Source organism: Mercurialis annua, linkage group LG7 (genome assembly GCF_937616625.2).
Source record: "Mercurialis annua linkage group LG7, ddMerAnnu1.2, whole genome shotgun sequence".
NCBI lineage: Eukaryota > Viridiplantae > Streptophyta > Magnoliopsida > Malpighiales > Euphorbiaceae > Mercurialis > Mercurialis annua.
In genome coordinates, this window is record NC_065576.1 from 33,184,771 (window position 1) to 33,256,859 (window position 72,089).

Consider the following 72,089-nt stretch of genomic DNA (forward strand, 5'->3'; position numbering starts at 1 on the left):
TTTACGGTTGGTTTTCTTGCCCAAAAATTTGTCGGATGGCAAGTGGGAGTGTCGGTGTAGGTGAGGGCAAGGGTGGTTCCGCTCCAATGAGCAAAACCAGTCTACCCCCGTGAGCAGAACATGTCTGCTAATCATAGCAGACGCTGCTCTGCTGGGTAGAGTAATCTGCCCAACAACAGGGCAGACCATGGGGGCTGTTTTGGCAGTCCCCGACCGCTCACAGGCTCGTCGATTCTCGTTCGTACCTTGACAAAAGTTGTAGACGGGGTGTCCAAGAGTACGAATGCATAATTTAATTAGCCATTGGACGTTTTTAAGTGTATGATTTATTAGCTCAAAGTTGACTAGTTAGTCACTTTGAAAAGTTAACTAAAATGTTAAATTTTAAGGATAAAAGGGTGAGTTAAATAAATTGGATTGTCAGAGTTGTAACATGTCATTAATCGAAGTTAAAAAGGATATGAACTTCGTAAAAGGCAGATTAAAAATGGATTAGATATGTTTTGAGTTAAGTAAAACACTATTTTGAAAATGGTGCTCGAGCTACGTTTGTGGGTGATTTGGGAAGTCCTTTTAAACGTTTTCCTTGTCGAAAATTATGTGTATGGCGTGAGTGTGTGTCGGACCAAACCTCGACCAACTCGGTTCTGCTCCAAGGGGCAGAATCTGCCCTGCACCACAAGTTAAAGTAGGCTCATTGGGCAGTTTTAAGGGCTGTCTGCAGTCCTCAAACTGCTCAGTATAGGCTGTTTGAGTGCGTTTTCCGATCCCCTACGCGTATCAGATTAAGTTTAACACTAAACGGAAATTGTAGACGATATTGCATAGATTAAATTTGGACAATTTAATCAAGGTTTTAATGTTTTAAGTTAAGTGATTTTAAAGCTTGAAAATGGATGGAAAACTTGAGCTAAAAAGAAAATATTTAAACTTTAATTAGGAGCTGACTTCGAGGGCAATTTTGGAGACGATAGAAATGTCGAATGACGTTTGAGTTTAAATGAAAGTCGTAGACAATGTTACAAACTATGAAAATGTCCAGTTTGTTTAGTAAACGAGCTACTTTAACTAAGCGGTTTCGATAGCCGAATTTGGCTAGAAACCTAGTTTTGGATAACTTAATTATAGCTAGAATTTTATTAATTCGTGCTATTATCGAATTTGCGTAGACCCGACGAGGCGGCTACCGACGAGACCCGGAACATAAAAAATGCGATATCGCTTTGTGTTGGACCAAGTCCTTTTGATCTCTTCAATTTTGACTTTTGACAGTCAATTTAAAGGTTCTAATATTATTTATTAGTCTCTAGGAACTTATTAAAACCATCGTGGAGTGATTCGGAAGTTTCTAGCGAGAATCGAAAAATTTAATTATTTGAAATCCAGAAGCTTTTCGCGCCAGTTACCTTTAGGTTGTCGCGGGCACGAAACATCAGTAGCGGGCGCTACTCAAGCACTTAGCGGACACAACTTAGTGGGTTGAGAAATCCTTGGTTTCATTTCATATGTCGCTGGCGTGATTCAGAAACATCGCGGGCGAGACCTTCCTAGCCGTTGCAATCCTCAACGGTCATATTTGGACGCCCCAACGAAGAGGTGTCATGTGGCACTTGACCGTTGACTTTTTCAGAAGCATCAGAGGTTGCGGATGCGACTCCAAGAGGTAGCGGGCGCTACCCAGTGCTTTTCAGCACAAAATTGAGTTTTCTTTTAGAAGACTCAAGGGCTTCTTGATGGGGTTATAAATACCCCTTGCCTACCACATTTATTTGGTTAGACACTTTATCAACAACCAAAGATTACAAGCATTCAATTCTTTTCTCTAAACACTTATTGTGTATCAATTTGTATTGATTATTTTCCTTTTCTTTGTTGATTATTAATTGTTTGATTAATCATTTAGTGTTTGTAGGTTTGTGATTAGCCTTGAAAAATGACTTTGTGAGTTTGAAATTAGCTCTAGAAAATCTCTTTATATTAGTTAGTGTTAAGCTTTAAAACACATATTTAGTGGATTATCAAAATCTCAATCTTTGATTGAGTAGTGGAGTAGGATCGAGTTGTCATCCGAACCACTCTAAATTCCTTTTGTCTATTTTCTATCTCTTAAACTCTTTTAGATTTTTAAAATACATTATTCATCCCACTCTAAGGTAGCATTTGGGATTTCACTTTGCTATTTTTGAAGTTTTTAGATAGCAAATCGTGAGTTACACGTTACTTTTACGTATTATTACGCTATAATTATTTTATGATAATATAAGCATAAGTATTAAACTACATCGCATGATAAATTATTTTCTCGTTATATACAAATTTTGTGTATCAAATTATCTAATATATAGCTTGTGAAAACTAGTATATGATCCGGGGGAACGAGCTACCTATTGGGCTTCAATAGGCTGTGTGATCACCAGTGTCTGGATAAGTCATAGAATTAGTCTCGATCGCTTTGTAGAGTACTCTCTTATTCTCGTTTGATTAGACACGAGGTTAAACTCGGTATAATTATCTCGGGACCCGTGTCTAGTGAGTTGAACTCGGTGGAACTATCACGGGACTCACACCTCGATCGTTTGGTTATAAGTAATGGTACTAGTTTAACTCGGTCGAACTATCTCGGGGCTGTACCACTTGGCAAAGGTTAAACTCGGCCTAATTATCTCAGGACCTTACCAAAAATGATTTGAGAAATCTTATTTGCTCGTTATGATTAGGAATACTACCCTAGTCTAGGTTGGTTTTGGGATTAATGTTTCGATCGGATCAAATGCTTTCAATATACTATATGTTCATATAAATACTTGTTTTTTTTTAAATGCGATATTAATTTTGAGTAGTACCATTAGTATTGTGTACACTCACTCATCATAGTCTGACTCCATTGATGTTACCCCTTGTAGGTGATTAGTGTCGGATCAGACAGACACTCCTTTTGTGCCGAGAGTTCTTTGGCTTGTACAAAGCACAACTTCCCTTAGCATTGCAGTAGTAATGGTGACAAGTCGTGGCCTAGTATAACAGGGTTTTTATATGACAAGTAGATGTTTATACCAGCTATTTCTTTATGTCTTGTGTTAGGCTACGCCGTATTGTATGATCATTTGTGATGTTGTTTTATAATAATGACTTTTGTGTATAGATCGATAGATGGGCTAGTACGTACGAGTTACGAAAGTTGAACGCCCACTATTATTGTATCGTTTATAGTATCATACCGTTTCACAAACATGTCTTAATTGTCAAATTTTTGTATGATTGCCTTTTACATTTTTCTGCGAAACATTTATAGTGATTTTAGGCTTGCTACGGGTTTCGGAGCTAAAACTCCCATCCCCTAGCGCCGGTCTCAGCTCAATAATTTGGGTCGTGACATAGAATCTGTCTTGAATGAGCAGCGATCGTTTAGATAAGTCGGACCCGAGAAGGAATATAGCATTTGTAGGACATTTTTCTGGACAAAAAAACTCAGTAAAAAAGCATGTGAATACAGTGGATGATATTGTGGTTGTAGGACATTTTTCTGGACAGAAAAATTCAGTAAAAAGCACATGAAGACAGTTGATGATCTTTGTGTTTTACACTCTTGTTCTATTAGCTGAGTAGATGAGGAGTCAGGGATTTCTGATGGGAATATAGCTAATATGAACAGATTTCTTATTTCAAGGATGGGCACTGTTCCTACTTCTATAGAGGATGAAACTAACAAAACATGGAAGATTGGTCATGATTTAGGTATTTTCAAGTTGGAGGACAAAGAGGCAACATTTAATGAACTTTCTAAGCGGATGCAAAAGGATTCATGTTGAGTTGTTCCGCTCCAGAGGTTTATCTCTTTCTTATGTCTTTCCCACTTTCTTTTGTGTCATGGAATTATCGAGGGGGTTTGTTGAACAACATAAAACAAAAATATTCGGAATAAGATCACTACTCATAATTTATCTTTTATTGATTTAGTAGAGTCTAAAACGGAAATTATTAATGATTTTATGGTTAGACGTTTATGGCCTAAATTTAGATTTTGGATACGCATGGGTTCCTTTTATTGGGGCTTCTACTGGCTTACTGCTTATATGGAATTCTATTTTATTGAAAAATTTGACTATTTCATAGGGTGACAGATGGATTTCTATGGATTCTGTTTGTTGTCGTCACATTCTTATTTATGCTAGCAATGTAGTGTCAGAGATATTATTGTTATGGCAAGAGTTGAACGGTTTATTGGGTTTCATGTGTACTGTTCTCATTAGTGGTTATTTTAATGAAACTTTGGCTCTAGAAGATCGATTGAATGGAGTTGGTTATACGGCTTCTATGGTGGCTTTTCGTGATTTTATTAACAACTCAGAGTTGTTAAATTTGCCGCTTCAAGGAAGGCTTTTCACTTGGCATAATTTAGCTTTGAAATCTCGTAACGACAAATTTTTGATCTCCACTGCTGCAGAAACAATTTGGCCAAATATGTTTTTATTGGATTCATATGGAGGCCAGTTAATCCATGTCCCTATTTGTTTTCGTTCAACTGATGTTTTTGAATAGGGTCCAAAGCCTTTTTGTTTAGTTGATTCTTAGTGGGACCATGATAGGATTAGTATTTTTCTGAAGGAGAATTGGCGTTATGTGTGAGCTAGCACTCCTAATCTTATTCAGAGATTAAAGGAGTTTAGACAGAAGACTAGAGCGTGGATTTTGGATGTCATTGGAGATCATAATAAGAAAATTAAGGAACTTTTAGAGCAAATTCTATCTAGCGAATTAGCTGCAGAGTCAGGTCTTCAGTCTGAGGAGGAGAGGGCTGAATATGTCAAATTACATTGTGGAAAGCTAAAACAAATGTGTGGATTCTCTTTGGGTATAAAAAATTAGACTAAAGTGGAACGTGGAAGGTGACAGGAATACACAATTTTTTTATAGTATTGCTTCCTCTCATTACAGGAATAACCATTTTTAGAGCCAAAAGATATCATATTTCATATCATGAATTTTTATGACAACCTTTATAACCGAGAAACATGTGTTATTTTTTATATCTCTAGTCTCCTCTTTGATCAGATTACAGATGTGCATGGTCCTTCTTTGATTAGACCATATGAAGAGAGTGAGATATTCAATGCTATTGCTTCTTGTGGTGTTAATAAGCCTCTGAGTCCATATGGATTTAATTTTTATTTCTATCAAAGAGCTTGGTTGATGACGAAAGATGTGATTATTGATTTTTTTTTTCCTGAAGTTTCATGAATTTGGTACTTTATCAAAAGGTATCAACTCATCTTTTATGATTCTGATTCCGAAGGTGGTAGGGTCTTCCAACATAAAGGATTATCGTCCTATTGGTCTGATGAATGGATTTTATAAGAAGCTATCCAAAGCTCATTGCAAGAGATTAGAACTTATCCTTTCTAATGTGATTTCATATTGTCAACATACTTTCTTGAAGGGAAGAAGTATCTTGGAGTGTTCTATGATAGAAAATGAGCTTATTCATGTTTCTACAAGAAGGAAGGACAAATTACTTGTTCTGAAGCTTGATTTTCATATAGCTTTTGACAGAATTGGTTGGGAGTATTTGTTCTCTGTCATGCGCTATATGTATTTTCTAATCAAATGGATTGAGTGGATATCTTTTTGCTTATCCTCGGCTACTACGACAGTGCTTGATAATAATGGTAGCCCGATTGATCCCATTATTTTACGCAGAGGCGTTCAACAGGGAGAACCAATTTCGCCATTTGTTTGTTATTGCAGTGGAGGGCTTAAAGCGTATTTTAGTCAAATCGGGAGGTTTGAGTTTTACTCAGGGTTTTTGCTTTGCTTCTGAGCATGATCTTATCTCGTTGTTGCAGTTTGTAGATGACACTATTTCATACCCCCCTTATGATATTGAAAAACTAAGAAATTTGACCCGTATTCTTCACTGTTTTGAATTTATCTCTGGTTTGACTATTAATTTTATGAAAGCTTTATTATGGGAATATACGTTTGCGAGTCTTAGTTATTGAATGCGACACAATTGGTGGATTGTATGACAAATTCTTTTCCAATCAGATATCTAGGTCTTCCTTTATCCAACAGGAGGTTGACTATGGACTCTTGGAACTATGTTGTGGAGCGTTTTAAGTCGCATCTAGCTCTTTGGAAAGGCTCTCTGCTTTCCACGGCAGAATGATTAGTTCTTATTAAATCGGTTCTATTCAGTATACCTGTTTATTTTATGTCCCTGTTTAGTAATGCTTGGATTAGTGCATAATCAACTGGAGTCATATATGATGAGATTTATTTGGAAAGGAGATGTGAGTTCTCGAGTGTTGTATAAGGTTTCATGAAGGGTAATCTGTCAAGATTTTAAAAAGGGGTTTGGGGAATTTCTAATCTTCACATTAGAAATCAGAGTTTATTGTTTAAATGGGTTTGAAAATTGAGAATGAATAATGAAGATTCTACTTGGTTCAAAATAGTTTCTAATTATTCTTCGGTTGTTGATTGGAATTTTTTATTGCATGGCGATGTCAAGAAATTATCTTTTATTTGGAAAGACATTAGAAATTTATGTTGTAATGACGATGAGATTTGGCGTGTTTTTATAAAAATAATAATAATTGAAGTACAATGTCGGAGAGGGGAACGCCATTTCTTTTTGGAATGACAATTGGATGAGAAATGGCGCGGCAATATTGTTTTTTCTTTGGCTATATAATCTTTTGAATAGAAAATGCAACCATTAAAGATGTCTGGTGTGATAGTTGGCGTTGGAGATGTCGTTTAAGGGGAATGAACTCCTTTTACTTGTTGAATTGCAATCTATTTTTTTTTTGTTAGTCGTACTTTGGGTCGTAAAGATGAGGTTTTGTGGAAGTCTACCATGGGTGTGTATACCTCAGCTTCTCTTACAAGATTCATGGAAATTTAATGGATAGATCGACAATTTCTAATTCTGACTGTAACACTGCAGTAGGAAGAGTGGACCCATTGATTTCAAGGAATGTTGATAACCAGAATTCATATGTAGCGTAGGCAGGAGACATTGGTTCAACAAGTATGACACAAATAAATATAACGGAAGTAGAAGGAAACTTATTAAATGGGACTTTTGGGAATGAATTTGATCACGGTCATAAGGAGAGAGAAGAACACTAATATTGTGGGGGCTGTTTTTATTCAAATACTTAATCCATTCAAATGCGTCTGGACTTTCATAGAGCCACCTCGAGTTAATTTCTTTATTTGACTTGCATCACATGATAGAGTTCCTTCTCTTCATTTTTTGCTATTCGCTCTATAGTTTCTGTGGATAATTCATTATGTTCTCTTAGTGGTGTCGTGGAAACACAAAAGCATATTTTTATTGATTATAGTTATGCTAGAAGTATTTGGTACGATATTCTACAGAAATTAGAGGGGGCTTGGATTTTTCCTTTGTCTTTTGTGGATTTTATGTTATAGTGGCAGGACATTATTCTAAGAGGTCCCTATTATAAATTATGGCAGGTTACTTGGATGCTTGTAATTTGAGAAATTTGAAAATGCAGGAATGACAGGCTCTGTTTAGTTGTGGGAAATACTGCATGTTTTTCAAAAAATTACTCTAAGAAAATTGGAAAACGGATTTGGTGTTTAGTTGTAGTATTTTTTAATTTAGAACACTAGAAAATAATTTTCTTAGTTTTTCATATTATAATTAATAGCTGGAAAACACCAAAAAGATGTTTTCCTACTTTTTTTTATTCAAAATAACTTTTAAAAAACACGTTTCTCTAATTTATATTTTTGTCTAATGAATTCAAAAAACAGTAATAAATTTAATTTAATAATCTAACAACGAAAATCACTATTTATTTAATCTAATTATTGATGGAAATTTTTTAACTATTGACAAGCATTTGCATGTAGAATTGGACACAATACATAACTCTGCAGTTCACAGTTAGCTTTTAATAATATTTGTAGTGTAAACAATGTGAATTCATAAGTCATTCTGTGTTAAACAAGTGAGCATAAACTATGGTGTTGACCATAGTTAAACAAATGGGGTTTCTTGTAGAGTTTCATTTGGATCGGTTATTTGGCTGCATAAAGTATTTTTACATGCGATTTCAGTTTTTATTAATATGTTCAAGTATCTATGTGAATTTACTTATTTTTGACCCCGGTTGATTTTCCTTTTCATAGGTAAGTAATCATTTTGACATGACAAGACTTCCAGTTCTTTCGTCTGAAGTTGTAATTATATAAAGGTCACTCTAGAGTTGCATGGTAGTTCTGTTATCACACATGTTTTAACTCTAATATGAAACTATTTTTAATATCAAAGTGTGCGACAAATGCATGTTTTATACAGAAAGGGGCTTTTGCCAGTTGTTTATAAAGAAACATGGTTTTGATAAAAGCTTTATGTTTGTATGATATGCTTTAACCAGTTATTGATATGTTAACTAGTTCGCACCGCTGGCATTTCATTCGGATAGGGTTTTCATAGTGTACGTATAGTGTACACGTACTACCCTAAGTCTGAGAATACAATTACAGGGCTTTGATTACATCTTTATTTAAAAGTTTTTAAATACTTGCGAAAAAAGATTGAAACCTTTTATGTTTTCAAAACGTGAAAAGTTTTTATTGTTTTTTCCTAGGCTTGCTACGAGTTTCAGAACAACCATTACCATTGCCTAGCATCGGTCTTGACTCGAGTTTCGAGATTGGAATCGGGTCGTGACATCAAGCATCAGAGAGTTAATCAGACAACCACCGTCCGATTAACCATCTATCTTGTTTTGCAGGCCAAGACCGTTGAGTGGAACACGCAGTCCACCAATTGGCGTCAGTTGTGGGAAAAGCTTAAACAAGACTTCATTGAAAGAGGTTTTTTGCGAACCAAACAAATTTATTAAGAAAAGATGACTACCGATTGAGCTGATTTAAGAACAAACAAACATTTGGAGCCCTAGGACAAGCAGCCTGTGGATCCAAACACAACTGCAATCATCACTCCACCTCCAACACTCCCGCTTGGGGGAAGTGGTTTGATTCTTACCAACAACACTTCAGCGAATGCTCTGGGGAGCACCCCACAAGGAGTCAATGATCCTTCAAGTTCAACTCCTAGGTTTAAAACCCAACCAATTCGGGGAACAATCCCCATTGTTTTTCCATGACTAGGGGGGAAATAGAGAAACTACTTCAGCCGGAATCTTCCCGAAATCTACCATCAAGCAATGAAAAAGATGCTAGAACAATTCCAGAATAACCTGTACAAGATTGCATAAGAAGAAAGGCAAACAATAAAAACTCATATCAAAAGTATCAACTTACAACAAGTAGAATTTGTGACCCCTCCTCCGACTAGACGAGGGAAAAATCTGGAAGCCGGAGAAAGGAATGATGGAAGAAATACAGTGGGAAAAATAAATACCAACAGGAGAGACGAACAAAGAAACGCACAAAAAGATGGAGAAAATCCAGAAAACCAAGAAAATCAGGCGAACACCGCTCGACGAAACAAAGGAAGAAACGGTCCAAGGGCCGAGGAAATAGATGACCTAGGAGGCGAAGAAAGAAATGGTCCTAGAGGCGAAGGGGAAAACCAAAGGCGAAACGACTAGAGGGACGAAGAAGAAGTCCTTATCAGGAGTTAGAGAGTCGAGAAGGTGCCGCAAAAATGCTAGTCGAAGAAAAAGCATCAAGTGGAAGACGGCGGAGAATCCTCCGAAACCCCACTTAGGAGTAAAGTAGCCTATGTGGAGATGAAGATCTGGAAGAAAAAATAGCAAGGATGTTGAAATATATGCCAGCTATAACATTCGATATGGAGTATTACAAGCACGTTAAGGCTCCCCATAATGATGCCCTATTGATATCAACAGTGATCGAGAACTGGAACATGGAAAGAATATTAATAGACGAGGTAAGTGCCGCAAATTTAATGAATGACATCGCCTACAAACGTCTCAGAGGGACGATGGCGAGACTTCAAAGAGTTCTGATCCCACTCTCAAGACTCGGAGGTCCTCCCATCAACCCCATAGGGGAAGTATCGCCGACTGTAAGAGTAGGACCCGAAAATAGAATAAATAAGAAGATCATAACACTATTCAACATAACATGGGTCTCTCTTACAACGCCATCATTGGCAGATGTTGATGATTGAAGAACTTTCTGATTACCGTATATACACACACATGTTGAAAAACAAAGCTCAACATTAGCCAACAAATTAAGAAAGAAAACAATGTCTCCGGAAAACAAAAACCTGAAGAACATAGATAACAAAACTTTAAGACAATTAAGATCTAAAAACATCCTAATACTTGGCAAACCATAGTGAAACCCTAATAACGCTCCACCGATTCATAAATTGCAATTAATCTTAACATTATCTAAACAAATATTACGAAAAATTACACAAATGGTGAATTGCAATCGGTTTCCACATCTTACTGGCTAAACAAGAATTTGAAACCAAATGTAAAGAACAAAGATCGTAAATCACCGGGGCAGTTCAATCAATCGTCGAATCAAATAAATTTTGCATCTCACATGATATTTCTTTAAAGAAACGAAATAAATGTGCATTATAAAATTTAAGAAATGCACATGCGGATAGGAATTAATAATATTGATTGCAATTTATGTGTCCGAGTCGAGCCTTTGCTTTTTCTTCTTGCTTTTGTCATTGACCAGCCTTTGTTTTCAAATACTACCCTTATTTCCTTATGTTAAATGAGTCAATCTGACAGCTACATAATTTGTTAATCCAAGTGATCGCAACCGTTCTTTTGCTCGACTTCTTCAAACTTTATAAACTAGCCAGGTGAGATCATGACACGACAACAAATAGCTGGTTAGTACGAGTGTCAAACGACGTAGACCGCAGGCAGAGGAACAATACAGAAAGGGCAAAATGGGGAAAGTAAATAAGAATCGAGAGTATATGATTCGTTAGTTATTTTGAAGGAGCTCTCAGTTAATTTTACAGAAGAATTGATCTCAATCAGAAAGTTCTTCAATCATCAACATCTGCCAATTTAAACGGTAATTTTCTTTTATGTGTGCGTATATATTGAAAGTACTCATCCATTTCAGAAAAAGCGAACACTTGCTTAACAAAAAAATACTTATCCATCTAGTTTTCTAGAAGGGGCAATTTGAATGAAAATCGCCTGGGAGTACAATCAACGACGATAAACACCCCATCATCCTTCGAAAATAAATAAAAATGACAATTAATGGTCAAAGAAGAAGTCTGCCCCCGAAGCCTACAAGCTTTCATGAAAAACACCAAAACCCGAATGGCATGTTGAGATGAAGTTGTCCAAGCAACACTCTCAACTCTTTACAAAAGAACAAAATAAGGAAATTTAAGACCTGTCTAAAACTCTACTCAAATAAGACAATCTCGTTTGGAGAACTATAATACCAATAGGGAATAAAAAGGTTTTCGGACATTCTCACCCCGAATCCCGAAGGCATATCAAATCTAGAATGCATATTTAAGACTTCGGCCTTGCCAGTTTGGAGCATGGTATGTCGTTCAGTTTCTCAAAGGTACTTAAGGGCTCAATTTATTTACTCGACCTCGCCGACTCTCTTGAAATTTTCAAAATATTTGAAGGGGAAAAAGGAGACGAACAACCAAAGATTGAAAATTTTCGAAAATACATATCAAAATGTGTAGATTGAAAAAGAAACCTTAAAAGCATATGAAAAACACGAAGAATAGGAATTCAAAATCACGAACTAAAATTACAAAATAAGATCAAGGAAATACCTAGAGATAAACTCAAACGAACATGGAGAAAGAAAAAATGCATATACACTTTGAAAATAGAACAACAAGAATATAAGATATGAAAATCACAGCTGAGAGAAAGAAAGCTTTACAAAAATGAAAGAACAAGAAATATAAATACAAATACACGAATTCTAAGACAATGATTATAGTTACAAAACCAAAAAATCAAAACTCTAAAAAAGACAACAAAAGTGCATCAATAAATGTCAAAATTTGATAGCCCTTTGCCGATACGTGTTCAAAATAAATAGAGATAGGAATCTGAAACGAATCACCCAAATCCAAAAAGACTCGCCTCAACCAAATGAAAAAGGTGCATAAGCTAAAACATCAACATGAGAACAAATACTCTGAGATTAGCTTACCTGCTGGGGGCTAATGATGAAAACATGTTTTATCAAGATCACAATGGGGAACCGAGTCCTATAAAGGTTCAACCAACGAGTCCTACCTCAAGACTCGCCCTGATGTAATCAACGATAAGTATCGGCACGAACGGATCCCAAGAGATTTACCCGCCTAAGAGTACGCTCATACGGACTTTGCCTAAACAAATATCAACTGAATCCTCAAGGATTCGGCAGTACTCAAAAGACCAAAATCTAAAGATATGAATCTCGATAAGAGATCAAATCTAAGTCAACTATAAACGCAATAATTGTGGAGATAATATAGAAGAATATCTTCTAGATATAGGGTTCAAAGACTAAATTAGGAAGATAATCCTATTCATGATTTTTCTCTACATATAACAAGTGTGAGCGGAACGGGGTTTGGGGGCCGCTCACCCAAGTCTTATGGCTGACTTCTCAATCTGGAAATGGTTTGAAAGATGGATTCACCACCTAGTTCAACTAGATAATGCCCTTTAACCAACTAGATAACTTACTCGCCTCTGGTAAGATTAACGTGCATCGGGTCAAAGACTAGGGTTCGTGGACCTCCCCGAGACTCTTGTGCTTCGCTTATCTGTTACCGGCTTTATTTACTGGACATATTCGTTTTACTCTCATCTCAACAGTATATGCAGTTCACATGATATAAAAGCTATATATAAACAGGGATGAAAACAGTAAACAGGTTTGACTCGCATATGACTCGATCTGGACTGGCATTTGAGGCAGGTAGCAGGTACTCCTAAACATACATCTAACCTTAGAGGTTTCTAGCAAATAACATAAGCCTATCCTGTTTGGATTAATTACATGCAGAAAGCCTAAACTGGATGTATAAATGTGATTGATTGATTTTATTTGGTGAGTCTTGAAAAACCTATACAACTGTTACTACATTTTAGTATTAGTCTTACGATGTTTAAATGATTGTCTGAAATTGCATTAATTGGCCAATTTTAGGTGATTAGTCATTTAACTTTTTATTATTTGGTTTGGAATGCTTTTGGAAAGCAGTAAACATTATGGGCATCCTCAGGGGTAGTTGGATATACATAGAAGGTTAGAGATACTTTTTAATCTCGTTAACTTTGAGTGTCTGGCATTCGCGCGGGTTTTGAATATCAGTCTGGTCTAAGTTGGCACTCGGTCAGATCATGAGAGTTGTGCGTCTCGTCAATCCTGTTTTACTGGTTTTATCCGGAGTCGATTCTGAATTTGGTTTAGCCCGAAATCGGCTCTGGAAGTAACTGGTTTGCTGGGCCTCAGGCTCGTAGGTCCGGTTTATACACTATGTTAGATATTTGGACTTATGGGTCCGTTTTACATCAGGCATGTCCCGTTACAATACCGAATATGATTCTACACTAAATTATCTACGTCTGGCTTCAAACTGGGCCTGATTTGGAGTCCGGATGGGTCCGAAAACACGTTTTGAAGTTCGGATCACGTTTGGAAGGATCTGGAAGTGAATCTGGAGAGCTGAGGAGCAAAGAATACGGCGCCGACAGGATAAGGTGGCGGCGCCGCCACATTGTCTTGGCAGTGCCGGCGGTTACAACGGCGGCGGCGGGGGATTTTTGACTTCCATTCCAGGATTTTGTTTTGCTGCGTTGTCAGGCATTTAAAGTCCGTTTCTCATGCAAAGTAGTCAAAATCATATAAAATTGAACAAGGAATGTAAATATGGCATAATCAGAATGTTGAAAACTCATCTAAACAAAATTATTTTTCTGGGCAGCAACTTCTAATTTCGAATTTTCATGGCAAACAAGCTTAAAATTGCACCTAGCATGCATCCTAAGAGCTATAATTTACTCGGTTTCCGGATTTGAACATTTTAAACTCATAAAATCAGTCATTAACATGCTTTTTCATCGATTTCATGGAAATTTAGAAATTCAATTATTAAGCTAAATATGGCAATTTAAACACATAACCAAACATACACCCTAAAATACATAATTACAGCAATTATGACATTCATGACATGGAAAATCAAAGGAACAAATATAGAGGGGCTCAGATGTAATAACCCGTAAAAGTTTTTAAATTTTTCTGATGAGTTTCCGGTAGTTATTCGGGTCGCTTTCAGTGTTGTGGTTTGATTCGTGGTTCATTTTAAGTTTTGGCTTGGTTGGGTTTGGTTTGGGTCAAGGACCCTTTTTCTTTCAGTTGGGCCTTTGGGTGGCCCAACCAATTTTTCCTTCACAGGTCTCGTTCGAGACTTGTGCAGTTTTGCTGTGCTGCTTTTGGCAGTTGTTTCTTTCCTTTTCTAAGATGATTTCTACCCTATTTTCCTTCACTATATAAATCGTTTTTCTAAACCTAAATCTCCCTCAAATTTCCATCAACCCTAGCCGTCATCATCCTCTAGATTTCCCTGAGAAAAATGCTTCCCAATCTCCCTCAAATTCTTGTTGTTTTCCGTAAGTTTCTTGTTCATAATTCTCAGTTTTGCTTATATCGACACTTCCGTTCGCTGAGTCTTTCTCATTCGTTTTAGCTTTGTTTGGATAACCGTTTTGTCTCAGCGATAGTGGACTCTGTCTTCTTCATTCTCTAACTTTCAGAAGTGATTTTGGCACGTTATTTTTCTCGTTATGATTGCTGACATCTCACTGTTTTGTGTAATTCTCTATTTTGACTTTAAAATCGATAGCTTCGTTAATTGATTTGTTCTTATTCGTTTCAGTGTTAAACTGAGATCCGTCTTGTCCCTGTGATACTAGAATCATGCCTCTACGATTCTCATCTTTGTTTTTTTTTCAAATGGTACGTAATTCAATTCGTTTGAGCCGTCGTTGTTTTGCCGTATTTTGTTGATTTCTGCGAGTATGCTTCATTCATGCTCCTGCCAATTTTTGTCCTTGACAATAGCTGATGTAACTATGCTTTTGTTTATTAGAAATTGATCTCATGATTTTAGTTGTGGCTAAGTCCCTTGGTTCATGCTTTTGGTTTCAGAAATGTTTTTGATATATTCTTTTGTTGCTTTTGTAGCTTAGAATGGAGCTTGAGGTTTATTTTCTGATATTGTTCTTAGTTGCATGAATTGCATGGTTTTGTGCTTGAATTAGTTATTCTTGTTGAGTTGAGAACTGAGAAGGCTTTGGTTGATTTTGAGTTCGTAACTACGATTAGTGAGCTATCGAATTTGAAATTGTTCTTGTTAATGAACTAGGTTGATATGTCACTGGTTATGGTTTTCAAATTGAATAAAGAGTTTGGATTGGTTATTGAATTGGAAGTGGTGGTTTATTTCCTAACAAGTCATGGGTTTTATTGCTTTACTTCATTTAATCCTTGTTTTATTTTATTTTAATCAATTGAATCCATTAAGTTATCTTCTAATTATTCACATTTTAACTATTGTTATTTGAGTTCGAGTTTTGACTTTCAAATTTAGTTTCGATGTATGATTTGGCAATTTGGCAAATATTATTTTAAATCTAAAAATAATATTAGTTTTATTTATTATTTAGATTATTTTTATAATCGAAAAACGATAATTATATTCTAATAAATAAATTATAATTACTCGGGTAATTATTATATTTTGGAATTATTGACTAGGCGTGTCAGTTTGACGTTTTAAATTTTAATTGTTTTCTAATTTAATTTAATTAAATAAATTGTTAGTAACTAATCGTTACTTGAGTTATAAATTATTGAGTTCCGTTTTAAATTTTGATTATTATTTTTTCAAAGTTGTTGCTATAATTATAAACTATGGTTTATAATTGGATATAAATATATTTATTTTATCAAAGTTATTTTTGGAAATTATAAATTCTAGTTTATATTTTTTATAAAATATATTGGGTCGGGTTAGACTTGGGTCACCCGACATGTGAGGTTAGCTTGGTAGTTATCGGTAATTCGGCTAGCCCACTATTTGGAAATTTAATCAATTTATTATTTAAATATTATTTGAATAATTTTTTCTGAAACGGATTTTAAAGCGGGAACTCAATAGACTTGAATTGTTTATGATATTTAAATTTATTTGAGTATTGTGTTTACTCGATGTTGTTCATATTTTGACTCTGTTCATGATGTGATTATTTGTTCATTTTGCTTTGGCTATGTTTTGTTTGACTTGGTATTGTGTGTGCTCATCCTATTTGGTGTCTAGTACTCTCTAGAGTTAGGGTCTATTTTAATAATTGTTTATACTTTGTTTAGACTCGTCGATTGTTCGTGCTTTTGAGACAAACCGAGTTTAGGCTGCTTGCCAAGAGTTATCACGTGGATTAGCAACCTGTGAGTTTATATCGCTATTTGCCTCTTTATTAAGTAAATTGTATTTTGCATATATATATATATATATATATATATATATATATATATATATATATATATATATATATATATATATATTGTATAAATAGTTTTCAAACTGTTTTCGGCATTATGAATTTGAATTGGAACGTGCTACTCGATGGGCATCATCGAGACTGCGTGCGCACCGGTATATGATCATATGATATTGAGGTAGGTTTGAGATACGTCTCGCCTTAGTGAGGGCGCCGGTGGAAGATACGTCTCCTGGGACTCACATATTTTATTTGAGTGAGAGTCGGGTATAGGTTGTAATACCCCAAAATATTTAAGATAATTACGTCGTGCCACGTGTCAAGATTTCCGATAAATTAAATTAAGGAGAATTTAGTTTAATTACATCGGGAATTTAGAATAAATTTTATTAAGTTAGTTAGCGGGATTTGAGGATTTAACTTCAGAAATTAATATAAAATAAAATATAAATCCCGTGACGGAAATTATTTCGCCAAAGTCCGCGAAATAATTTATAGTATTAGTGGTAAAAGTTTCGAGTCCATCGGAGACTGTTTAAAATTTGGACGCGGATAGGTTTTGGGCTAAATTGCAACTTTTGAAAAGTTTCAAGGACTAAAGTGCAAATTGACCATTTTATATATGATTTCCTTCAAATGAAGGAATGGATCAGAAGCTTAAAACCTTATCAGATTTCATTTCTTTCGTTTATCGCCGTTTACACCGTTTCTCTCGTACGATCTCCGTTTCTCGTCCGTTTTCGACGTTCTATAACTCGAATCGATCGTATTCCGAAGGGCAATCACGGTAAGCAAGTCGTTTCTCCGTTTATTTGAGTATATTTGATGGAAAAACGATTTTAAACGATAGGTTTTTATAGTATCGAATCGTTTAATCGTTTTAAACTCGTTTTCTATCGTTTTCGCGTGTTTCCGACTAGCTTGATTGATGTTTTGATGAATCTAATGGCTCGGGAATGTTTTAGCACGTCGGGAGGGCTGTTTTCAGCGGCCTGGGTCGTGCCCACGAAGGTGCACGACGTGCACACCATCAGTGCACGTCGTGCAGGGGCACGACGTGCACCAGTGAGGTGCACGAAGTGCACCAGTGAGGTGCACGACGTGCACAAGGGGGGTGCACGACGTGCACAAGGGGGGTGCACGACGTGCACAAGGGGGGTGCACGACGTGCACCACCCCTCCTTTGAAGGGGAATGACCCTAAAAACCTAATTTGATGATTCCCCATCCCGATATCGACTCCCGGACTCCAAAAATGCGAGATTCGGACGTAAAAGGAGTAAGTTATGACTAGTTGTTTGGGATGAGTTAGTTTATGGATATCAATTGGTTTCATTAAGAAAACCTATATTCTCTATTGAGAATCAAATTGAAAAGTGTTAAGATCAGAAGAAGTATGAATCGTTTATCGGAAAAGATTACGTTTGAAGCACGACGGCTTATGTTTTGTGTCTTGTCGTGTCTCGAGTCTAGAGTCAATCTTAGAATAGGATTCTGATGTGAGTCAAATGTTTTGAAATTGTTTTAGATCCAGCGAGGCAAGAAGGAGCTGGACCAGGAGCTCGGGAAGCTTGACGTTTCTAAAGCCCCGACGTATTTTTGGATAAGCGTTTTCTGTGAGTTTATACGATTTGCTTTTAAAGTATTTATTTAAGCAAATATTTTATATTGCTTTATGTTTGTTTTACATGATTGCGATGCGAATTCTTTTTATGAATTGCATATGCTTGATTTGAAACCAGTATTGATCCGATGGAACGTGCTACCTATTGGGCGACAATAGGACTGTGTGATCACCAGTTTTGATATGCCTCAGCTGGGAGCTGATGATGAATATGAAATTTACGATTGGGTTATGATTTCGATACGAGAGCGAACTCGGCTACGGTGTAGCCTGGAAGTCCCCGTATCTAGTGGCTGGGCCACCAGTGAGTTGGACTCGCAATTGATATTTATGATTGGGTTGATCGATTGATTATTAGTATGTTTGAGGATTAAGGTTTCAATCGGATCCTGTACTTGGCTGCATATGATTGATTACGATTTTATGTTTTATTTGAATACTTATTAGTAAATGTATGAACTCACTCAGTATATCCCAATATACTGACCCCTCACAGATTTCCTTTCAGGATAAAGACGCTTTGAAGCAACGGACTTCTATCCTACTTCCAGAAGTCTGTATTTTTGAAAGTATGTAAAGAAACAATACTTTACTCTTAGAGCTGCAGTAGATAAGTATTTTGTCAGTCAGCTTGTATGTAAAGTTTTCTGTAAATATAACTTTAACGTTTTAAAGTTTTAAACGTTTTACACTTGCTGCGTTATATATATTGTGATTGCCAGAGGATATGTGGTGCCTGGCATGTGTGTTTCTGCATGACACGTGTCTATGTATGTCATGCATGATGTTTATGTTTCGCGAAAAATTATTTTACGTTTTTAGGCTTGCTACGGGTTTCGGAGCAACCACTCCCATTCCCTAGCGCCGGTCTCGGCCCTGAGATTGGGTCGTGACATAGGTTTTGGAGATACGTCTCACTGACACAACGATATATTGCTTTACAAATGTTTTAAGGTTTTTAAAGGTTTCAATGCTTATCCATAATGATATATTGCTTTTGTAGACACCTATTTTTCGGACAGGTAAAAAGTGATAAGGAACTGAAGCGTCCAATGATGATTTCCAGAGGAAATCTGTCCAGGTGACGAGCTTTTGATTTGCTTGCTGGAATCTAAGCAGGCGTAATCTGTGCACAGATGTAAACTTGGAGGATTAAAACGTAATTAGGCGTGAATAACCCTTAAAAGTCAAAAGAGATTGTAATCTAAGTTTAGAAATTGGACTAATTGCCATATCTTAGAAGTTGATGGGCCAATTTGCAAGTTTGACAGACTGAAATTGACCTTAACCAAACCTATATGGCCCGTTGAACCTTTTTTAACACTTTCGGGCACCAATATGGATTTTTATCAATCCTTTACTTAGCCACCAATCTTTAATACTAATTTAACTAGATAATTAAGAGTTTAAAGCTAATCTTAAGACCTAAATGCTTATCACTTCACATACTTTCACCCTAGAATATTCTAGAATGTTCTAGAAGATTCTAGGAAATTGACCTTAACCAAACCTATACGACCTAAAAGCTTTGTTTTTCATTATTAGGGTTTCACTATGGTTTGCCAAGTATTAGGATGTTTTTAGATCTTAATTGTCTTAAAGTTTTGTTATATATGTTCTTCTGGCGAGGCTTATTCCTAGATGTTTTGTTCTGGACCCTCGCATCGCAACGCAAGAGTTGGCGTTCCTGCAAAGCTATCTTCTAGCAGTTCTAAAGCGGATAGACATCACTTGTTGATGTAATGACTCTTTTATCCCTTTTTAGAAGGATTTGAAACATGTAGAGTGGAAGTGGAAGTCCATTTTGAAATCTGGAATTTGATTTATCCTGGCGGCTGCATCTAGTGAAAGGAGTTTCTACTAGACTGGTTATTGGAGGTTTGATCAAGTAAAGGAGTTTTACTTGATCAGATTCGTTCTTTTAGGTCTGGCCGAACAGGATGTTTTGAAAATTTGGTTTCTGAAACTGGAAAATTTGTTAAGCCGAGCCTAAGACTAAGATTTAAATAGTAGTTTTTGAAACACTGGATTTAGAATCATTACATTGACACCATGCCTCAAATACAAACATTATGTTGGGTATTTTCCTAGAGGGTAGTGTCTAAGCTGAATGCATGTGCGCTAAGTCATTGGGTTTTGGTAGTAACAGGTTTAAGGCTCCCACAGACTGAGATACCTTTGATAGGTCTCCTCAATCACGAGTACAAACGACCGAGGTACTGGGCTGTGAGTGATACTGCTCCGCATAAGACGTTCTGGGCAATAGAGTGCAAGACCAGAGCGTGAGAGCGGCTATGAGTATCAGGGCTGGATAGGGACTCCTATAGAGTAGGTGAGAAGAGAAATTTCTAATGCAATGCAACAGGTGCGAATATGTCTGGAAAATAAAGCCGGTGATTGATAAGGCGCAAGCCGTGCGGTTTAGGTCCATGGCAACCGTTTTAAAAACAATTATGATAACGTTTTTATGATTATGTTTTAAAAGTAGTTGATTTTAATCCCTAGTGGAGTAGCCACTATGAGCGGAGCGGGGTTTGGGGGCCGCTCGCCCAAGGCTTATGGCTGACTTCTCGATCTAGAAATGGTTTGAAAAATGGAGTTGCCACCTAGTTAAACTAGGAAATTCCTTTTAACCGACTAGATAACCTTACTCACCTCTGGTAAGATAATGGTGCATCCGACCAAAGACTAGAGTTCGTGGACCTCCCCGAGACTCTTGTGCTTGGCTTATCTGTTGCCGACTTTATTTACTGGACATATTCATTTTATTCTCATCTCAATAGTATAGTCAGTTCACAGGATATAATAGCTATAAATAAATAGGGATGCAAGCAGTAAACAGGTTTGACCCGCATATGACTCGATCTGGATTGGCATTTGAGGCAAGTACCAGGTACTCCTAAACATACATCTAACCTTAGAGGTTTCTAGCAAATAACATAAGTCTGGACGGTCTGGATTAATTAGATGTACAAAGTCTAAACCGAATGTATAAATGTGATTGATTGGTTTTATTATGTAAGTCTTGAAAAACCTATAAACCGTTACTATGTATTAGTATTAGTCCTACGATGTCTAAGTGATGGGCTGGAATTGCATTATTGGGCCAGTTTTAGGTGATTAGTCCTTCAACTAATTATTATTTCATTTGGAATTCTTTTGGAAAGCAGTAAACATTTTGGGCATGCTCAGGGGCAGTTGAGTGCATGGAACTCGTGCGGGTTTTAACCATCGGTCTGGTCAGAATTGGCTCTCAGTCAGATCACGCGAGCTGTGCATTTCGTCGATATGGTTCTATTGGTTTGATCCAGAATGGATTCTGAGTTTCGGTTAGCCCGGAATCGGCTCTGGAAGTTGCTGGTTTGTTGGGCCTCGGGCTCGTAGGCCCGATTTATACACTATGTTACATATTTGGACTTATGGGTCCATTTTATATTGAGTATGGCCTGTTACAATACAAAATATGATTCTACACTAAATTATCTACATCTGGGTTCAAACTGGGCCTGATTTGGAATACGTTTGGGTCCGAAAACACGTTTTGAAGTTCTAATCACGTCTGGAAGGATCTAGAAGCGAATCGGGAGAGCTGAGGAGAGGAGAACATGACGCCAGTTTCAAATGCTGGCACCGTAAGGATAAGGTGGCGGCACCGCCACTTTGTTTTGGCAACGTCGTCGGTTACAGCGCCGGGGGGGGGGGGGGGGGGGTTACTACAGTTCCAGGATTGTTTTTGCTTCGTTCTCACTCATTTGAAGTTCGTTTTTCATGTAAAAGTAGTCAAAACCGCATAAAATTGAATAAGGAATCCAAATATGACATATTCAGAGTGTTAAAATCTCATTTAAAGAAAATTATTTTTCTGGGCACCAACTTTGAATTTCGAATTTTCATGGCAAATAAGCTTAAAATTGCACCTATCATGCATCCTAAGAGCAACAATTACCGGGTTTCCGGATTTGAACACTTTAAACACATTAAATCTATCATTAACATGCTTTTTCATCGATTTCATGGTAATTTGGCAATTCAATTATTAAGCTAAATATGACAATTTTATGGCTAAAATCATCACATAAACTAACATACACCCTGAAATACACAATTACAGCAATTATGACATTCATGACATGGAAAATCAAAGGAAAAAATATAGAGGGTCCTCAGAATTACCGGTCTGAGTCCTTGACTCATTTACTAACGAAGTGGATGTGGAATCCAGCTTCAAGTCTGTGTAGATTTGCGTTCTTGGAGAATCAAAACGATCTTAGGTGTTTTTCTAGACTGGAATTGATGTAATTTGTGTGTGTATTGTCCTAGGGGGTTCGGCCAAAGCTAGGGCTTTTTAGGTGGGGATCGAATTTTGCTATGTGATTTTTACCTTTCTGGTCCTACCTTTGACTCAGTTGACTAACTTTAGTATTTATAGGGGAATAGTATGACCTAGGGTTTCCTAGAATATTCTAAAATATTTTAAGGTGAAAGTGTGTGAAATGATAGGCTTTTAAGTATTAGGATTAGCTATAAATACTATTAAATTAATTAAATTCGGATTTACACTTGCCAGCTAGGTAAAAGAGTGCTAAAAGTGCATTTTGGTGTCCGAAAGTGTCAAAAAAAATATTCCTTGGGCCTTATGGGTTTGGTTATGGTCAATTTCAGTCCGTCAAACTTGCAAATTGACTGATAAACTTCTAATATATGGCAATCAGTCCAATTTCTAGACTTAGATTACAATTTTTTTTGGATTCTTATGGGCTATTTACGCCTAATTACGTTTTGATCCTCCAATTTTGTGATTGTGCACATACTACACCTGCTTGGATTCCAGTAAGAAAATCGAAAACTCGTCATCCGGACAGATTTCTATTGAAATCATCATAGGACACTTCAATTCCTCATCACTTTTTACCTGTCCGAAAAATAGGTGTCTATAACAAGATAGAAGATCATGTAACAAAGTAGAAATCTCTTTCTTACTTCGATCCTACTTCCTAAGGAATCATTTTCCTTTTAGAACTCTTCCAAGTCACATCTCACTACTATAAAAGGAGTTGATATATATGCCTATACACACGGATTGAATACTACCTTTTCAGCTTAAAGCTTAAACTGATTTAAGTATCAGAGAGTTAATCGGACAACCACCATCCGATTAGCCATATATCTTGTTTTTAGGTGAAGACCGTTGAGTGGAGCATACAATCCAGCAATTGGCACCGTTTGTGAAAAATAGGTTAAACAAAATTTCACCGAAGGAGCTGTAAACCAAACAAATTTATTGAGAAGAGATGACTGCTGACGGAATCACTAAAGCCCAAGGACAAGTAGCCTGTGGATCCAAACACAACATAAATCATCACCCCGCCTCTGACACTCTCGCTAGGGGAAAGTGGTTCGATTCTTACCGGTAACACTTTAGCGAATGCTTTGGGGAGCACCATACAGGAGTCAATGATCCTTTCAAGTTCAACTCATTCAAGATCAAATCAACTATCCATAAAATTTATTATTCAAATTATTTATAAAATATTTTATATTTAAATATTTATAGAATTACATAATATTTTTATAGTATTTATAAAATACTAAAATCTTCAATTTTTATAAAATTTGAATTTTTTTTATTTGTTATGATCATATCAAAAGTTTCGTTTTTGATAAATAGATCATATTTAAAGTTAAAAAAATGTTTTTAATTCCAAACATCAATAATAGAGGTTTTCTAAAAATAATTTCTATTGTTAAGTCATCAACTTCAAATATGACATTCTTTCTTTATATCACATCCATATAAAATTAAGATAAAAATCACATCAAAGACTCAGAAATTTTAACAGACAAATAATAATAATAAAGTTTCTCCTAAAAATAATATTTTAATATAAAATCACTGGTCTCAAATCTGCTATTCTTGTAATACACTTCCTTCGTTCCATTTAAAAAGTCTCATTATTATTTTTCACACATATTAAAAAGTCAAAAAACATATATTTTTTTCTTGTTTTGTCCTTAGAGAAATTTTTAGGTAGACCGAGTCTAACACGTCATCCGTAGACTAAGTCACTCATAATACAACACCTTATTAAAATGATGGCAATATCGTAATATCACCACTAAGATTTGAATGCATTTATTGTACAGTTATTACGATATTGCCATCATTTTAATGAGGTATCGTATTAGAAGTGGCTTAGTCTACGGATGACGTGTAGACTCGGTCTACCTAGGAATTTTTCCCTGTCCTTATTAATTGTGCTTTGGAATTGTACATGTCATTAATTGCCTTGAAAGTGTGTTTAATATTAAGATAAAACAAGTGATAAAGAAGGAAGTTTAAACTAAAACGGTATAATGAGGCTTTTTAAGTGGACTTAAAAAAATGACATTTAAATGGTACAGAGGAAGTACCATATTTTCTAGAAATAGTTTTAGGTACTATTTGGATTGAGAGATTTTGAAGGAATAAAATCTATGAATTTTGTATAATCCATGAATTTTTCCAAAAATCAAAAATCTTTGTTTGATATGAAAAAATGACATGACAATATGTAGATTTCTAATTTTTTTTTATATTTCAAAATCTCTCATTTAAATTTCCACCTATGAAGTGGAAAAGCTAAAGTCCTTCATTTTTTTTTCTTTTATACCCTAATTTGGAAAAAAAAGTTCATATGTACATTTTTTTTTATTTTTCGTTTTCAACTGTACCCCAAAATATTAAATTGAACTTTTTCATTTAAAAAAAAATTAGAATAGTCCTTCATTTTTTAACTTATATTCTGATTAGACTTTAATGTTATTAAGAGTATAAATTTTTTTATAAAATTAAATTTATAATAATTATTTAATTTATATTAATTATTAATAATTTTTTAAATACAAAAACATAAAAATATATAATTTTTAATTAAAAAAAATTTCCGACACTCTGCCTGAAAGACGAGCCTGTATGGAGGAGAAGAAGGAGCAGATCTGCTCCTCTTTCATGGGAAGGAGGAGTAGAACGCGCTCCTCCTCTGATCTGCTCCTCCTCCATAGAGGAATAGGAGCAGATCTGGAGGAGGAGCGCGATCTGCTCCTTCTCCATGAAGGAGAAGGAGCAGATCTGGTAAGGAGGAGGAGCCTGTTCTTTCCTCCACAGAGGAAGAGCTCCTCCTCCCTCCTTTGAAAAAAAATTAAAAAAAAAGTTTTTAATAGAAAAATTATCGGGTTTTGGTATCGGATTCGTAAATCAAAAAAGTACAATGGTGAGTCGGAAGTTTTTTAATAAAAAAAGTTAAAACACTTACTTTTTCAGAATTTATTTGAATAGTTTTAAAGTTAAAGGATTTGTTTGTATTTTTACAAATAAAAAAAAGTATAATAATTTTTTATTTAATTGTTTTTAATATTTACATCTTTTAATTATTAAATTGTCAAAAAATTAAATTTGGAGGTACACTTAAAACGAAAAATTAAATAAAAATTACATATAATTTCTTTTAGGTTAGGATATAAATAAAAAATATTATAAGGTGGAATTTTTTTTAAATAATTAGACCGAAAATTAATCTAGCCGAATCTCGAATTAATCACCGAACTTCAACAATCTTTTTATGGTGCTTTTTCAGATTTTTTAACGCATTATTTTACAAAATAAAAACTAAATTAAAATATAAAGTGCTAAATTTTAGCATTTTAAATAGTAACTATATTTTTCTGAATTTTGTGAATATATCTCTGCCTCTAGTAAAAAAAATGTAGAAATCAATTTTAAAAAATAGTAACTATATTTTTCTGAATTTTGTGAATATATATCTGCCTCTAGTAAAAAAAAATGTAGAAATCAATCACAAACCAAATAATAAAACATAAATCAAACACTATTAAAAAATGACCCAAAATAAAAAAGCAAACAGATAAAAAAATTTCAAAAAATATTTGATAAATTCACATAAACACAATATATACACTAATCATATAGACACTTAACAGACATAAGCAAACAATATCTAAAACGTTCTACTATATATACAAACCCAATTTCATCAACAGATTTTCATCTTCGACAACTTTTGCATCTCATCATCACAGTTGCCCATTTTATTAGCATCAAAAACAACAGAATCAACAAATTCTTGTAACCTAATAGCTCTCTTAATCACCGCTCTTCTCAATTCCCTAACACCATAATCAACGCCGCGAACCGAGTCTAAACGCAGCAACAAACGCATAATCATCTCACTTACTTTCACTCTCTCTTTGCTATCGTTTCTCATCAGCTCAATAAATTTTTCCGTCACCAAATATTTCTCGAGTTCATTGATTTCATTTCTAATCTCGTTGATCTTCCTCACACTTTTTCTCACCAAAAACCCTCTGAAAACCTTCTGTATCTTAACTGCAGCACAGTCTGACTTGTTGAGTAAAGGCGTCGGCCGTTTACCTTTGCGACGCGGCCGCGGGATGGCTCTGGTCTTGACCGGGAAGGGCCGCGGCTTGGTTTTGGTCTTGACCGGGAAGTGAGAGGATTGATCCATTATGGTCACTGTTTGTTTGTATGGTTGAATTATTTTGGTTTTTGATTAAGTAATGAATTGATGTGAGGTGGTGGTGTTTAAATGAGAAACGAAGCGGTGTGTAGGTTCGGGAGGTTTCAGGAAGTTTGTGATGTTTTTGACGGTTCATTGTTGTTTCTGGATTACATTAGAATCTTCTTTCTATTTGTTAATTCATGGACTCTCGTAGCTCTCCAATTTTAGTATGGGCCATGCTTAGAGGTGGCAATTTAGAGAAAATTACAACATATAACTCAATTTTTGAAATTTTTATGTTAGTGACTCAAAAATTATTTTCTTGCAAAAATTTCTCATTTTTTAAAAATTATTTTCATGTCTACCTTTTTCAAATTTTATTCCTTTTCTACCCTCTCCCTAATGTACTGTTAGAGTTTAGAAAGCAAAAATTAGGTGTAGTGGCTGGTGGTTCTGATCGGCGATGGTTGAACCGTCGGTGGTGAAACAGAATCAACGGTGGTCCTTCAAACGTGCATCCCCTGCACTCAATGTATCATCTCTTCCAATTTTTTCTCTTCTTGGTCTATTTCTATCGTTGCCGCTACTTCCGTCGGCAATGCGGCAGGTCCTCCGTCAAAGGCTAGTGCTTTTTTATTCCTCTTATGGTTCCGCACAAAGCATATAAAAGAAATGGTAGTTTTTCTATAGATCGGAAACTTGTCAAAAACACGACCTTTCTAGAAGAAAAGTGTGAAACTGCAGATTTAAAGATCTTTCTATGTTTATCGAATTCAATCTCAGCAAACTTGTCAAAATCAATTTAGGTTGAATTTATCTATTATATTAAGAAAAGAAAAACAGAGAGTGAATTTTATAATTTTTCACGGTTTTAGCATTACCCAAATTCTTCCAGAACTGGATTGGACTGGAAATTGAACCATATGCAGCAGAATTGGGAAGAATTAAAAGTGTATTTAGAAACAAGAAAAGTTTAGTAGAGAAGATAATTTTTTTTTCGGAATTTTTTTTTTTACAGAAAATATTTTTTTCGGAAAATATATTTTTCAGAAAATACGTTTTTGTCGGAATATTTTTTCTTTCAGAAAATACTTTTTTTGTAGGAAAATATTTTTTCCAGATTTTTTTTCGAAAAGTATTTTTTTCGGAACATATTCTATCTAAAAGTTTCTCTCTAAAATTTATTACTTCTCATAAGATGTACAATTAAAATGTAATATAATTTAAATTTTAAAAAGTCAATTTTTAACATTATACATATAAAGTGGGTTAATGGGTGGGTTAGGGTCATATAGGGTTAGAAGGGTATGAGAACCTATATAAAATTAAGACGGGTCATAAATGGGTAGATTACCCATTTATAACCCTACCCATTTAAACCCAACCCATACCCATCCAAACCCATCCATTTGCCACCTCTAGCCATGCTGTGATCCATAAGGTGATGGTTTCTTTCAATTTTAATTTTGAGCTAATTACACATATCACGGTTAAAAAGTAAAAATTCTCACAAGTATAAATTTTAATGTGTCGCTATAAAATACATTTTTTTCCTTTCACGTTTTTACTTAATATTTTTACAATTCAATCTATTAAAATGTACAGCTAGTAGGAAAGAAGCGGTGATGGGTGCTTGAGTTTACTGTCAATTTCATATCGAATGCTTTTGAAGATGTGCTACTGTTCAGAAAAATGATATTTGCTTTTGTTTCAGCTGTGCAAGGCCAGAAAATATGCTAAGCGTTCTTGTGTCGGAGTCTCTATTTACTTGCCGCCGTTTTTTGAGTATCAAGATCAAGAGGTAATTTCATTTCTCTTTTGTTTTTGTTGGAGAGTTCTGCTTTTGATGCTTTATCAATTTGGAATTTAGAGTTTATGAAGAATTGTAATTTATTATGTTGAGGTTGGTGCAAATCTTTTATAATTTTGTTCAATCAGACACAAATAACCCAGTAATTTTACAGTGTTTTATTTTTATTTTCTCACATTCCCCCGTTGTAAGCACTCTTCACACTCTTTCTCTCTAAATTTTCTATGAATTTAGTATTAAAATTCACATTTTTTTATGGGAATCTATGTGGTAAACTAATAATAAACTATTAGTAAACTGTTGCTTGATATGTGTGCAATTCATTTCGATAGTGTTAACTTTGTATGATGTGCAAGTTGAGTGGAATGCCAATTTGATATATAATCGGCATCTGAAATTCTAATTTTTATGGGCTTTTTATATAAAATACGAAAAATGAGCTCCTTATTACCTTTATACAGTCCAAATGAAATGTTTACTTTTCATACGATCATTAATTAGAAATCTAACCTAATTCTTTGAATTTCTTATTTTTCTACCATTTTCTCTTTATCCTCAAGAATTTGGCAGTTTCTTCTCCATTCTTCACCATTCCAACGTCTCTTATCCATGATCTTCTTCCTTCGCCTTCATTATTGCACTACGTTCTTGCTGTTCTTCTCCATTACTGCATTTTTTTCGTTCTCTCATCGTGTTATACCAGTAATTTTTATGTATTTTTCTTAAATTTTTTGTTCTCTATTTATAATTGGTACATGAATTTGTTTTGAATCAACTGAAATTTAATTTTGCTTATGATTTAGATTAATCGTAGTTGTTTTTGATTTGATTTAGGTCTGTATATGTTCTAGGTTTTTAATTTTAGTTTGAAATCAGTTATTAAATTGATTTTGAATATGATTTATGCTTTTATTTTTAAATTGATGTAATTTTATAAACTGATTTAGGTTTTGTTTTTTATTTGTTAATGTTGATTTCAATTTTTTGTAATCTAATTTAGGTTTTGTTTTTGATTTGTTAATGTTTATTTCAATTTGTTGCTTTTATTAAAATTATAATTTTTTGTTTTGTAATTTTTTTTGTAGTTATTTGTGTGTTTGGTTTGTAATTTTTCAGGTTCTGTTAATTGTTAGTTGAAATGGGAAAAAAGTATGTTAGCCACAGACCGAAAAAAAGCCCTTCATCGGTGGATACTCATTTTGAAATGTTGAACTGTAACCCTGTTGGCGAAGAAATCCTCTCTCGGCATGCCGATGATGTTTTTGTTGTTGAAACGACTCAAGTAGTGTAGTCGTCTCAAAAAATAGAATATTCTGACAATAGTGAAGCTGATGCTTCACAACAAATTTTCAGTGTTAAAGAAGAGGAGACCGTTGTGCAGCCTAACATATCAAAAAACGCTAAGAAAGCATCTCACTTGGATATTAAACTCTATAGATCTCTAAACTTTTTTCAAATTACAGAAAGGTCATTAAATCGATTTTTTTTATAAAATGATCACTAAACTATACCTTTTATTACAAAAATATTTGCTGCGAAAAAAACACTAAACTTTTTGTGAATTACAAAAAAGTCATTGGATTATATCTATTACTACAAAAGGTCATTGAACTATGTTCTTTTTTGTAATTTCGGCTTGCCACGTAAACAAAAATATTGCGTTTTTGCGTGAAAACGGTACTTTTTGTATGGGTGCACCCTTTTGTAATAAAAAGTATCTTACAGTGACCATTTTGTAAGAAATATTTGTTTAATGACCTTTCTGTAATTTGAAAAAAGTTTGATAACTTACATAATTTTATATCCCATCGGACTTGGTTTGAAGATCACCTAGATGAATGTATTGTTTATTTACTTTTATTTTGTATAGTTAATTTTGTTTAACTTGTAGTGATTGCTTTCTGTTCTGTTGCTATATGTATTTTGTATCTTATTTTATTACATTTTTTAGATGATTTATTAATATTTTTCTTTTAACTTGTTGATATGATGTTGATTTTAACAATCACACAAGACTAGGTCAATTTCTGATTCTATAAAGAGAAACCTCTCACGAAAATTTATGAATTTTTTTCATTTAATTTTAGTTTATAATTTCTCTTTGTTGTTAGTTATTTAATTGATTTAGTTGAATATTTGCTATTTTGTGAAATGGAATTATATCATAATTGGGTTTGTCAAAACTTGGTTAAGTATGAGAGGTGGAAGACGGAAAACAATTATAAAAGTGATGTTGAAGGAACTGTGCAGCTGTGAAAGGAAGAAAAATATTTTGAAATAGATTTTTTTTAATTTACGAACTATTATGTTGGTTGTATGAATAGTATTTTTTTGTTTTTATACGTAAGGATGATTTTAATTTTTTATTTGAATTATTATTGTTATTTTTCATATTGTTTTGAGTACTTACTCTGATAATTTCTTTATCTAGTTCATTTATTTTTATTTTTTTTGTACTTTTATTGTTTTTTAGTAGAATTACTATTATCATATTAACAAGTTATCAACATAATATCAACATGATATCAACAATTAATGCTAATTTAGTTAAGATGTTTGTAAAATGAGAACATTGATTGATTTAAGTAAAAAACAATCAATATATTATCAAAAGCATGTCAACAGCTTATCAACATCGCAATTTAAGACTAATTTTATTTTTCTTTCAATGATTGAAAAATCAACATGTTATCAATAGTATATAAACAACATGTCAACATAAAATTGAAAATGAAAAAGATTTGAAATATTTATCAACATAATGTCAACAATAAATCAATAACGAATCAACATAAATAATAAAATAAAACATATATTTCTAAAAAAAAGTGACAATCAGTAAAATATCAACAAAAAATCAACAACATAATGTCAATAATAAATCAATAACGAATCAACATAAATAATAAAATAAAACATATATTTTTGGAAAACAGTGACAACCAATGAAATATTAACAAGAAATCAACAACATGTCAACATGATAATGCTAACATATAATTATCTAGTCTTAGTTTACAGTTTATCAACATAATGTCAACAATAAATTAAAACGAATCAATATAAAGAATAAAATATAATATAATTTTTTGAAAAACTGTGACAATCAATAAAATATCAACCAGAGATCAAAAACATATCAACATGATAATGCTAACATATCACTATCTAGTCTCAGTTAAATTTTATTTTATTTAGTTTATTTCACGGACAAAGTTATCTAATTTGCCAATGTTTTTTTTTAAAATAAAATCTTTCAATGTTAAAATTAAGGAAATACTAACTGATTATCAACACAAAATCAACATAAAATCAACAACACTGTAACATTATAATAGTTCAGCAATCAACCATCATCAACAAATCGAGCTGCAGAATAAAAAAACACAGAAATACAAACAAACACAAATAAAAATGCAGAAATAACAAAAAATTATTGCATATAACCATACATTTATTTTACATAACATGAAATTAGTATTATATTCTTTAAATATAATATTTATACATGTTTAATGGTGAAAAAACAGTAAAAAAATTGTAGATATAAAAATAAAAAAGGAGAAGAAGAAGAATAACAATGAATAAACTATAGATCTGAAATCAACTAGATGACGATGAGGAGCAGATGAGATGATAGCGTTGGCGAAGATGACCACAGAGACGATGATAAGAACGATGAGCCGTTGATCGTGAAATTGGCGCTGGTGAATGAGAAAAGAGAACGGGAGCTGAGAGAAAGAGGAGAGAGAAAATAATGAAATTGTGATTTTTTTATCTTATTAGGGTAGCTTATATAGAAATCGTATAAAAGCAATTATTTATAGCGTGTACAGTAGTTTTGATATGTCAAAATAGACACTGTATAAAAATAATATATTAGGGAAAATAAGTTGTTTGTGTAAAAAGCCCAATTTTTATTGATATGATTAATAATTTTGTTGTGGTTTTAATAATTTTATTTGTATAGTAATGTGCTTAAAGAGAAAAGCAACCAAGAGATTTGTTAAAATAAGAACAAGCCGCACACTTAATTACCTTTGCTATCTTTGTTTTCATTATATCAGATTTGGTGTTTGTAAATTATGATTGGAGTTACTCAATACTTTGGAAAAGTTCAATTAGTTTTCATGTTTATTGAGCTCTAATATTTTTTTAAATATTTATTCCTTTCACACTTCTGCCTAATTTTTGCATTTTAACATAAACATTATAACACTTTTATTTTTGGTTTTGGTGATCTGTTCGGTGGATTTGGGGTCTTGATCGTGGATTCGAGGATCAAAAGATTTTGTTTACCAGTTTAATAGGTAGAAACTCATTCAATGATCCTTTTTTTTGCTTTGAGTGATAAAGTGAGTTTCTTGTGATTAGTTTCTCTACTTGATATGATGCAATTGTGTATTTCATGGTGCTCCTACATCTTTGAGTTAATTCATAACCAAGAGTTCAACTGTGCATGTTTAGTGTCTTGTGAATTCACTATTCTTTCGTTTGTCTTGCATAATAGAATTTGTCTTCATGTTTTTAGTCATTTGTCTTCATCTTTTTAGTCATTTCCTTGTATTGATAATTAGATATTTGATGTAATCTTTTGCTAAGTTTTCCATTGTTTTTCATGCATTATGATCTCAAATATTTAGTAGAAATGGTGTTTCAGCTGCATTTTTATAAAAAATGATCTAATTGCAGGTTAGGTTATGTTAAGTATACGGGGAGGCACTAAGCTCTGCAGGGCATTATCAAGAGCAGTTCGAATTGTAGAAGTTGCAATTAGTAGAGAAGCATCTAAACACATGATCAGATGCCCGAAATGTCAATGACATACTTACATTTTATATGGAACTGTGGAAATTGGCTCATGAGAACTGATAATAGACTGTTAGTAAACCATTAGTGAAATTGGTTCAGATTAAGTTTTTGGTTTTTTGGTTCCAAAATTTTGGATTTAATTTCATATTTTCTTCCTCAAGTTAAAGCATCAGTTTTTTTCAAGTTCAACTCTATTTTGTTTTTAAATGGAAGAGTAAGGAAAATTTAAAGTACAAATAGTAGAGGTGCAAATAATGGAACTTGAACTATTTTTTAATGGTTTTTTAATCGTATTGTAGTCGTTAGCAAACCGATAGTAAAACGTTAGTACACTAATTAATTTTGTTAGTAAACCATTTAATAAACTGTTAGTGAATTAACTTAATTTTTTTAGTAACCCAATAATAAATTATTCGTAAATTTGTTTTATAAGTAAACCGATAGTAAATTAGTAGTAAACTTATTTTTATTGTAAAATAAAAGTAGTAAAATTGGAACTAATTTAGTACATTTTTTATAATATTGTTGGTAAACTGATAGTAAATTAAGTAATTATTCATTTTAATATTTTATAATTTAAGAATATAAAATAGTAATTTGATTTTTATGTAAACCGATAGTATATCATTAGTAAATTGTTAGTGAATTTATAGTAAACAAAGTAAATCATTAGTAAAAATGAAACCATATTTTTACAAATGAAAATAAGTTATTTTATAATTAAATTTGCTTGTCAAAATAAACCATCATTTATAATTTGAAAATTCTACTCCAATGTACTTAGAATTTAAATTTTTACGCTTGTGCTTTTGTATTTTTATTTTAAATTTTGTTCCAACATATCTTTCTATAAAACAATTTCTAAAATGGAATTTGAAAACATTTTCTAAAAGCACAACTTTTTAAAATACTTTCAGACGGTTTCAAATGATTTTTATAAATGGATTTGGCATATCGATTTAAAAAATAATTTTCTACTAGAACTTCAAATATATTTTTAATATAAAATTAAAAAGAGTATCTTAACGTCGGAAGAGAGCATAACATAGACTAAAAGGTAGAGGTAACTCAGTCCTCCATACGACTAAGCGGAGAATTGATACTTTGAATTTTAGAAAACAAACCCACAAAAATCAGCTTATAAATTAACAAAAAAATGAAGAAATTATTTTTCACACACGATAAGAATAAAGTGAATCCAACAATTTCTAAAAATTAAAATCTCAAATAAGAGAAGTAAAAAAAATTAAGGTTTAGAAATAATTTTAATGGTACTATTTATTGAGCAGGAGACTAGTGTTTTTACCTAAAGAAGAGGAAAATATGGAAATCAATTGAAGCGATAGAATCAAAAGAGAAACAAAAAGTAGAGAAGAAATATGGGAAAGCAGACCTGATACTACAAGAAATCGAAAGGAGAGGAAGACAGTGACATATAATAAAGATTGGGAGAGAAGAACATGTTGAAGCAGACTTGATAGTGCATAGGGGCACCACTTCTTTTCTCTATCTCGCTATATAGCCCCTTAATTCTAATAAAAAAAATCATGTCCGTGCCATGATGGATCTGCTTGATTTCGCGTCATTCAAAGAACGAAGAAAAATCATGTCCGTCCCATTTTTCATTCCAAGGTTATGTCTTTTATGGGATTAGGTGGAATTCTTTGATACAACGCAACCTAACAAAAATATGAAAAATTCGAGCTTATAAACCTCAAAGAAGAAGCAGAAGCGCTAACAATCGACGCCCCAACAAACTACTATGTGCAGGAAACAGATCCATGGATGGAGCCTATCTTGAAATACCTAGAGACGGGCGAGATACTAGAGGATAAATGAGAAGCAGAAAAACTCAAAAGGACAGCCAACATGTATGCAATCTACCAGGGACGTTATACCGAACGTCAGTTAGCCACCCATGGTCTAGGTGCGTGTCGAAAAGAGAAGGGAAGTATGTCCTAGGAAAAATACATGAAGGAATTTGCGAAGTTCGCGAAGGGCCAATCGTCATGACAAGAAAAGCATCCTTACAAGAATACTATTGGCCAATCATGGAGTCAAATGACAAACAATTGGTCAAAAAGTGCGACGGATGCCAGAAACATGGAGATAGGTCAAAAATACTCGCCCAAGAAACCAAGCTAGTGCACAGTCCCCGGCCATTTGCAACATGGGAAATAGACATTCTGAACCATTCCGAACATTAAAGAACCAGAAAAAAATCATCTTCGTAGCTGTTGACCACTCTACCAAATGGGTAGAAGTAGAAGTCGTATCCACGAAATCCACAGCCAGGGAGGAGGAGTTCTTCTAGAGAGAAGTGGTTTGTCGATTCAGGATACCAAAGACACCGGTTTCGGATAACGGAAAACAGTTTGACAACTCCACATTCAGACACTTTTGTGAGAACCTGGGTATAGATGTAAAATTCACATCAGTAGCGCATCCACAAACCAACATAATGAAATAGGTCACAAACCAAACAATTTTCAAAGGACTGAAGAAAAGGCTAGACGGAGTAAAAGGCAACTGGGCGGAAGAACTACATAGTGTAATCTGGGCATACAAAACAACACCGAGAAAAGGAACGGGTGAAACTCCTTTCCGGCTAATATATAGAGTGGAAAGGTTTCATCCAGTAGAGGTAGGAATGCCTACGATGAGAACAAAACACTACAACAAAGAGACAAATGAAACGACATGCGGTTATCAAATGACAAGGTGGAAGAAAAAGACGTCTAGCAAATATACGAGCAAAAGCGTATCGAAACCAAGCGGCAAGATATCACAACAGTAGAGCACAACCCCGAGAGTTCAAAGAGGGAAAGCTGGTCTTAGGAGATGCCGAAAAAGGCAAAGGAAATGCTGGTGTAGGCAAGCTCGAAAGCAATTGTGAAGGACCATACAAGGTAACCAAGACAACCAATAGAGGAGCTTATCGCCTATAACCATTGAACGAGAAGAAATACGTAGATTTTGGAACGTAAAACATCTCAAAATGTATCACGAATGAATAAATTTCACAAAGCAATGTTTAACAGAAGCGAAGAAAACAAACTAATAAACAAAATGTAAGGGAAACAATTCCCATAAGGGAACGACCACGAAATTTTAGAAACATTTCTCATAAGGCAACAACCATAACAATTGAATAACATTTCTCAAAAGGCAACGACCATGACATTTGAGGAACATTTCTCAAAAGACAATGACCAAAATCATGGGAAACATTTCCCTCAAGGAAAGAAAACATAAGCAAAATGCAAAAGAAAAAAATGATTACAAAGTAAGCAAAACAAAGGACACAAAAGAAAAACAAAAAGAAGAAAAAAGTGCAAAATCCATTAAGTCAAGCAAAAAATGGCCACCAAACCTACAAAATAAAATATAAAAAAATTATTACAAGGCTATCCCCCATTTGGGGTATCCAAAAAACAAACCCATCAGAAAAAAAAAGAACGGAGGAAGACTCGGGTGGCCAATTGTCGAAATAACTGAAGGAACGAGAGGAGCAGATACATGAATACTATCTGAAAGGGGCACAACTTGCTGTTAGTGATATGCACTAGGTCAATCATGTTTGACCATGTTTTGACTTTATCATTTTATTATTTATTGATTGGCAGTTTTTATCATTTTATATTAATGATTAAAATACTTGAATGGTTAATTCATTCTAAGGTCATCGAGTATGTGACTTGATAGTAGAACCCTTAGGTTTAATAAAAGAATTATATACCATCTATCCCTAGTCTTAATAGAACATTGAGACTAGTATGATGTTGACTGATGATTATGTTTTACTAATCATGTATATGAGATATTAAGTCAAATCGTAGGTGCTATTTGAGAAATAAGGCACTGGATGACCCACTGTGAGAATACTACATAGATCACTGTCATAAGTAATTCTCATTACAGTTCTATTAGTATAATCCTTTGACCTTGAAATCATCATGGATTTCTACATAGCTATTTCATATTTTGATACAGTCTTACATTATCTTTAACAGGATAATGGAATAGATTGTCATTGGATATGAAAGTAACTATGTGAGAAATGTGAGTGACTGAGAAGGAATTTGTCCCTCATTTATTTGAGTAAGATATCTATGGGCCCCTTGAAGAAGATAGACTGAAGAAAATGCATGGCCATGCTAATTGATAAGAAGTTATCATTTTCAGTCTACTTAGAGTCAAGAAACTAATGATTAAATGTTATAAGGATGACATAACTATGCCTTATATTCAATCTGGATATCGAGAGACAAAGGGATTAAAATATTATTGTAAATGGTTAAATTGGATTATCGATATTCATATAACTTGGGTAGTCATAATGTCTTGCTAGAGGCCACTTATGACTTGTGGGCTGAAATAGGGATTTCGAGCCTACTGCCAACGTTATATGAACCTACAGGGTCGCACACTAAGAACAGGCCCAAAACAGTTATGGGTTGTACAAGCCCAATGTGATTAAGTGATTAATTATATATATATATATATATATATATATATATATATATATATTAATAAATTCGAATTTGTCTCAAACCCTAGTGTTATTTATCACTATAAATACTCATTAAGCAATTGGTTTGAGAATCACGAAATTCATCATTCACTAAATCACTAAAATTCGAAATTGCTTGTGAAGTAATAGTGCTAGCACACAAGCACTAGTTTTGGCTAAGGTCTGTTCGTGTGGATACTCGTAGAGGACGCGTTCTTTTGGAGGCGTTTCTGATCCGAGGCCAGGTATCACCAAAGTGAACCACCTCCTTCCTTCCTACATTGCTGTTGAATTCGACATACAAGTAAGTAATTGTTCTGTTTAATTCGAATTACATGGATCTTGGTTTGGGTTTTTAGATAAATTTTTGAAATTCCGCTGCGTTATGAACCTATAAAACCCAACACTTGCTTCTGCTTATTCTCTGCCAACATATGCTGAGCCTCCTCCTTCAATATATTGGCATCAACAGCCAGAAAAGAAGTATCTCAACCCGGATGAAGAGCCAAGTAATTGTCACCAATCGATTTATGATGCAGCCGCAACATCCGAGAGACAAGGAAGCAAGAATCATCTAAAATATCCTCTAAATCAGCATAATCAGTCTTAACATGACCCAACTCCGCACATAAAGAAACATTATCCCTTTGTTCAGCATCATGGTCAATAAGAGCAGTCTTGACTTGTGCAGAAGCAAACTTAAGATCCGCTTGCTCAGCCACCAACTCACACTCTTTTGCAATATAACTCTGCTAAGCGACACGAACCCCGTCAACAATATTGAGGAAACCCTGACAAATGGAGTCATAAAGATCGTTATCCTCCAAACGATGATAGGAAGAGGGAGGATTCATCATCCCAATAAAATCACGGATCTGGCAGAGAACACCTAAGTCGTTGCGACCCAGCCATAACGTAGGATCAAGTGAGAGCCATGATGAACGGATACACTAGGAACAACGACCACATCGTCTTCATTAGCCTTAGGAGAAGAAGAATAAGCAATTGAAGGTCCCTTGAAAGCTCTAAAAATGTTGGTCGAGCGAGGAGGACGAGAAACGAGCACCGAAGCAGAAGAAACCATAACTATTAGGGTGGTCGATGAAGCTATAACAACAGGGGACTCCCTAAAAGAAGCAGGAGAAATGTTATCGCTCACCCCCAAAAGGGTAGATGAAGACACCAAAATGAGAAAAGAAGGCGACCCAGATGAACGCTTATTTTTAGGAGGAAATTTGAACAGTCCTCCCAGACCATTTTTGTAAAACGGCCGAGATTCAGCAGAAGGAGGAGCGGAAACTCTAAAGGATTGACCTACACAAACCAATGCATTAGTAAAAACATACACAATCGGGAAAGTGAATACAAAAAGCCCAGAATAGGCAAAAAAATATACCAGCAGAAGAAACAACGGTTGCCGGGACAACCGCCGCAAGAGCGGCACGTCTCCATAGATAGTCACTAACATAGCCATCATATGACGTGGATCGCTCGGCATAGACAACGCCGATATGCTTCATCAAATATTGTTCCTCTTTCGGAATTACCGGATGTTCCCTTGGATTGATATGTGAAGACTAGAGAGCGGTTCCGAAGGACAGGGAGGGATGAAAGATAAGACAATACTTACCTTTCCATTTTTTCAAAGAGTCCAGAATATTGTTAAAACATCTTCAACCCCGAACAAAAGCCTAGGATAATGAACGGCCAATCCTTACGGCGAAAGGGCGAATTCATCCAGTAGTGAAGACAAGCGATAGTTAGCCTTTCACCATGAAGATAATAAAGCGACTTAAGACATATAAAGTGATAGATGGAGTTGGGATGAAGTTGAGACAAAGCGATTCCCCAATATTCAAGGAAGCGGATTAATAGAGAGTCCTATGGGAAACAAAGACCGGTCAATAACCGCTCCTCAAAGATAAACGACTGACCAGGAATAGGACGAGCATTTGCAAATCGTCTATCCCCCAACAAAAACAAAAGAAAATCGGGAGGAATGCTATATGTCTCCCGTAGAAAAACTAATGATTTATGAGTCAGGGAACAAGGTCACTTCTTCAAAAAGATAACGAACTTTAGCCATGGTCAAAGAAGAAAGAATAAGAAAAATTCAAAAAAAATTAAAAAGAGAGAAGGAGAGTACGAAAGCAAAAAGTGAGAAAAAGGAGAGGTAATGAGAATAAAAAGAAATAAGGGAGCAATTTGGAAAATTTGGGATCAAAAAGGAAAACGAAATGGCGGCAAGGCACGAAAAGGTGCAAGACGCATTAATTGCAACATGACAAACTGTCAAACAGTCACAAAAAAAGAGAGAGGAGAAAGCTAACCGACGACCCGTCCACTAAACCATGCATGTTTCACAAAATAAACATAAATACCTACGCGAAACGGAAATGTAAGTGTGGGGGGGGGGAGGATTAATGATAGAATGTGATTTTCAATCCCACATCGCCTAGAAGGAATAACTCGCGACAATCCCCAATAAATAAGGCAGCACAAAGCCTTGTTAAATGATACACACATCTTTCATTAAATATCCTTATTCTAGCTCTTAATTATAACCCATTACTGAATTTAGCATCAGAGTGGACACGGGGCCCACACCCTTGATCCGACTCTTTTCCTCATCTCCGGAGCTATTGACCAACTATCCGATCCCTAGACCCTCGCAGAATTCCCCACATCTATCACTACGTGTTATTTTTTTTTTATTCAAAGCATATTTTTATTACTCTCAACTAGAGGTGGCAAATGGGTGGGTATTTATGGGGTTTAGATGGACAGGGTCATAAATGGATAACTCATTCATATATAACCCACAAATTATATAAGGGTACCCATGCCTACCACAATTTAACTCTAACCCACCCATCTACCCATTTATAACTAAAATTACATTACAGATATGAAAATGTTGGCTCTTTTGTGTATAATAGCAAACCTAATAGGCTAATATATTTCAATTTTACAAAAAAATAATTAAAATGAAACCAAAAATTAATAAAAATTATGAATAAATCAGGATTAATTCCATAAGAAATCACGACTTTTACATGAAATTTCATTTTAATCACGAGTTTCAAAAGTTTTTTTTTTGTCAGAAACCAAAGCAGCAACTATATTGCTAGGGCTATAAACAGCCAACCGAACACAAGAATTTAGATTTACAGCCTAAAGCAACCGCTAGACAACAGCCTGCAAGACAAGGCTAACAAAACAAACCCAAAGACCAAAAAATAGCAGAAACTCAGCAATACAAATTTACTTAGCTTCCACAGCATTTTTAATATCTCTAAAAGACTGCTCAGGCTTGATAACTCTTTGGTTGAACGTAGTTTCATTCCTGGATCTCCAAATAGCATACACAGCAGCTGAAAAACTAAGTCTTCTTTTATTAGCTTTTATTGATCTCCCCTTTGCTCTTCTAACAAACCACCTCACTTCCCTCCTCAAGCAATAAGGCTGTCTTCTAATCTCAAGCCAGTCAAGCACTCTTTTCCATATATCGGCTGAAATCACACAATCAAAGAATAGGTGCTGGGCAGTTTCAGGATTAGACCTACATAAGCTGCAATTATCATCCTGGATTACATTCCACATCTTTAATTTGTCTTTGGTTAGCAGTCTCCTTCTGATAGCTACCCAGGAAACAAAGGAAAATCTAGGAATATGACCACCTGACCAAATCAGAGAGCTCCATTCCACTTTAGCTTTATCAGGGCAAAGATGTTTAAAAGCACTTTTGATGGAGAATTTACCATTAGCACCGGCCTTCCACTCAATCACATCTTCTCTGTTGTTATCAATCTTGAAGTTTGCTTTAATATAATCCCAGGCATTAGAAGTATCTTCATCTATAGGATCAGGCAGCACCCAATTATTATTCCTCCATAACTTCAACACTTTAGCATTTTTTGGGACTTCAGCATTCTGAATGGATACATCAGGGAATCTATCAACAATAGATTTTCCATCCGGCCAGGGGTCAAACCAGAACAGAAAATTTTCCCATTCCCAAGCTTATAATCAAATAGATCTACAACATTCTTTCTGTTATTAAGTAACTGTTTCCAATTCCATGAACAGTCATTGAGTTTGGTTACCACCCAGAAGCTGAGCCTTTTCAGTCTGTTCACATTAACCCAATTTGCCCAAATAGAAGGTTTATGAGAAACAATGCCCCATACATGCTTAGAAATAGCAGTCACATTCCAGTAATGGATGGACTTTATCCCTAACCCTCCTTGGTCCTTCCTTCTGCAAACATAATCCCATTTCACAAGCCCTCTTCTTTTAACAGTGTTAGCACCATGCCACAGATAGTTTCTACAAATATTTTCCACAGCAGCTATCGCAGCTTTGGGCAAAACAAAAATAGAACACCAAAAAACATTCATACTCCATAAAACAGAATTCACTAATTGCAATCTGCCTGCATAAGACAGAGACTTAGAGGATCAGCTGACAATCCTAGAAGATATTTTGTTAATCAAAGATAAACAATGGTCTTTAGACAACTTAGTGAAAATGAGAGGCAAACCCAAGTATCTCACAGGGAATTCCCCCTCTTGAAAGCCCAAAATGTTCAGCACTCTCCTCTTCTTCTCCTCACTAGCCCCATTAAAGAAAACAGAGCTTTTAGAAAGATTGGGCTTAAGACCAGAAGAATTAGAGAACAAGCAAATAGACTCCTTAATAATACTAATAGAGTTATCACATCTCCACAAAAGATTAATAAGTCATCAGCAAAAAAAAGGTGATTTAGCTCTAACTCCTTGCAACCCTTATGAAAGACAAAGTTGGACACAGGCTTGGTATTCCTTTTCAAAATCCTGGTGAAATATTCCATACACAGGACAAATAAAAGGGGAGATATTGGATCACCTTGTCTTAACCCTCTACCCCCAGGGAAGTACCCAACAGATTCACCATTTATCATAATAGAATACATAGGGGTTCTAATACAAGTCATAACAAGCATCACAAACTTATTAGGAAAGTTAAACCCAATCAAGACCTCCTCAATAAAATCCCAACTAACTGAGTCATATGCTTTCTGGACATCAACCTTAATAGCAACTGAGTTACAGTTTTTCCTATGATAATTTCTAACAATTTCATGGGCATGGAGGATATTATCAGCAATATTCCTACCAGGGATTAAGGCAGACTGATTCTGACTAATAATTCTACTAATCACATTAGCCAATCTATTAGACAGAATTTTAGAGATTACCTTATACAGGACATTGCAGCAAGCAATAGGTCTGAAATCTCCCACATCAATATGGATATCCTTTTTAGGGATAAGCACAATATTGGTAGCATTAATCTGTCTCAGCATCTTCCCATTTTGAAAGAACTCTTTAACAGCAGAACAAATATTTTCCCCTACAATCCTCCAACTCTTTTTAAAAAAACAGCTGGTATACCCATCTGGCCCTGGAGCTTTTTCATCTTTAATAGAAAACATAACAGCTTTAATCTCCTCAGAAGAGGTATTACAATCAAAACTCCTAAAGTCATCCTCATTCAGAGTAGGCCCTTCTCTGAGGATATCATAGTTAACATTACTTCTAGCCAAGGAAGCAGAGCCCAAGAACCTTCTGAAATGGCATAAAATGTCATTCTTTATACTCTCCATGTCACTACTATTAGATCCATTGCTAAAATTCAGATTGATAATCTTAAGCTTGGATTGTCTCTGTTTAACACTCCTATGAAAGAACTTGTTGTTTGATCCCCCAATCTAATCCAGTTCATTCTAGACTTCTGTCTCATAATGCTTTCCTCCCAGGCCATAAACTTCAGTAAAACTTTAGAACAAGCTTTTTCCTCATCATGCAGAATGGAGTTAAAAGGATCCAAGAGCATATCAACTTGTAACTTACTAATAATCTCTTTTACAGAAATAAATCTCTTGGATATATCACTATACTTCTTTTTGTTCAGGGCTCTAAGGTCAGCCTTAAGCCATTTCAGCTTCTGAGCAATTTGAAACATATTACTACCATTGCTCCTCCTACTCCAACCGACATCAACTAAGCTGATAAAAGCAGGATCATCACTCCAGATGTTAAAAAATCTGAAAGGGGTCTTCCTTATATGGGTATTAGCCTTCATTTTTATCAATAAGGGACTGTGATCAGACACCCCTGGACTAAGAACATTAAGATAAGAATCTGGCCATTCATCCATCCATCTATCATTAACAAAGTCCCAATCTAACTTCCTCCAAATCCTTTCTTCACCTGTCTGGTTATTGCACCAAGTAAACTCATTACCAATTCTTTTCAACTCTAAAAGATTAGCATTCCTAATTCCCTCCTTAAACTCCTCAGCAGCTTGATAGTCAATCTCATTACCGCCCAACCTATTATGGTCATACATTACAGCATTGAAATCACCAGCTACAATCCAACTTCTATCCATATTCTCCCCTAACAACTTCAGATTCTCCCACAACTCAGTTCTATCTGAAACAATATAAGAACCATATATAACAGAACACATCATCTCCTTATTATCCACCATCATCTTAACATGAATAACTTGTTTATGTATTATAATCTCATTCATCCTAATATTCTCTTTATCATAGAGAATAAAAATCCTGCCCATACTGGAACAAGAGTAATTATTAATGATACCCCAATTCATTAACTTCTTACTAATATTATCCCACACTTTATTAAACTGACTATCATTAACCCTGGATTCCACAATACCTACTAATTTCAAATTAAACTTACTAATCAGAGCAATCATCTCAGATTGTTTGAGAGGGCTATTAATCCCTCTAATGTCCCATATAAGAATCATCTATCAATATCGATCATCCTGGAGTTAAGCCTAACTTTCCTCCCTTCACCTATTGAACCATATTTACTGCTGCTCCCACTGTTACCCAAATGAGACTGTAAAATCTCATTGCCATCTCCTATAAGATTCACCAAAGTCTTAAAAGAGTTGCTAGAACCTGGCTCCTTTCCCTTATCAATTTTGTTTTTAATACCCATACTCTGACTGTCATTAACCACAATTTTGTTTACCACTTCATCTAAAGCAGCAGGAACATTAGAAATTCTGTTATCAGGCTTATCAATTATCACCTCATTCTCCTTATTCACTCCCTTCATTTCATTACTTCCTTCATTGCCTTTTTGAGTTGCAATTTTCCTGTAATCCTGAGTGACTCTGCAATTAGCTTTAGAGTGGCCCATTCTGCAACATTTATCACATATGAGGGGTTTCCATTCATGATAAATTATATGTTTGAATACTACACCATGTTCATCCTGCAGCTCCTCTTCAGGATAAGATCCAATAGCATCCATCTCCACCAGAATCCTAGCAAAGCCAAGCTTGGTACGATGAGATGTGCACTGATCACAGTATAAAGGTTTCACACATAAACTACCAATCTTACTCAAAATGGAGGGAGTCCATAATTCCCAAGGGAGACCTGGAAGTTGGATCCATATTAGGATAGATCTGATATCATTCGGATCCATAGACATACGAGGTTCCCACTTCTTCAACATCAGCGATCTCTGATCAAATGTATATGGCCCTGCCCCCAATACCTTGTTACAATCCTCCTCATTGTTAAACTCAAATAAGAACATAGATCCATTTATACGAGACACTTTTTTTAGCCCATACTTGTTCCAACGATTATTAACAAATGCTTCGATCCTCTCTATTTTTGGATACAATCCAAATACACAATCCACCATAGCGTTCTTCCATCTATCCTCTTCTTTCGCTGTTTCTTTTGAGTTAAAACTCCCGAATTGTTTCCCATCTTTGACAGATGGAGGATCATACTTCAGCTCACTATCTGCACTTTTAGATCTATTATCAGTGAATAGTTCATTCCACTTTCTGGCCGGAACTTGTTCCTTCAAACTAACTTCTTCACCATCCTTCACCTCCATCTCAATGTCACTACCATTAATGGATTCAGCTGTCTCATCACTCTGTTTCAACCCCGTCCCAGGAGATAGGGTTTTTGAATCTGGTTCCTTTGGAATTTCAATAACCTTCAACAGATCTGGTTTATTACCTAGCTGATTTGATTCAGTATTAGGTATCATAGTCACCGGAGCTTTAGAAACGGTTGCCTTCACCGACCTCTTCCTCGCCATCGAGCAATCAGCGAGAGCGCTGAGAGAAACTAGGAGAGAGAAAATAACCGTTTTATTTATATTTGTTATTTCACGAGTTTCAAAAGTTGTCATATAAAATCATGACCTTTTATTTTTTTTTTTCAAATATTTCATTTTAGTGTATTTGTTTTACTAAGTTCTTCATTAAACCATTAATCAAAGACCCAAATTATAAATCGACACCAAATATTATTATATTTCGGCTAGAGTATGTTAGATTAGTAATTTTTTGTCAGGAAAAATACACCGAATTTGATTTTGGTGATAGATATGAAAAAAAAAGTCGTGCCTTTAAATGTCAACTTTTAAAGGTTGTGATTGAAATGAGACTTCGTGTAAAGGTTGTGATTTTTTTTTTAGAATTATCCCAATAAACAACCCATTCATATAAATTCAAATATGGTTTTAATTATGTCATTAAAATTTTAAAAGACAAAAATATTAACATACTAAAATTGACATTGCACCAGATCTAGTAAATGCATTTAATCAACTTCATAAACTATTGTCCGAAACCAACTCATGCACTTTCCACAAAACATTAAACTTGAAATCCTTAAAACTATTTTTCTTTATATCCACAATTTATAATGAAAATCAAAAATTTATAAAGAAACAAATTCCTCCAGCTCCATTTGCTATCTACCGCCATCTATAAATAAAATATCATAATAAGATAAAGAATAAAAAAATAAAATATGTAATAATAAAAACTGAAAAAGAAGAGTAGAAGATATAATAAAAGATTGAAATACATACCTGTCTATCTCTTAATTAATTATAGAATTCTTTAAAATCTTCAACTAAATATTTTACCTCATGATCTTCTTCTACAAGAGGAACACCATACAACCAGTCCCGAGCATATATAATGCCTTGACATTTTGAGGTAGAAGAGAACTCATATTTGATAAGAATTTGTCCTCTGATACTAAAAGCAGATTCTAAAGCAACGATTGTTATAGAAATACTAAGAATACCAATAATGAAAATTTTGGATATCGATAAGAATTCTCTTTCCAATAGTTGAGAATTTCTAAGTCCACAAACTGCCTTCTATCAATTTTAGGTTCTTCAAAATAAAAATTCAATTGCGATTTTGCATTCACTGAATCGAAAATTTCACTAAAATTGTCAAACTCATCAGCATCATCGCCATTAAAACAAGTGATAATTTTTTTTAATGTACCGCAACTTACATTTTTAGCACATGAAGTCGTATACTCTTCAAACAAAGAATATAATTATTACGGATATCCCACGTTCATTTGATTTGGTACCATCTATTTTAAACAAATAAAATTCAAAAAATCCAATTTATAGCGAGGATCTAAAAGAATTGTTATAGATAAAATTTCGCTGTAAGAATGCCAATACTTATCAAATATTTTTCTTTATTCATTTAGCCATTTTGGAAATCACATCTTGATCACATTCTTGTTTCTCCATCAAACGCAACTCAATTTTCTAAGCTTCACGAAAATACAAATTTGATGTGAGGTACTTAGTTCTAGAAAAAAATGTAGATATTACAGTTTTAGAAGTTTCATTATGCGATTAGCTTCAATACATTCTTCACATGTAGGACGAGTGTTAAATTTGTATCAGTAAATGATAAATGTTGAAATGCATATCTAAACAATAAAGCACTCTCAAGCATCATATAAGTTGAATTCCACCTAGTTGGTATGTCTTGTCGTACTTGCCTACAACCTAAGGAACTTTGCAGAATACACTCCGCAAACTTCACCTTTCTTTCATTAATAGCTCTAACATATTTAACACTCTCCCTAATTTTATCCATAGAAGTTTGAGCTACTTTCACACCTTTTTGCACTATCAAATTAAGTATATGCGCTACACAACGCACATATAAAAAACTACCACCCCATGGCATAACTTTTCATAAAAAAAGTCATGTTTCTTTAAAATATCAGCCATTGTGTCTTTATATCAGATATCATCTAGGGTGATTGTGAATATTCTTCTTTGAATTCCTCATTCTTTCAACAAACTGAACATTTTTTCAGCCAAAATAACACCACTATATGGAGGTGGAACATAAGTAAAAGATAAAATTCTCTTTTCCAACTCCCAATTATCATCAATAAAATGAGCAGTGACATTCATGTAACGATCGGTAGTGATTGATGACCATAAATTAGATGTCAAACAAATCTTACTAGAAGTAGAAGCTAATAGCTTTAAAAGATTTTTTTTTAAAAAAAACTTTAGAACATCAACCTTAGCTGTATTTTTATAAATTGTTTATACATTTGGATTCAACTAATTGTGCACATCTCTTACTCCTTCATGCTCCACATATGAAAAAGAATAATTATGCTTAATTATAGAAAATGTAACCTTTTCTCTATAAATTTTTTGGTCTAAAGTAGGATTCAAAAACTCATCCGCCTAAAGTTCCTTCTTGTAACAAAGATTTATATGATGCAATAAATTTTTTTTATTCCATAACCAGATTAATCAGATATAGTTGTGAATACCATTTGCATTTTAAACATTTGGAGAAGCCACCTAGATCGAGAAATTAGTCCACATTATATCTGCTACTCAAATTATCTCTAAAAAACTTGTTAATTTTTTTAACCTCAAAAAGTTTTTCCGTTGAATTTTTCAATTCAATAGATGCAATCTAACAACAAACCCTAATTTAAGGAGGCAAAGACATCAAAGAAAATAGAAGCTATTTGTTGGTACCCCCATATCCAATATTACACAGCCCATTTAAAAAAAAAATTATATTTACCCATTTTTACTCTTTTATTTTTATTAACTATCCATTTAAGCCCTATACCCTATATATTAAGGGGTGGGTAAACGGGTATGAGTTATATTTGCCATATCCACTCTCTCTCTCTCTCTCTCTCTCTCTCTCTCTCTCTCTCTCTCTCTCTCTCTCTCTCTCTCTCTCTCTCTCTCTCTCTCTCTCTCTCTCTCTCTCTCTCTCTCTCTCCTTCTTCTTCTCTGTTTCTCCATTTTTTTCCTTTTTCTACGTTTTTTTTCTTTTTTATATGTATTCTCTTCTTTTTCGTCATTCCTTCATAATTTTGTCGTCACTTCGCCATCATTCTGTCGTCGCCCCACTGTTCTTTCATATTTAATTTTAGAAATTTTTCTTATTAACTCGTGGTGATCATTATGATTTATTTTAACTTTCACATATTACTCTTGAATGTTTTCAGTTTCAGATCTAAATATCTGCATAAAAAAACAATTTTCTGCAGAAAACAGTGTCTAATTACTCCCATTGTCTCTGCTTCTATTTTATACTTGTACATTCTTATTTTCCTTTTCACTTGCTCATTCTCACTTCAACTCTTTCCCTTCTCTACCACCTTCAGGTACCCTTTGCCTAACTTTTGTTTGGTTCCTAGGAAAAAAATATGCAGCTAAAACCTATTTTTCATTTCCTCTTGTCTTGGTTTCTACACATAGTTTCCATGTTTCATGCCTTAATTAATGTGACTTGTCATTTTTCTTGGAATACTAAAAACCACTTTAACCCCAAGGCGTAGATGAGTTGGTAAGGCGCTCTTCTAGCTTAAGTGAGGTCGCGGGTTCGAACCGTACTCATGTATGCAGCCGTTTAAAACTTGGGGCCAGAGTTTGTCTTCCGAAAGGGACCTACACGGCTCGAGTGGGGATTAGTCTGAATGTGGAAGGTTTAAAGGTGCCGTCTCATAGTTGAGACCCGTTCAGGAAACCTCATGGACCCTGTACCAAAAAAAAAAACCACTTTAACATAACTTTTCAAACTACAAAAAATAACAAACATTTTCACTAAATATTACACGGCCCATTTAAAAATATTATTTTATATTTACCCATATTTACTCTTTTGTTTTTGTTAGTTATCCATTTAAGACCTATACACTGTATATTATGGGATGGGTAAACGGTATGAGTTATATTTTCCATCTCCACTTGAAACCATCTCTCTCTCTCTTCTTCTTCTTCTTCTTCTTCTTCTTCTTCTTCTTCTTCTTCTTCTTCTTCTTCTTCTTCTTCTTCTTCTTCTTATTCTTCTCCTCCTCCTCCTCCTCCTCCTCCTCCTCCTCCTCCATTTTTATCTTTTTTCTAGATTTCTTTTTATCTTTTTTATTTGTGTTATCTTCTTTTTCGTCATTCCTTCATAATTTTGTCGTCACTTTGCCATCATTTTGTCGTCGCTCCACTGTTCTTTCATATTTAATTTTAGAAATTTTCTTTACTCGTGGTGATTATTATGATTTATTTTAACTTTCACATCTTACTCTTGAATGATTTCAGTTTCAGATCTAAAAATCTGCATAAAAAACAATTTTCTGCAGAAAACAGCGTCTAATTACCATATGAGTATCACTGCACTATCATATCGGTATCATAACACCACAGAGAAATTTTTTTTTATAGAAAGCAATGCATGATTATTGATGAATCTGGGATGCCGGAAGTGAAGCTCCAAATTCTGTTAAGAGAGGACAACACGAAGAGCAACAATTAAGGAGGGGCTTTGGGTCCCGTATCCACTCAAATGTTAAAGTTAGTGATAGTTTTAAGAAGAAGTTGTATGTGTTAGGCTAGGATGGTCGTCCCTCTAGACGCATGAGTTCGTGCTCTATTTATTGGCGTTCCAGCGTGTCTGCCTTTTCCTATGTGATGTGGGATTTCTCTCTCGATGTCCACTACTTGGTTTTTATGCTATTTCATCAATTATCTTATCGGCATCATTATATTATCATATTAATTAGTATCATAACTGTAATACCCCGAATATTAAGATAAATTATATCGTGACACGTGTCGTAAATTCCGATAAATTAAATTAATATGGATTTAATTTAATATTATTGGGAATATGCTAATTTTCATTAAGCGTATTAGCGGAATTTGAGGAAAAGGTTAGAAAATTAATATAAAATAAAATATAAATCCCGCGATGAAAATTATTTCTCCAAGGTCCGCGAAATATTTTACAATAATAGTGGTAAAATTTTCAAGTAAATCGGAGACTGTTTAAATTTGGACGGGGAAGCGTTTTGGACTAAATTGCAATTTTTGAAAATTTTAAGGATCAAAGTGTAAATTAGCCAATTAAGCTTAGAAGATTATTGACGGGAAATAATAATTTTGGGTTAGTATTATTTATTTGGATATAAATAATATGTAAGTAACTGAGTTAAAGTGAATAATTAACCATTTGGTTAAAATAGAAATTTTAAAAGAGAAATGGTTTAAGTTAAGGAAATGAAGGATTAAAGTGGCTATTTAGCCATGATATATGTATAAAATCATATGAATCAGAGATTCTAGAAAAGAGAAGAATGATACAGAAGGGAGAAAGATGGCGATCATCTTCGGTTTAATGCCGTTTCACCGTTTTTCGTCCAAATCGCACGTTCTTTATATCGATTCGCTCGTAATTCAATCCTCTACTATCATTGAGCTTCAAAAAAAGGTAAGCTTGACATTTCTGTTACGAGAATTGGTGATTAAAGGCTGTTTTGAAGTTATAACGTTGCGATTGAATCGAATGTTCTTAAATCACGTTTCTAAAGTCGTTTTTGAAGAGTTTAGAGTTGGATTTTGTGTTGAATTGAAATAGGAGCATGACGGGATTGATTTGGAGTACGTCAGTGTGGCCTGGAAATGGATTTCGGGTTGTGCGAAAGACCACACACAAAAGTGTGCGGGCGCATAGGGTCAGCCAACGAACAAATCAATTTGAGCATTTTCGCCCCGTTTGGACCTAGTTTTCCGATCTCAAGTATGTCGGACATTAAGAATAAATAATGGACTTCCCGATAAACAAATTAAACGTGTTTAGATTCTGAAACACGTATGTCCTATACTTAGAAATCGATAAGATGAACTCGATAACTACCTCGGCTAAGTACAGAGGGTTTATTAAGAGTTTATCGAGGTTAAAGATCATATTTAAAATAAGGACGTATTTAGAATAAGATCGTGTTAACCTAAGTTTATAACTTAGGATTTAGCATTAAGTTTACGTTTATGAATTAAACGTACAAGTAACTTGAATAGGTAACTGACGTACTCACGAGCTTACAGGCCAACAAGCGGGAATAGCTGCGAGAGTGAATGACGCATGGAACCTACGTGATTGATTGACGATATTGCAGTTTTTGGATAGCGGTTTCTGTGAGTTGCAATTACTTTCGCGTATTATTTATAAAAGTTACTTTTCATATATTATGAATAATATGATTTTATACATCGCATTTATATGGTTTGATGACTTGAATGATTGTTTTTGAGCTAAGACTCTAGTATGCTATCCGAAGAAACTAGCTACTTATTGGGTGTCAATAGGCTGTGTGATCACCAGAGTTAGTATAGTATGTTTAAGCGAGTAATGATGATTTGATATATATACGCATGATACGATTATGGAAGTCGGAATATGAATGTGATACGAGAGTGAACTCGGGTAGAGTAGCCTGAGCCCCGTATCTAGTGGGTTGGACCCACCACTTATGATTAGGAGGTTGGTCGTGGCTGACGTGGTTGGGTTAGAATTACTCCTAGGTCGGACCATTTGGAACAGTTTGACTTGAATATTCGTAAGTCGTGTTAGGTTTCAGACTTTTAGTTTCGAACGAATCAAATGCTTGATTATATGTATTTTTTATACTAAAGCTTTATTTGAAATGCGATGTTATGTTTTTATAATACCATTAGTAATTTGCAAGCTCACTCAGTATTTTTCCAAATACTGACCCCTCACTTTTGATGTCTTTCAGGTAATTGGAGTCGGATTAGACAGACCATCTCTTTTGTGCCAGAAGTCTTCTGGGCTTGCACAAAGTGCGAGTCTCTTTTAGTGCTGCAATAGTATATGTTGATTAATAATGATCTAGTATAGGAAGGTCTTTTCACATAGGGTATGTGCCTTAAGTTAGGATACACTGTTTATGATTATGACCCCTATGTACAAGTTGACTAGTGGGCTAGTACGTACGTGGTACGGAAGTGAGATGCCCTTGTGTATTAAGTCGACTAATTGGTATATGTATATATATATATATATGACGTTGCTTTCGTTTATACATTATATTTTATTTGATTATTGCGGAAAATTTATAGTGGTTTTAGGCTTGCTACGGGTTCCAGAGCTACCACTCCCGTTCCCTAACGCCGGTCTCGGCTCAATAAATTGGGTCGTGACAATAACATTATCATATCGTATTATAATATTATACGATTATGATAATAGTATTATAAAGTTATGTAGTATTATAAAATGATACATTTATGATAATAGATAGATAATGTATTGCTAATCGTATGATAAAGTCTTTAATAATAATAATAATAATAGTATGATAAGTTTATAATAAAATACATCATGATAATGTTAGTTTGATAACTGGAAAAAAAACATTACATAAAGATTGTAATACTTGCATGATTATGGAGTAAAATTATAATTATTTTAAAACCGAGAATAAACATAAATCTGGAAAAAATGTGGAATAATTTATTAAATTTTTCCATATAGAGATAAAAATTGCAAATATTTTTATTTTTTAAATAAATACTTAAACAACCTTTTTTTTAACTAAAGAAGATAGCAATCGACTATTAGAGTTTCGGGTGTTAGAAATTAAATGTTTAGTGCCATTACATTAATAACAGAGATTTAAGCGTGTGTTCTGAAAAATTTGTCTTTTTAATTATGGGTGTGGAGACTTAAACCTAAAACCTCCACGATAAGTCGATAATTTGATCGGAGACGGTTTTACTTAGATCTGAATTAACTTAGAAAGTTAAAATGCAAAGGATTTTGCACCGATTCCAAATGGGTCATTGCTTGAGAATGCTATTGCTATAGATGCCTATGAGCTGGTTTATACCCTTCTTTTCTTGGTTCTCCAGCCAAGGAATCCAAAGACCGAGTGAAAAGAAAAGACCGAACCAAAAAGCAAAAGAAAAAAACACATTTACACTTGCACTCTTTTCTTCCGAATAAAAGGTGAACGCGCCCTCTAAATTTACGACGTAGGATCATATAATTCAATTTATACTTTTTTTAAGCAACTAACCCCAAAACTCTTCATTTTTGGGTCAAATAACCCCATAACTTTATTTTTAAAACGCGTAAAATACAAATCAGAAGTGAGGAATGTAAAAATGTAATTAAGTACTTCCCTAATTGTTGCGATATAATTATCTTAAATCTATTTTTTGAAATAAAAATATAAATTATGGAGTTATTTGACCCAAAAACGAAGAGTTTTAGAGTTAGTTGTTTAAAAAAGTATAAATTGGATTAGATGATCCCGTGTCAAAATTCAGGGGGCGCGTTGTTCCTTTTTTTTTTCTTATTCTCCCTATACTAACTTTACTACCCCCTTTACATTTCTCTTTACTTTTCTCCACATTCATCCCCTCTCATCTTCTTAAATCTTAACTCACTTCAACAAAACAAACCAACCAACTGAAAATGGTTAAATTTGGGGGTGTTCTTGTTTGTCTCTTGGTAGTTGCTATTGATGTAGTTGCTGGTGTTCTTGCCATCCAAGCAGAAATTTCTCAAAACAAGGTCATTTTTCTTTTTATTTCTTGCTATAGTAGAGTAGTCATTAATTAATGTTGATATTTAAAAAGGGCAAAATGGTAATTATAAAGTGCAGGTTAAGCACTTAAGGCTGTGGATATTTGAGTGTAGAGAGCCGAGTGAAGATGCATTCAAGCTAGGGTTAGCTGCAGCAGCACTACTGGGTGTGGCTCATGTGCTTGCTAGCTTGCTTGGTGGATGCATGTGTATTTGTTCTCAGCAAGAGCTTCAAACAGCTTCTCCTAACAAGCAGCTCTCTGTTGCATGCTTCTTCTTTTCTTGGTATGTTCCAGAATTCATTTTTATTCTTAATTCTTGAATAAAGTAGAGAAATATATTTGTTTCTTGGTTTGTTATATTATTAATAAAAAAATGAAGATAAGGAAAAAAACAAAAATAAATCATTTGTATGTGTGAACTCGCAATAAATTAGTCATTCATGCTATTATATACTCGTTTTCATAATGTTTTTTTTTTATTATTATTCTTTGATATTCATCACTTCATTTCAAAAAAAGTTTAAAACAAAATTCGTAAATACAGAATTTACTATATGGCGGTTTAAAGAAAAATTAGAAGACATCCTTCACTAATAAACATGACTTCTCCGCTAAGCATAATAAAATGTAATAAGAATTAAATATTTTAGTTCTTTCACATAAAATCGACGGATCGGCGTCGTCTTTGTAAATTATTATAATAAATGATGATTTTATAGGCTATAGTATTATTATAATAAATGATGATATTCAATCTGTTATTGTAAATTATTATAATAAGTGAGATAAAATTTAATATCTTATAGTAGTTTTTCTTTTCAAAACTTTGATTAGTTTTAAATTTTATAGGTTATAGTATTATAGATTATACTATTTTAATAAATGATGATATTTAAATATTTGATTGAACAGGGTGATTTTAGCCGTTGGATTATCGATGTTGGTGATTGGCACTTTATCAAACAACAAGTCAAGGGCGTCTTGTGGTTTCACACACCATCATTTTCTTTCAATTGGAGGAATTTTGTGCTTTGTTCATGCCCTTTTTTGTGTTGCATATTACGTTTCTGCCACTGCTGCTACTAGTGAGGAAAGCAAGTATGGGGGTGCTTAATTAAGCATAAATTTGTCTTTAAATATGTGAATTTTAATTTTTTTTTTGAAGTCTTAAATTACTTTAATTAACTTTTCTACTTTTACTTCTCCTTTGGTCTCTTTCTCGATGCATCATCACCACCACCTCTACCCCAAGTAGTGAAAGTTTGTAATAAAGTCATGCCATCAACAATTATCCTCCTTTTTGTAAAAGGTAAACTACTAAAAACCACAAAAAAAGAGATAATACCACTGATCATAAAAAAAATAGTTCTTTACTTAATTATTTAAATAATTTAGAATCAAATTATGATTTGGAATATATGGTATTAAATTTAACTTAAAGTAATTTAATTTTTAAAAATATTAAACAGGATGTGAAATTAAAATAAATTAAAAAAAATCACAAATTTAAAAGATATCGAAAGCGGAGTAAACGGTATATGAACTTTTTTTGGATAAATGGTAAGTATATTAGCACACCCACAAAACGGTGAGCGGCAGTAAGAAAAAACCAATTAGACATTAATATAAAAAAAGTCAATAGAACAATAAACATCATTTTCCAAATAACGAAAACTCTAATCCCTAGTCCGATAAAATTCCACCGCCTTTTAAATGGTCAAGAAAATCAAACTCTGAATGTTCGATACTCTTTTAAAAACTCGATTGTTTCGCGCTTTCCATAAATGCCAAACTTCAAAAAATTAAGGATTAAATGCACCAAAAATCATCAACTTTCGCGTGTTTTTGGTATTTAACAAAATCTTTTAATTTTGGCATATTTGACATGAACTTTATAATTTTTTACAATTAAGACCACAAATGTTTTCCTTTGAACGGTGCCGTTTTAATATGAAATGATACCGTTTTACTTCCAAAACGGGGCCGATGTCTTTAATTGCAAAATTTTGAAAGTTCATGTACTTTTTTGCCAAAATTAAAAGATTATGTTAAATATCAAAAACACGCGAAAGTTGGTGATTTTTAGTGCATTTAATCCAAAAATTAAATAAGCTTCCAAATAGAGTGATGTCTTCCCGAAGCTAAAGTCATCCATTGCAGGAAGAAATTTTCGAGACAAAAGGGAGCCGCTCAAGTAACATTGTTGCTGACCAAGATAAGATTCCGAAAACTCCATGCCAACTTATAGTGGAGAACAATATGAACTGGTGGTTTCTCAATATCACACAAAGAGCACAATATAAGGTCGATATGGAGAATACCTCGTCTTACTAAAGTCACGTTCGAAGAAATACGGTCGCGAGCCAACAACCAAACAAAGAATTGGATACGAGGAGGTAGCACTTCCTTCCAAACTGCTGATGCCAAAAACGATAATCTGACATGAGAAGAAATCGAAGATGCGGAAAAATCATGGCCATAGATGCCACTGTAAACACCCTTGAATGAAGCAAAAGGAACCCGTCGGTTTCTGCCTACAAGCCATCACGATGAGGAAGCAAGGTTTGAAGCTGATAGAGCTGCTCCTGTTCGCCTATACGCAGCCTTCTTGACCATTCAAAATTACCGAATACATTGAGCTGCTGATCAAAGACATAAATGATAAAAGCTTGTTTATTTCTGCAAATCTGGAAAAGGCCAGGAAAAAGAGAAAACAGCGGTTCGTGCAGCCAACGATGTAAACAAAAGCCAATTTGAGTTCCATCACCATCACCCACAAACATAGAAACCGAGCTCACAAAAAAGTCCTCAAAAGCCTTGTTCTTTACACAAACTTGATAAATGCCTTTCCACAAATGCAAAAAATGGAGAGTGCTAGCCGAATCAATTGCAAGCTAATTATCAATCGAGAAACTAGAAGAGACCACCCCAAACCATAAGGAGTTTTTCTTACACGCCTTCAATTTCAACAACCATTTCATCAATAAAAATATGTTTCTAGTTTGCAAAGGAGTTATATTAAGGCCCCCTTCAAATACAGAACACTAACATCAAGCCAAGCAACTTTACTAATGCCTGGAGTGTCAACTCTACCGTTCTAGAGAAATCTTCTTATAATACGTTCAAGAGAATCAGCGACAACGCAAGAAATACGAAAAGAACTCAAATAATAAACTGACAAACTGCAAAGAACATACTTAGTTAGAATAACCTACCCGCGGGAGAAAGAAGACTACCTCTCCATGATGAAAGCTGAGAGGGGAACGCTTTTATGCCCACGGATCTATCTGAAAGGGGAAGGCCTAGATAGGTGATTGGAAGTTCTTCAACTCTACACCCCAAAATGTCAAACGCTCAAGTAGGAGATGAGGAATCAACATTAATATAAATAATAGATGACTTTTGGTAATATTTTAAGTCTAGAAATAAACTTAAAACATCTCAAAATGCAAAGAAGATTATTAATCATCTGTAAATCATTCAGAATAAAAAGAAGGGTATCTTTCGCAAACTGCAAAATGGAAACCAAATCATCTAGACCATCAATAAGAACTCCTGATAAAAGACCCAAGTTGATCGCTTTGGAGAATAAAGCTCACAAACTATCCACAGCTAAAACAAACAGCATGGGCGAGATAGGATCTCCCTGACAAACACCTTTACCCATTAAACAATTCTCTGTAGGACTTCCATTTAAAAGAACAGAGAGCTGAGCTGAATCGAAGAAGGACGAAATCCAGGCAATCCACTTCTGATCAAAATTCATCCAGCGAAGCATTTTCAAAATGAAGCTCCAAGAGATAGAGTCGAAAGCTTTCCTGAAATCCAGCTTAATAATAAAAACTTGATCTTGTCTACGCTTGACCAGATGGATAATATTTGTGGCGATCATATGGCAATCATAAATACTCCTGCCTTTGATGAAACCAAATTGGTTTTCAGGAATAATAAGCGGAAGAACAAAAGATAATCTACTTGCCAGAACCTTAGATATCAGCCTAAAACCCCCCATTAATCAGACTGATGGGTCAAGCCCCTTGAAATTTTAGAATCAAGACCAGGAAATCCATATTAATACGAACTGGAAAGGAAGCATAATCATAAAAACCTAAAAATAAGGGGAGGAAGTCATACTTTAGAAAAGTCCACGCCTTCTTATATAAAACGTAATTTAAGCCATCCGAACTTGGGGCTTTATTACTATCACAGCTCAATAAAGTAGCCAAAATCTTTTCTTCAGTAAAACTATCTGAAAGAAATGCAGCCTGAGAAGCAGAAAGAGACAAAATAGGAAGACCATCCAACAAATAACTAACAGTGGAATCCTGTTGGATAAAATCTTTATAAAAAGGCTGGACCCTCTATTTAATATCAGGAGAAGAATAAGATATCCCATCAATAAAAATTTATGAAAATACAATTGCTCATCAGGTGAATAAAAGCCACTGTATCAAAATACTTGGCATTTCTGTTGTCAGAGTGATTCTAAGTGTTTAGAAAGTTGATCAAACTCGGCACTAAGACCAGCAAGCTTAATGCCGTCCTCCTCAGATAAACTGCTAATATTCGTATGGGCTTCAAGATCTGAAATATTCGTCGGAAGACTAGCAAGTTTTGCATTCATATCACCAGAAATGTCTCGATTCCAAGCTTTAAGAGCTGTCTGAAGCTCCTTTAGCTTAATAATGAGATTAGCGTTGGGCAGCTTGAGAGCTAAAGAAACCCAAGTTTTCCTTACAAACATATTGTAATCTTTATGGATTTACCATGCGTTGATCGATTTAAAAGGCTTAGGTCCCCAATCCTTAGCCAAATCCGAGTTGTAAAGAATGGGAACATGAAATTTGTAATTCGACATTCCACCTACATTCATCATATTTATACACTTTTTAGTGGTCTTCTGATCAATTTCATAATCGCAAATTTGGTGATGGAGACTCCAAATTCCTAGCTTACTTTATACAATAGCTTTCATTTATCTCCTAATTCCACTAATCATATACTTTAAACCATCCACCATTATGCGAAGTTTATATTAACAATACTTAGTTAATCTAACCCTATACTTAATACTTCCATTGTCAGTCTACTTGGCCGGTCCGTTCGATCCATATACATCTCATCAATACTCTTATGAAAACTAACTTCTAGTTCTCAATTTTACGATCGTAACGACTAATCCTTAAGTAACCTAGTAAGTCTCTAATTTTTGTCAATCTCATATCATTTGTATTGCATAGTTTAGTCTCGTATTGCGTAAAATAGAGAACTTTATAGTCACTTTTACCTTTTGTAGTTTTTGATTAAAAGTGTAAATACTTAGCATTTTTGGAGTATAATTGAATAAACAGAGCATAAATGAAGTGAAGGTCAAGACGGATTGATTCTATCAAGACAAAGAAGAAGAATAATAGAGAATCAAGTCTAAATGGAAGCAAACTGGCCGCTAAATCAGTCTCTGAAAGTTTGGATCGAAAAGTTGAAAATTCAGACATAGATCTGTATTCGGACCATATCTGGAGTTAGCAATATCCAAATGATGTGATTAAACATCTCATATAAAGATAAGAGATAGACCTACAACTTTCATGAAGAAACCGAGTCCAAATTCGGACTTAAACCGGCTCAGAATCGTCCTCCAAGACAGACCTCATGCGAACCAAGGATCAAATTTCCCAGAGTCGGTGGAATTAGTACATACAGCCCCTTGGCCGGCCCGTAGCCGGCCCACGACCTCCGGGCGGACCAAAACCGGACTAGACCTAGAAAAGTTGCACTTTGTCCATTTCGGAAGGTTCTGGAAGCCTTAGTGAGCACTCTTAGGCATCATACACTCAATTACACCTAAAAATAAGTCAAGATTATATTCTTGGACAACAAACAAGGAACTTGGCCTCTACTCAACCTCATTATAGAAAGAAAGCAACTTGGGCACCACTCCAGATCTTAATGGCAATTAAATGGCTCAAACTTGAGCATCACTCCACCTAATTATGGAAGGAAGGCCAAACTTGAGCATCATTCCACCTAATTATGGAAGGAAGGCTAAACTTGGGCATCACTCAAGCTAGTTTTGGAAACAAAAGATTTCAAACTTGATTCTCACTCCACCTCATTATAAGACGAAGCGAATGCTTGCCTTGGGGAACACTCCTAACTACACTATAAATTGTCTTCACTTGGAGAAGAATAGAGACACACCGTTTGGATAGACTTTTATACATTCTTGTACTCACAAACTCTCTTAACCATTTTCTCTTTTCTCTTCTTGTATTTCATGTTTTTAAGGTATAACAATTCTATTGTTATTTTCAATATAACAATGGATTGCTAAACCCCTAAACTAGGATTAGGGATGTAGCCTAGTTATAGGGGAATTCTTGATTATTTATTATTGCATCTCATTAATGTTTTAAATAGGTTTTTCTTTAATTCTCTTGTGATGATCATGAATATTAATATTGATCATCTTAATATTTTTATCCTACAATTCATGCGAAGGACTTAGCGGTGAAGCATGAATTTGGATCTAGAAATTAAATACAATTTACTTAGAATAGAATATATCTAAGGAATTGTGATGGCGTTAATTGTTTTTCTTAATGGGTTTAATTAATTAACATTGTATTGAGAAATATCTAAAATTAATTAAACACAAGTATATGTCTCGAAAGAGAATAAACATATTTTAGAAACAATTGTCATGAAAAAACTTTTGAGATGTATTATTGAATATGATAGAAATTTCTCTCGACTATGGTGAAACCTGAAATCCTAATTGCTTTAAATCTTGATAATTTATTAAAAATATTCTTTTACTTTTCATTATTTAATTAGTTATTTTCAAAACCAAATCAACTTAACAGAACGGTTACTTTACAAAAGTTAAATTAAATAACATTTTAAAGAGTTCGTCCCTTGTGGATTCGACCTTGGAATACTCCAAGTATTATTTGCTACAATTGATTATGCACACTTGCAGAATTAGCCGATCAATTTTTTGGCGCCGTTGCCGGGGACGACGGTTTTAAATTGTTATTTCTTTAGTTTTTGTGTTGTTATTACTAAATATCTTTCAAGTGTGATTTTCAGGTAGTATATGCAACTGAGGCGTTCCAAGAACACCGGCAACGTAAATTTATTACGAGTGAACCTAGAAATCGAGCGCACTTGTAGAATAGAGTAAAATGAAAAGAGGCAAGCAATGCCAGACCAAGTCATTAATGCTGTCAATGAGCTTGCCGCTGATCGACTGAGATATATTCAAAGACCAGTAGTGGTAAGAAACCCTTCATGCATCCGAATCACAGGTGAACCTCGAAACTATGAGCTTAAAACCATTAATTTCAACAAGTTTCCACAATTTAATGGAACATCTGTAGATGATCCATTATCATTTATTAAAGAATTCTATAGTGTGGTGAAAACTTTTCCATTGAAGATGTTGACGGAGGATGAATTAAGGAAAAGATGCTAACCTTATTGCATGAAGATGAGTGCAAGGACGTGGCATTTTAACTTACCCGAAGGATCATTCAATACGTGGAGCGATGTATATGATGCTTTCATTACAAAATATTATTCTCCACAAAAGACTCTTGACCTTCGCGGAAAAATATATAACTTCACTTAATTGGATGGTGAACCATTCCATGAGGCGTGGGAGCGCTTCAAGATGCTTCTTGCTCAATGCCCACATCATTGTTTTGATGAATTATTACTAACTCAAATGTTCTTTGAAGGATTGACCATGAGCAGGCAAACATTGGTTGAAACGTCATCCAGAGGAAGTTATGGGGAAAAGACGGCGGCTGGAATCAATCAAATTTATGAAAATGTCGCTCTAAATTCTCAACAAAGAGCCATTAGAGGATGAAGGGCAGCTGTCAATAAGGTATCTTCACATTATGATGTTATGTTGAAAGTCGCCGAACTAACCAAGTAAGTGAAGATGCTATTTAGTCAGAATTAGCAGTTGAAGGAGATTTGTGCAGTCTGCGGAATTCAAGGCCATGGTGAAACTTCTTGTAGGTATGCAAATAGAGTCCAACAAGAGGAAATCAAATTCGTTGGCAATAATCAAAATAGACCACCAAGGAACAACCCGTACTTGAACACTTACAATCAAGGGTGGCAAAATCATCCGAATTTTTTATGAAGAGATTCGAACAACGTTAAGCTGCAAGGACCATCCGAATTTCACCAAAACAAACTAGCACCTCCACCTCCACTACAAGAGAAGAAACCTTCTCTCGAAGTGATGACGGTTCAATTTATGGCAAATCAAAATGGACATAACAAGAAAATGGAGCAAAGGATTAGCCAGATTGAACAATCATTTCAATCTTTCATTTATGATGTGGAGCTTCAGCTGGGGAAATTAGCAAATAAGGTTGCTGAAAGAGAAAAGGGAAAATTCCCTAGCCGTACTGAGGCAAATCCCAAGGAGAAAGAGCTATGGCAATCTCTTTAACAGGTGAGAACGAAGTTGATGAAGCATCAAAAGTAAAAAAGGCGGACGAATCAGTTGTTATAAATGAGAGAGAAAAAAACAAGGTGGTAGAAGAGAGCACAATAAAGAAACCTCCACCGATAGTCAAGGCATATATGCCTCCAATTCCATATCCTCAGTGGAAGATGAAGAGGATAAACGAGTTGAATTTTCAAAAGCTTCTCAACATCTTCAAGAAAATTCAAATCAACATTCCTTTTACCGAGGCCTTGGCACAAATACCATCATATGCAAAGTTCTTGAAAGAGATCATTTCCAACAAGAAAAAATTGGAGGAGTATGCAACAGTGGCTTTGACTGAGAAGTGTAGTGCAAGATTACAAAGGAAATTACCTCCAAAATTGAAAGACCCAGGGAGTTTCTCTATCCCATGTGTTATTGGTCATATTGATGTTGCAAATTGCTAATGTAATTTAGGTGTAAGTATCAATTTAATGCCGCTATCACTTGTGAGAAAACTAGGCATAACCGAGGTGAAACCTACTACAGTTACATTACAACTTGCGGACAGATCCATCAAACAACCACTTGGCATAGTAGAATATTTGTTCGTAAGAGTTGGCAAAATATTTTTACCAGCTGATTTTCTAATGCTTGATATGGATGATGAAGTGGATTTGTCTATTATTTTAGGAAGACCTTTCTTGGCCACAGGAGGAGTATTAATTGATGTAAAAAATGGTATGCTAACCTTTAGGTTTTGAGAGGAAAAACAAGAATTTAACATAAGTACATCCCTAAAGAAATCTGAAATTATGGATTCTTGCTATAGAGTTGACATAATTGATAAAATTATGAATGAAACTGTCACGACCCAATTTATTGAGCCGAGACCAGCGCTAGGGAATGGGAGTGGTAGCTCCGAAACCCGTAGCAAGCCTAAAACCACTAATAATTTTTTGCAAATAAAAGTATAATATATGATATATATTAAAATATTTTCGGAAGAACTCTTTTAAATAATACACTTATAGATATTAAAGTATCATATCAGAGTTTACAATATAAAATATCATTTAAAGTTAAAGCGTCTATCTAACACTGACAACTACTAACTACTGCAGCTCTAAGAACTCATACTTGTGCAAGTCAATCGACTTCTGGCACAACAAAGATGGTTTGTCTGATCCGACTCTGATCTCCTGAAAAACATCAGAGTGAGGGGGTCAGTATTTTGGGAAATACTGAGTGAGTTCACTTTTACAGATGGTATTATAATCAAAATCATATAAACATCTAACATACTCGTAAATACTTGAAAGATCAATTCATAGCTCAAGCATCAAACATCACACAATTATACGATCCGACTGAAACCCTAATCCAAAGATTCTTAAAATACCAACTACAGAACCTAATGAGTTTAATTATAGCAGTATCTGGACCGGGAACAAAGCCACCGTCGCCACAGATCTGCAAAATTATAGCAGCATCTGGACCAGGAACAAAGCCACCGTCGCCAAAGATCTGCGTTGGGTCTCTAGGCCGGGAACAATGCCATCGTCGCCACAACTTCCCTTTAAGTTTTGGCCGGGAACTAAGCCACCGTCGCCATATGATTTAATAGTTCATACGAAACTCTAGGACACAAGATTGTCTAACCTCTGATCACGCAGTCCTATTGACGCCCAATAGGTAGCATGTTTCTTCGGATCGTTAGAACAAAGTTCATCACATCAAAGCATCACAAATCAAATTAATAAACATATAACCATAAGGATAACGCAATAAGCAAAGCTTATAATGTAACAAAGATAAAGCAAATAGTTCAAAAAAACAATACACAAAAGTAAACTGCAAACTCACAGTGACCGCTATCCAAAATTGCGTTATCGTCACCCGATCACGTAGGTTCCGTGCATCGTTTGATCTTACAGCTACTCTAGCTCATCAGTCTGATAGCTCGCCGATACGTCCGTTACTTAGTCGACTTACCTGTACGTTTAATTCATAAACGTATGCTTAATATCAAAACCCTAAGTTATAAACTCAGGTTAACTCGATCTTATTCTAAATACGTCTTTTAACTTTGATCGTGTTCTAATACTTAGGCGAGATACTTGTTATATCTCTTGTTAATCGATTTCTAATCATAAGTTACTTATACCTCGAAATCCTAATCGAACACGTCGTGTTCGATATCCAAATTTCTCGTTTTCGGGGTCCGTGTTTCCTTTTTAAATGCCCGACACTCTTAAAGTCAGAAAACGGGGTCTTAGCGGGACGAAAATACTCCATAGGTGCTTCGAATACGTTGTGCACCCGCATAGCCTCAATGCGCGCCCCGCGTAAGATAGTTATGCGCCCCGCGTAACATACTTACGCACCCGCGTAACTTTGTTACGCGCCCGCATAATGCTCGCCCTCGGACATTCCGACGTGCTTCCGGCGTAAAAACGCTCCAAACGTGTTAATAACACTTAATCTGAGCTCAAAACACTATAATTCAATTTCAAAACCATTAAAACGACTAAATCGTTTCGTGGCCTAAAACTTTAACTCGATATATAATCCAATTCATCCATTAAAAAGGCGAAACGTCAAGCTTACCGTGATTCGCCATTGAAATACGATCAATTCGAGCTATCGAACGTCGGAAACGGACGAGAAACGGCGAAACCGCGACGGATCGGAATCGTTCGTCACTTTCTCTCGCCTTCACCTTTCTCTTCTGCTCCTCTCTTCATGCTTCTGGACACTTCATTCCTTATATATATATATATATTGGCAATTATATCTCTTTAATCCTTCATTTCTTTAACTTAAACCAATTCTCTTTTAAACATTATAATTTAACAAAATGGTTAAATTATCCTTTTAACTCTATTACCTACGTATTATTTATCTCCATATAAATTATACTAACTCAATATTACTATTTTCCGTCAAAATCTTTTAATTATTATTCTCGAGACTTAATTAGCTAATTTACACTTTAGCCCTTAAACTTCTCAAAAGTTGCAATTTAGCCCAAAACGCATTCGTGTCCAAATTTTAAAAGGTCTCCGATTGACCCGAAACTTTTACCACAGATACTATAAAACATTTCGCGGACCTTGGCGAAATAATTTTCATTTCGAGATTTATATGGTTAAATTACCACTTTAGTCCTTGAACTCTAGTTTGGGACTTTTCTTCACATTTTTCCTTTTAATTCCAATTCCTACCTTAGAATTGAAATATAATATTAAATTACGTATAATTACTTTCCCCGAGACCGACCTACTTTGATTTATTTATTAAATTTCTCGAAATTTCTTCCGATATCGCCACCCGGCCACTAAAAACTGGACACGTGGTCCAATTAGATAATTAAATCTTTTGGGGTATTACAGAAACATCTATAAAAGAATCAATTAAAGAGCCACTGGAAGCATGTTTAGCTCTGAGTTTAAAAGGAAAAAAATAAGGTGGGTAAAATTAATAATTTGGTGCCTAATCTAGAAGGTGATACATTTTAAAAAATTAAACACAAAACTAAATTTAAATAATTTTATAAAGAAAAACAAAAGATTAAGCCTTCAAGTAAAATGTCACTTAAAGATACACTGAAACCACCTCTTACTTATTGGAAACGGTGATTTCAAGAGCTAATAATGTTCGTCCTTTGATTATGTCTGCTAACCTGAATTCTGCAGCAAAAGACGAGCTATTAAAGATTGACAAGAAAAAGAGGAATATGTTTCTAGTCAATAGTCAAAGGAAAAAATACTGTGAATGCGACCAACTAGCAGACGTAAAAGTCATGACCTTTGAGTGAGGAATGTAAGATATGTCGAGCCATCACGTCGAAACAAAGCGCTTGTTATGAGGCAACCTAACATCATTAAGTTATGTTTATCTACTAAATTTATTGCATTTTAGTTTTAGAATTTTTCACATGTTGAAAAAAAAATTGTTTAAAAAAAATTATTTGTGGTCCACAACTGGTTTTGACTGACCCTCGACTCTGGCGTTGTCATGGAAGAAAAGGTCAGCCAGCAACTCATTTTGTAAAATTTGTTGCCGTTAAAAGAAGGACAAAATTTTATTCTCCTTTCTTTCACTTTTGCTCTATGTTTTACATTGAGGACAATGCACTGCTTAAAGTGTGGGGTGGGTAAAAGCAGTCGAAAAAAAAAATTATTTGAATAATTGTTCATTTTAAGAAAAATTATTTAATAAAGTAAATTTGTAATATGTATCTCTTTAATTCAATTGTAAATTTGACCCTTTTTATTAGACAGTAGACTTGTAATTTTGAGTAAAGAGTAGTTAAAAGAAAAACTTTTCATGCACAGTTTTACTTAATTATCATGTAAGGTGCCCGTCATTTAGTAAAGCCACATTTAACTTGTTGAATCATACACTTAACCAAATTGGAGAGATTTTGAGCCAAAAAACATATATTTCATGCTTCGATTTTTGTTGAGTGATCTGATTGTAAAAACTGTTTTTTCAGAACTTGCTTCAACATGCAAATTGAGACTTTTTGATAAATTTTAGCATAAACATGATATGGGCAATTAGGACTAACCCAAAAATATTCCTTTCTTTCAACGGACATATAAAAAATTGTTGTTCCATTAGACAAACAAATTGCGAGCCTAAACCAATTTTTTTTAACACATCAATTACCACATTCCCATTTTGTTTATCCTTCTTTGATTATCATTTTAAAGTTAAAATGAGTGTCTATTTAACCATTAGTTTTTGCTTTTGAAAAGAAAATAAATTCCTCAATCGAATAAAAATTCCGAAAATAAAAAGAGAAAAAGAAAAAAAATTATATAAAAAAAGAAAAAAAAATATATATGAAATAAAAATTACAAGAGAAGAAAACAAAAATAAAATTAAAGTAAAATCATTTGCTTTGAAAAATAAAGATCGGAATAAAGTGAGTATTTCAATGTAACACAAAGCACCGAAATGGTGAAATTAAAAATAAAATAAAATGACAGTCAATTTTAACTTTAAATAAAACTTTCCCTAACCTTTTCTATCATACTCTTACTTTAATCCCATTACAACTCAATAAAAGTCCCATTGATTTGTGTTTTAATTTATCTAAATAGTTAATTTTTTTGATGTTTCAGCAAGCTTATGGTAAAACTTATTTACAATTCAGTTCAGTGAAATTCATACCCTAAACACTTGTGCGCTTGAGAGAAACATCTTGCGAGGGTAATGATTCAACTTGTTGTATGTGGTTAAACTATAAATTTTGTACATTTTTGATAATTAGTTTTAACTTGTGTTGCGAATAGTGAAATTTGTTTATTGACCTTGAAGTGTTTTGCAAGTCAATTATTTAATTTGAAAGGATGGATTGAAAATTGATGATTAGTGTATATAATAATTGCAATTTACTTTTTGAATTGATTTTGCTTGAGGATAACCAATAGTTCTTAACCGTCTTAGGAACATCGTATTCCGCTATTAACTTAGTCCAATGGTTCCATCAAATTATCATAGTTTTACTAGACCTTACTGGTGTTGGGTTTTATTGGTTCATAACGCAGCGGAATTTCAAAAATTATCTAAAAACCCAAACCAAGATCCATGTAATTCGAATTAAACAGAACAATTGCTTACTTGTATGTCGAATTCAACAGCAATGTAGGAAGGAAGGAGGTGGTTCACTTTGGTGATACCTGGCCTCGGATCAGAAACGCCTCCAAAAGAACGCGTCCTCTACGAGTATCCACACGAACAGACCTTAGCCAAAACTAGTGCTTGTGTGCTAGCACTATTGCTTCACAAGCAATTTCGAATTTTAGTGATTTAGTGAATAATGAATTTCGTGATTCTCAAACCAACTGCTTAATGAGTATTTATAGTGATAAATAACACTAGGGTTTGAGACAAATTCGAATTTCAATCTCATTGCAATTCTACAAGTTTATGTTTATCAAAAACTCCTTTTTGATAATTATCCATATATATTAATTACTATATTTATTATCTTCCAAAAATAATAAATTAAGGAAAACACTTATCCTTAAATTTCGAATTAATATATATATTTATTAATATATATATATTACGAATTATATATATATATATATATAATTAATCACTTAATCACATTGGGCTTGTACAACCCATAACTGTTTTGGGCCTGTTCTTAGTGTGCGACCCTGTAGGTTCATATAACGTTGGCAGTAGGCTCGAAATCCCTATTTCAGCCCACAAGTCATAAGTGGCCTCTAGCAAGACATTATGACTACCCAAGTTATATGAATATCGATAATCCGATTTAACCATTTACAATAATATTTTAATCCCTTTGTCTCTCGATATCCATATTGAATATAAGGCATAGTTATGTCATCCTTATAACATTCAATCATTAGTTTCTTGACTCTAAGTAGACTGAAAATGATAACTTCTTATCAATTAGCATGGCCATGCATTTTCTTCAGTCTATCTTCTTCAAGGGGCCCATAGATATCTTACTCAAATAAATGAGGGACAAATTCCTTCTCAGTCACTCACATTTCTCACATAGTTACTTTCATATCCAATGACAATCTATTCCATTATCCTGTTAAAGATAATGTAAGACTGTATCAAAATATGAAATAGCTATGTAGAAATCCATGATGATTTCAAGGTCAAAGGATTATACTAATAGAACTGTAATGAGAATTACTTATGACAGTGATCTATGTAGTATTCTCACAGTGGGTCATCCAGTGCCTTATTTCTCAAATAGCACCTATGATTTGACTTAATATCTCATATACATGATTAGTAAAACATAATCATCAGTCAACATCATACTAGTCTCAATGTTCTATTAAGACTAGGGATAGATGGTATATAATTCTTTTATTAAACCTAAGGGTTCTACTATCAAGTCACATACTCGATGACCTTAGAAAGAATTAACCATTCAAGTATTTTAATCATTAATATAAAATGATAAAAACTGCCAATCAATAAATAATAAAATGATAAAGTCAAAACATGGTCAAACATGATTGACCTAGTGCATATCACTAACAAATGGTTTGCAGGTTACATCTAAAACTTATTTTATCGATGAATAGCGAACCTATGCATGTTTCTTGCATCATGGTCTACAAGCCGATCTATTGATTCTATCCTCTTCTTTAATACTTATAATATCTCATAGTATATTATCCTCGACACCTCGTTATAAAGGACATTTATGCTCTAGCTTGTCGTTATTCGGATATGCAACGCTATCCGAGTACATCCTGCTACTCTAACCACGTTATAGCTCGATAAATCAAAACTAACTTTATTTATTCGAAACACAAATCCTATGTTTTTGTTATTGCACACATTCGTTGTTCCTTCGAGCAATGATTGCAGTTTGACCTCTAACATTTCACTTCCGGTATAGAGTTTTGGTCTAGGTATAATTAAATTAAAACATATATCTTTGACACTATTTCAAATAAAACAACTCACTATAAAATCTATGTCAAAATCTCATTTATACATTAGCAAAAATGTGCATTAGGGTGATGACGCCTCTCATCCCCAAAAAGTTGCCACAACTCAACTTTTTTTTTTTGAACATAATGCATATGATGCATGTATTCATATATGTAGTGATGCATTTTATCAATTTCGTGGAAATTATCAATGCCTATAGTGGGTCTAGGCACAATTATGCTTTCAAAATTGTTTAAACAAATAGCTTTCACAAGTTATAAACCCATAGTTTTGTAAGTCCTCCATACCTTATACTCTGTAACTAGCAAGTTCTTCCACTTCTGTAGATCCATAATTTTCCCTCATTTATTCCTTGGTGCTTCTATCAAACGGTTCTGTCAGTATCTTCACATTATTTGATACTAAATACGTAAATCTTACTATCGAGTCATATCAATAACTATCTATTTCGCACGCACAATCACATATATATTATAATACTAACTATCTATTTCGCATGCACAATCACACATATATGATAGATTTATATCCTAAACAGGAAGGCTAGAACGATAAAAAACAAAAGAATACGTGCAAAGGACAAGACTTGACTCCTATGTGCTGCAGTAGTTCCTAGGTACTAAAACTACATCATACTCAAATCACAGCAGTATCCTAGACCAACTACTTTGATACCAACTTTGTCACGACCCAAATCCATGAGTCTCGACAGGCGCTAGGGAATGGCAGTGTTAGCTCTGAAACCCGTAAAAAGCCTAAAGCCACTATAAACCTTTTCGCGATACAAACAATACACATGACAACAACATAAAGCAGAGACACAAATAAAACTTGCTTGTATATATATGTCACTGCTCTATCGATACAATACATATGAGCATATGACTTCCGTATCTCGTACGTACTAGCTCAACCATGATCATATGGAAAAGCTGGTATGATACAACCAGACAAACACATGTGCAACTGGCACAATGTCAAAAACATTGTAAACGCAGCATATTAAAACATATATACACAGACAGCAGGTACCATAAAAACCATAACTAAACTACTGCTATCATAGGCCACGACTAGTCTACCATAGACAACTGCAACTCTAGTGGAAAGGCATACACTGTATATGCCAAGAGGAGACTTTCAGAAACAAGGATGGAACCTTGACCACTTCGTATACAGTAAGACTGAAAGAAAACACTATTAGGTGATTAGACAATACTGAGTAAGATTACACATTACTATTGGTGTTATATAAACTAACATCGCATTTAGAAAAAACATGTATATGAACATATGCTATATTCTAAGTATTAGGCCCGATCGAAACCCTAATCCTGAATATAACCTGGACTATGTGCTTTTCTAATAGTAACGAACGATATTAACTTTCTTAATTCCTTATGGTAAGGTCTTGAGATAGTTCAACCGAGTTAACCTATACCATATGATACAGTCCTGAGATAATTCGACCGAGTTAAGCTTCTACCACTTTTTATAACCAAACAATCAATTAATATGAGTCCCGAGATAGTTCGACCGAGTTCAACTAACTAGACACAGGTCCCGAGATAGTTTCGCCGAGTTTACCCTCGTGTCTAATATAACGAGTTAGTCTATACTGATATCTAAGACTTACCCAACAC

At 34.3% G+C, this 72,089-nt stretch overlaps 3 protein-coding genes and 1 non-coding gene across 4 annotated transcripts; 1 reads left to right on the forward strand and 3 right to left on the reverse strand.

The window, feature by feature from the left end:
* Nucleotides 1-39,432: 39,432 nt before the first annotated feature.
* Nucleotides 39,433-43,417, reverse strand: LOC126657053 (uncharacterized). Its single transcript, XM_050351677.1, has 7 exons — nt 42,546-43,417; nt 42,314-42,474; nt 41,814-42,205; nt 41,039-41,703; nt 40,942-40,968; nt 39,680-39,733; nt 39,433-39,535 (listed from the first exon to the last, which is right to left on the reverse strand). The coding sequence occupies exons 1-7, from the start codon at nt 43,415-43,417 to the stop codon at nt 39,433-39,435; spliced, it is 2,274 nt and encodes a 757-aa protein (XP_050207634.1).
* Nucleotides 43,418-43,446: 29 nt separating this feature from the next.
* LOC126657054 (uncharacterized) lies at nt 43,447-44,595 on the reverse strand. The gene has a single exon (XM_050351678.1). The coding sequence runs from the start codon at nt 44,593-44,595 to the stop codon at nt 43,447-43,449; it is 1,149 nt and encodes a 382-aa protein (XP_050207635.1).
* Nucleotides 44,596-54,332: 9,737 nt separating this feature from the next.
* On the forward strand, nt 54,333-55,726 carry LOC126656179 (protein VASCULATURE COMPLEXITY AND CONNECTIVITY). The gene is made up of 3 exons (XM_050350685.2): nt 54,333-54,510; nt 54,602-54,807; nt 55,437-55,726. Exons 1-3 carry the CDS (start codon nt 54,412-54,414, stop codon nt 55,636-55,638), a joined length of 507 nt encoding a protein of 168 aa, XP_050206642.1. The 5' UTR covers nt 54,333-54,411; the 3' UTR covers nt 55,639-55,726.
* A 6,398-nt stretch (nt 55,727-62,124) lies between these two features.
* Nucleotides 62,125-62,231, reverse strand: LOC126658940 (small nucleolar RNA R71). The gene has a single exon (XR_007634505.1). It is a non-coding gene; the product is annotated as a small nucleolar RNA R71 (small nucleolar RNA).
* Between the last annotated feature and the right edge of the window lie 9,858 nt (nt 62,232-72,089).

Coding starts and splice junctions, on each gene's coding strand:
- LOC126657053 (XM_050351677.1), bottom strand. CDS start 43,417: ATGGAGAGTATAAAGAATGACATTTTATGCCATTTCAGAAGGTTCTTG. Junction 41,704..41,813: donor TTAATAACAGAAAGAATGTT/GTAGATCTATTT, acceptor GTATCCATTCAG/AATGCTGAAGTCCCAAAAAA. Junction 39,536..39,679: donor TCGTTTATCTTTGAGGAGCG/GTTATTGACCGG, acceptor TCATGGTGAAAG/GCTAACTATCGCTTGTCTTC.
- LOC126657054 (XM_050351678.1), bottom strand. CDS start 44,595: ATGATTCTTATATGGGACATTAGAGGGATTAATAGCCCTCTCAAACAA.
- LOC126656179 (XM_050350685.2), top strand. CDS start 54,412: ATGGTTAAATTTGGGGGTGTTCTTGTTTGTCTCTTGGTAGTTGCTATT. Junction 54,511..54,601: donor CAGAAATTTCTCAAAACAAG/GTCATTTTTCTT, acceptor TATAAAGTGCAG/GTTAAGCACTTAAGGCTGTG. Junction 54,808..55,436: donor GCATGCTTCTTCTTTTCTTG/GTATGTTCCAGA, acceptor TTGATTGAACAG/GGTGATTTTAGCCGTTGGAT.